The sequence below is a fragment of the Hydra vulgaris genome, chromosome 12 (assembly GCF_038396675.1).
Source record: "Hydra vulgaris chromosome 12, alternate assembly HydraT2T_AEP".
Taxonomy (NCBI): domain Eukaryota; kingdom Metazoa; phylum Cnidaria; class Hydrozoa; order Anthoathecata; family Hydridae; genus Hydra; species Hydra vulgaris.
In genome coordinates this window covers 73,651,066-73,723,154 of record NC_088931.1, presented here as the reverse complement: position 1 = coordinate 73,723,154, position 72,089 = coordinate 73,651,066, and the positions used below count along the sequence as shown (strand labels likewise).

Genomic DNA, 72,089 nt, shown 5'->3' with positions numbered 1-72,089 from the left:
AAATATTAGTTTCGTCAACAGATTTAAAAATTGGAGTGATTACGACAACTTTAAGTTTGGCACAACACCTAGTTTTAATGTAAGGTCAAAAATATGAAATAAGGACGGTTCAATGATATCGAAAACTGACTTAACAATATTACACTAATTTTGTCAATGCCCGCACTTTTATTACTTTTAAGACTATTAAAAAGCATTCCTTATCTCGCTTAGATTTAAATTAGATTCTTCCATAATAGTATTACACGGTTTAATATAAGATTCAAACTCTATGGTACTTGGCGGAATTTTACTCGCCAAGTTCGGCCCTATTTTAAGAAAAAATGAGTTTAGTTTTTCAGCTATTTTTTTTTTTTTTATCATAAATCATTTCCCCGTCAATTAAAAGCTATTGGGGGAGATTATTTTTTACACATTTATTTTTAAATTCTTTGTTTAATTATATTCCACGTTTTTTTAGTGTCTCCGTTGGTTTTTTCCAGCAACTTTGCATAATAAATTTTTTTAAAGTATTTTTTTGTTTTTTCAAATAAGTTTTTATAGTTTTTGTAGTTTATTTCATTTTTATATGTTTTATGCCTTAAATATTTGACATAAAGTTTTTTGTTTTTTTTTTAGACGATTTTATTTGTCCCTTGGTCATCCAAGAGACTTGATTTTATAATTATTTATATCATAAAAGAGACTTGGATTTTATAATTATTTTTTTAACAGGAAATGCAATGTCATACTGTTTACAGAATTGCGCTCAAAATAGTTCATATGCATAATTGACTTTATGGGATTGTAAAATAAGATTGAAATCGAAAATTTTCTGATAAAAGAGTTCGAAAATACAACATATTGAAAATACAACCTAGGAGTTTTCATTGATCTGTCGCGTTAAAGTTGTAGAGCTTGAGGGGGGATTATTTGGGTAATGTTATCAGTAATTAAGAATATTGGAAAGTGATCTGTTAAATCAGTTTTGATTATGCCCGTTCTTAAACGACAATTTTGAAAATTGTTAGTAACTATATTATCAAGTAATGACGATGTAGTCTTAGTTATTCTCGTTGACTTATTTATTGTTGGTATTAGGTTATATTGGGTTAGAGTATCTAAAAAGTATTGAAAATTTTTATTTGAAGCATAATTAAGCAAATTTAAGTTAAAATCACCAGCTAAGTAAACATGTTTCCGTGTTAAACTAGTTTTGTTTAAAAAACTGCTTAAATAAGTTTTAAATTTTCTTAAACTACCAGATGGTTGTCTATAAATAGAATTAATTACAATATTTTTGGTGGTTTTGTTTATAATTTCTATGCGCAACGACTCATAATCTGTTTCATTACAGGGTTTATGCGAAATATAAAACAGTTTTTAAGAAAATATAAAACATTTTTTTAGAAAATATAAAACATTTTTTAAGAAAATAAAACAATTTTTAAGAAAATAAAACAATTTTTAAGAAAATAAAACAATTTTTAAGAAAATATAAAACAGTTTTTAAGAAAATATAAAACATTTTTTTAGAAAATATAAAACATTTTAGTTATATAAGAGTGCATTTATGATGTATAAAGTTATTCATTAATTTCTAAAGAATAAAGTGTATTCTTTTAATATAACTATAACTCATAATATTTAAAGATATAATATAAATAACAAAAGTATCCACTTTAGTAAAATTCTTGCCTTGCTATGCCTTTCAAAACTCATCTTCTCATATTACAATATCAACCACAAAAATCAATGCCAATTGAACCCATCATTTCGAAAAGGGCACAAGTCCATTTACTGAAACTTTTCAAAATCAACAAAAATACGATTTTTATTAAAATAATGTCTAGGTTGCTAAAGAGATTAAACATAGAAGTAGATAAATAAAGAACGTATATAACTTATGTATTTTTTATTTTTTATAAAAAAAACATAAATCATACAGAAATTTTTAATTCAAACTTATAACCTAACTGCTAAAAGTTTTGGACTTATGTCCTTTTCGAAATGACAGGTTCAATTGTCGGTATGAGCGAATTTAAAATAGCCTTAACTTCATTGCTTTTGGAAACGGCCTTATAGAAGTATAATATAATATTATAGAAGTATAATATAATAGCTTTAAGACAACTAAAGTATTCCTCGATCGGGTTCAATTGCGGTGAATAAGGTGGCAAAACGTAAACTGAAACATTGGATTGGCCGAGCAAATCGATTATATCTCTTCGACGATGAAATGCACAATTATCCAATACTAGTACAGCAAATCGATTACATCTCTTCGACGATAAAATGCACAATTATCCAATACTAGTACAGGATGAGGATTCGTTCACCATATTAAATCTTTTAAGTTTGGAATAAAAGTTTTATAATTTACAAATATAAAACTTTTATTTCATACTTAAAAGTCTGATTTCAAACTTTAAGGTATGATAAAAAGTTTGATAATAGACTCAAAAAATTATACTTACAACTAACAACTAATTTACTAGCGCCGTCCATTTTTTTATTTCTTATAGTTCTCTTCTCTGTCATGAATAAATCTCATAAAAATTCGAAAGTGTTATGGAGTAGTTACGTAATTAACTGTTTTATATTTTCTTAAAAAATGTTTTATATTTCGCATAAACCCTGTAACATTAAGATCATTACGTAAAATAAAGTTAATTGATTTGTGGACAAAAATACTAACACCACCCCACCAGCGTAGTTAAAACGCGGTTGGTGAACTAATGCAAAATTATTTAATTCAAAATTTGAATTTTTTCCGTGGTTTGAAGCCAAGTTTCCATGATACAAATTATTTGAAATTCGTGGTTTAGTTGATGTAATAAGATTTTAAGATTTTCAAAATTTTTGTTAATGCTTCAAATGTTTACATTTAATATAGAAAAGTTATTTTTGTTCTGACAGAGATATCGAGTAGATTCAGAACTTGAATAATACTCGCTTTCTAAATTTTTTCCTTTAAAATAGTTATCACCACTAGCATTCTCATCATTAAAATTAAATGAAAATTTGACCTCCATTTTTATAAGTAAAATTTAAAATAATTAATTAAACAAAGTATTATATCAAAAGTAAAATAAAATTGGAGTATATACAAATATGTTACGAAAATAATATTTTACTTTTGTTCGCAGCCCAATCCCGAATGATCAACTTATCGTAAGAGATAAATGCATACTTTCCAGCCGCTCGTTCAACTATCATCTGATCCCGTAGAGCTTTCCTAATTGTGACAAAAATATTTTTGCCGTTTAATTGAGATGTTTTTTTAGAATTTCAACTTTATCTTTATAATCTAACAGTTTTAATACAATTGTTCTTGGCTTTTTAAAATCTCTCTGACCAGTTTTATGAGCTCTTTCAATCATAATATTTGTTAACCCCAAATGCTCTTCAAAAACTTTACTGACTTTTAATTCGCTGTCAACCCACGCTTCACTTTCGTTTTCTTTTACCCCGTCAACCCTTAAACTGTTTCTGCGAGATCTATCCTCCATCTCTCTTAGTTTACTTTTCATTTTAAGATCGGAATTATGATTTTGCTTTTCGATGTGAGATGTTCTTTTTTTTCCCTGAGAAGTAATAGCTGTCTTAATTTTTTCTTCAAAAAGGTGTTCGTAAAAATTTAAGCTTCTTTTGATTTCTTCTACATCTTTTTCTATTAAATTTATTTGTTTTGCATGATGACTAACTTTTAGATCTACTTTATCTAATCTATCGTATATAATTTTCGTGTTTGCGCTGAATATGTTTAACACGTTTTTTTCGCGTTGCTTCATCATTTCGTCTATTTCGTTCTTGAATTCTTTAAACATTTTTGTATTGTTTTTTTTACTTGATCCATTGTAATAGCCATAATTAACCAATATATAACCAATAAATAACCAACCTATTGTGCTTGCCTTATAAAAAGTTCTTAAAATTATATCTTAAATATCTTAAAAATATCAAAATATTGTAATATATATATATATATATATATATATATATATATATATATATATATATATATATATATATATATATATATATATATATATATATATATATATATATATATATATTCTAATTTGAAAATTAACAAATTCCGTCTTTATATTTCTCTATTGTTCTCCTTGTGAATAAATGTTCTCTTGTGAATGAAGAAAGTAACATAAAAAAGTGCGAGAAAAAGATTCTGATATGGCCAACATGGTGAGCAAACTACCATTGCGATCGGTTTTTTTTCCATTTTATTTATACTTGGATTTCATATGAAATTTATTTTTGAAATAACTGTTTGAAGGCATTGTAAAAATGCTTAATAAAGACGTTAAAGAGGCTATCATTACAATGATAATTGTAATCTGGTGAATTATCTCACTGTAAAATATTTTGCATAATTTTACAGATTACATAATCATCAGATTATGGTGGTGTATAGAACAAATACAGAACAAATAAGCTGGACATTTTATGAAAAGTTTTTTTTTATTTATATATCTATTTGTGAATAAAATTATAAAAAAATGCAAAAAGTATAATGTTATGCGTTTCAAGTTTTTTAACCGATATGTGATTATGTATCTGCATTTGTGAATATTCGTTTATAAACAAGTTACATTAAACTTTAGACTTGTAAATATATTTTATTCCCATACGTAGTCCATGTGAAAATTTTCTGTAAGTATATAACGTGATAATTGTTCTTTTTTAGTGTGGTTTTAAGCGTTATAAGCATTATTGAGTAAACTTTTTTAGGATCATTTTTTTGCAACGCGTTTTTATTTGTGTTTAATTTTTGCAACGCGTGTTTATTTGTGTTTACTACCAACTAATCTAACTTTAGTTAGATTAGTTGGTAGTTTTTAAAATTTTATAAAATTGGAAGTATAAATCGCATAATAAGTGACAAATTTATGAACTTTTTATTTTAATTTTTATTTCAAATTTTTCTGATTGCAAACTGAAAATTCATGGCATGTGTTTTTGAATAAACTATTCATTGCCTAAATAATTAAGGTAACATATGTTTATGTCACCTTAATTATTCAGGCAATCAATAATTATGGTAACATAAACATACTGACAAAGTATTATTGCTTCATAACAGATGAAGCAATAATACTTTTTCTTAAGATAAATAAAATTCATTTAATTATAATGTTATTAAAATTCTTTAAAGCTTAAAAATTCTTCTCTATAAAGACTTTTAGTCCAATTTGATGTTTCTCAAAACAGAAATTTAAATATCTTCACATATTGTTGTAATATATAAGTCTTTACAAAAAGAAAGTCTGTTTTTATGCTTTTATTGTAATTTCATACATCTCAAATAGCGGTTGAGTTAGCGATGCAATTTCTGTAGACTCATCAAGTAAGACAACAAACACAGGACTTTTTCTTATTCAAACTTTTTTTCATATGAACAATTCTGTCTTAAAATGTACAGATACATGTAGATATAAAACTATAAAACACAAAAAACCATCATCATCACCAACTTTTCTAAACCTATCATTTACTAGTATTCATGGTCTTCGAAGTAACTTTTCTTCTGTCTCTTTTTCTGAGTCTTATCTCTTGAAAAATTCACACACCCACTTGCTCTTTGTGAGACTAATTTGAGTTCAGCTGTCTCATCTTATGATTTTAGTGTTGATGGTTATCTTCCTTTGATTCGTAAAGACTCCAATAGCCACATGCTTGGTCTTGGCATTTACATTCGTAACAATTCACCCACTTGTCGGGAATCTAGGTTTGAATCCACAGACCATTCTTTTATGAGCTTTCGTTTAACAGCACCTCACTCAATTGTCTTTCTCTTTATTCTATATCTCTCTCTTTCATCTCAAGACTGCACTCAATTCGATATTATTTCTAGGGATTGCAATCCCGCGGGATCCCGCATTATTTTAGCGCATGCGAGATCCCGCAAAAACTGCTGCGGGATCCGCGGGATTTTGAAGTTATTGCTTTTAAACAAAAAAAGTCAATTCTTTTAAACAAAAATCACAAAAAAAGATATCAAATTAAAAGTGTTTAATTTATTTGCAAAAGAAATCCATTTAAAAATGCACAATGAAATGTATACTGAGAAACTTCTATACTATATGCAGAAACAACGATACTGAGTCAGGATTACTTGAAATGTTTTATTAACCGTCTGAGAAACGATGTGTTATTTATTAACCGTTTGAGAAACGATGTATTATTTATTAATCTTCTGAGAAATGATGTGTTATTTATTAAATAAGTAATAGCATTTTATCAGAAACTGTCTAAGTTTGTCAACATTTTTATTTTTACTTCTAATATATATATAATATATATATATATATATATATATATATATATATATATATATATATATATATATATATATATATATATATATATATATAAGTTTAATTTTGCTGTGAGCATATATTCAGCAAGAGTAAAAATCGTGTTGTTATTTTTATTATCTCGTCAAAAAATCAATTATATATATATATATATATATATATATATATATATATATATACATATATATATATATATATATATATATATATATATATATATATATATATATATATATATATATACATATATATGTATATATATATATATATATATATATATATATATATATATATATATATATATATATATATACATACATATATATATATATATATATATATATATATATATATATATATATATATATATATATATATATATACATATATATGTATATATATATATATATATATATATATATATATATATATATATATATATATATATATATATATATAATGTATATATAGAAACTTCTATACTATATGCAGAAATGACGATACTGAGTAAGGATATATATATATATATATATATATATATATATATATATACATATATATATATATATATATATATATATATATATATATATATATACATATATATATATATATATATATATATATATATATATACATATATATATATATATATATATATATATATATATATATATATATATATATATATATATATATATATATATATATATATATATATATATATATATATATATATATATATATATATATATATATATATATATATATATATATAGCTATTAAAATATTTTTCTTAGCTATAAATATAAAAAAGTTTAGTTAATGAGTTTTAACTTTTAAAGGAAGATCATATTTTATATGAAAAGTATCAGTGTTCGTTTGAAAATATTAATGTTACAAATTTTGTAAAAGAACTTTCTTTATTTAATTTGTGTGGTGGTGTTAGTTTTCCAGATGGAAAGGATGATTTATATATTCAACGTCATGTAATCCCATGTACATTTTCATTTACTGATTATCTAAATTCTCCTATGGAGAAAAGGTTTATCCAGCTTAGTTATTATAGATCTAACAGCTGTGAACTTTTAATTAAAAAACATAATGAAAGCTGTAATTGTTGAATAAAATACACGTCTAAATTATTAAAAGTTAAAAATAATAAAAATAAACAATTAAGTGTGCCAGCTAAGCTTAAAGCACCTATTTCTTGCACATCATCTCACAAACTAAAGTTATTAATTCAAAGCCAACGTCTTCATTGTAAACAATTGAAAGATGACATTGGACAAATGTACAAAGCTATTGATACAAACTCTCATCCTGTTGATTGCGAACTCAATAATGACTTACTCAAATTGTTCAATGGTTGTGATGAAAAAAATTCCTCCTTTCATGAAACTTTTTTGGGAAGAACAACAAAAATATATTAAAGCTTCTTCTTCCAGATCTATTAGATATCATCCAATGATTGTCAAATTTTGTTTACCCCTTGCATCAAAGTCCTCTACAGCTTATAATGATTTATGGTATGACAGTAATAGTAATTCTGGCTTTCTAATCTTACCTAGCTTAAGAACAAAACACAATTTTATCCCTTTTTTTGCATCTACAGATAGTATTCAAATCAGTACACAAAAAGACTTTACAAAATTAAGTCCTGCTGATTTAGAAACTTAGATCGTAAAAAATTGTTCTAAACAAATAACGGAAGACTTATGTTATCCATTAATTTTGAGACAAAAATTTGTAGAATTTCAATTTTCCCTTAATGATGCTGATGTGTTGTGGCATAAGCTAAGGAGCGTTTTTGAAAATTTTAAGGGTGACAGAGAATTATTACTCAACGTTTTTTGGTTTTCTGTCAGATAACCTCCTACCTAAACATTTCGAGGAGCGTACTTTTTCAAATACTCTATTGCAGGATGTGGTAAATGATGTTTTAAACTTCCTTACATACAAAAATAAACTTAAAGATGAGAAATTTGATAAATCTAGCATAATTATAAAGGATTTAGAAATGAAAAGTTTGCAATATTTAGCTGGTTTTATAATACACAAACTATTCAATAAATTCTCTTTTTATAGTAATCAATGCTGTACTTTACTTCAAGCTTGTAAAGTAGAATATGACACCACACAAACACTTATTATTGTTTGCAATTGAGGCGGTTTATAGAGAGTGAATTCTGAAATTATGGATATATTTATACAACGTGAATTATTATTTAGAGAAAAAACTTCAACATTTATCACAGTGTTTACTGCAAATGATTTTGTAAAAGAAATTCTTACAAATATAACAGTTATATCTAAATTTAAAAATATTAGCATGTCAACTGATACTCCTGTTGCAAATGAATTTAAAATAAATTTGCTTGAGCAGATTATCACTTTGTTTGTACTAGGGTTTGTAATCCTGTGCTATATTTAAAATCCCGGGATTTCGGGATTACATTTACCTATTCCCGGGATCCCGGGATTTTGAAATACCTGTTTTTGAAAGATTTTAACATATTGTTTTAGAAAAATTTTAAGGAAATTAATAAGACATTTAAAGTATGTTTAGAAAAAACTTACAAATTTCAAGGAAGTTCTTTGGTTTGTTAATATTATACATACTTAATTATTAAATTATAAAGACGTTGTTTTTGTAGATATAATATACGTATGCAATTATTTTTGATTATTCTTAAAACACGTTTTGAGGAAGCAGAGCACATCCAAAGTTTCATCCCCCAGACGACTTCTTATTTTTGTTGCAAAAAGTCCGGCCGCAGAAAAAGCACGTATTGATTCCACACTGGTCGGCTTAATAGTCATTAAAAAATCATACGCTTTTTGCAAAAATTCACCACGTGTTCCTCCATTTTCAAACAACACCATTTCCTTTTGAATTTTCATCGATAACGTCTCACATCGAGTTGGTATGCTGGGCAAATGTGCTTTTTTTATAGCTTTATTAAGTTCGTCTGTGATTCTTTTGCTGTTTTTAAGAGCAAAAGAAATAGATTCAGATGAAGAGTCAGAAGAATCAGAAACAATTTCAAGTAGTGCCTCATTTGAAACAGAAAGTTCAACTTCTGATTCAGACTCATTAGCTGTTAATGATATAGCTGGATTTGTAGCGTCTAGTCTTTCAAGTAACTCAACTATTAATTTGCGACATTTTATTGAAGTCGGAACTGTTACTAGCTCTATTTCAGATTCGGACTGAATGTTGGTTCTACCATTGTGCAGATACTGAAGGATCCCACTTGCATCGGTACGCCTTTGTTGCATTCGAAGAACGAGAGATGAATGCAACTTTTGACTTATAACGTTGTTAGCATCTTTAAGTTTTTTTAACATAAAAGTTATGGCAACATCGGCTGTAAACAAATTAGCATCCCGACGGCAAAGAACCTCAACTGTTGCTTTTACTGGAAGTAGCGCATTAATGATAGCAGTTACAGTTTTAAGCTCAATATTAGATAAAGCCAAAGATTCACCTTCCGGTAGACTTATGTCTATTAATGCCTTTTGTATACAATTTTTTAATAAATAGACGCGTTGAAGCATTGATAAAAGACTATTCCATCTTGTCTTGCAGCCTTTAATTAGAGCTATTTGTTTCCCAAATTCAGTAGCAACATACTTCTGCAAGATATCGTTTTTTTTTTGTGATCGTCTGAACATTACTATTACTTTTCGTACCTTTTTGATCACTGGACCACAATTTACCTCAGTAACATCAAATTCGTTTCCTCGATGTTAATTATGACTAGCATCAAGATCAACCAGTTTATCGTTGTCAGAAAAATCATCATCCTCGCAAGAGTTACTTTCTGAAAAATCGTCTTCTATATCTGATTGTTCGTCTTCGTCGAATTGCTGATCTATTTCTCTTTCTATATCCTGCTTTTGATATAGTACTTCAATAACGGCCAGTTGCACACAATGGGCAAAACATAACTGTTGATTTACAAGTAATATTCTCCAAACTTTTTTCCTCACACTTGCTCCGTCAGTCATACTACCAACAATATCTTTTCTCAAATCAAGTCCATGTTGTGCAAGCTTTTGTTCTAATAGCTCAATACACTTATCTGCAGACATTGATCCCGTTATACGAATTAAGCCTAAGCTCCAGAACTGAGAATTTTGTGCATGTAAATTAATATTCATGCAGCAACGGTTACGCAATAATGTCCATTCATCAAAAGATAAAGAAAATCTTTCTCCTACACCAAATTCAGGTTTTTTTTTGCTAGCTATTTCAGTAATAAAAAAACTCCTTATTTTTTTGCTGTAATCTACAACCATTTTACGCACAGTGTTGACTGTTGTGGGTAAACTTTTGAATCCTGTAGCTTTAAGACCTGCACGTATATCACTAGAACGGCATATCACGTTGAACGAAATCCCATCAATGGCTGTTAATCGTGCAAGTGTAGCAGGAAGTGATTTTTCTTCTCGCTCCAATATCGGAAAATAATTGGTTAACGTTTTGTTTTTTTTTATTGGTGGTTCATCTCGTGTGTTTACTGAAATAGTAGTTGGTGTGAGGTTAATTTTATGGACGGAAAGTAAGTGCGTACGGAGACCTTTCGTTGAACCACCTCCAATTTTTAAAATTTTTTTGCAGTCAGTAGACTTACACATTGCTGTTTGCCCTTTTTCTTCTCTTAAAAAATGTTTCTAAACAGCAGAATTACTTTTTTTGTCATATTCCATGTACGAAGCCATTATAATTTTAGAAAATTTACTGTTCAAAAAACCAGCAATTTTATTATTTATTAAAACTTGAATAAATGCGACTAAGCACCAAAAATTTTTAAGGATGTAATTGCAATCCAATTTCAATTGTTATAACAACTTTAATCCAATTATTCAAAAACATAACTGCAAGAACTTCGAAATTGTTAAGTTCGAATTTTAATGTAATCGAACGAAAAAAATAGTTTAATTTAAAAATTTTCAACTGAAAACGATTTCAAAAAAAATCCCGGGATTAATTGCTTAATCCCGGGATTTCGGGATTGTTAAAAACCGGGGAATCCCGGGATTTCGGGATCCCGGGATCCCGGTATTCCCAACCCTAGTTTGTACGAATTCAAACTTTTTCATTTACTAAAAATAAACGTGAAAGATACAAAGTTGCAAGAAAGGATTCTAAGAAAAAATCACTTCGAACTGAATTGAAGAAACTTAGCTGTAGCAATAAACTAGTTTTCAAAATAGCAATCTGTATCATGATCTGCAAAATAGGATAATGACGGGAAAAGCATAAGGATATAATAAATCTCTGTCTCTTTATATGTGTGTGTGTGTGTGTGTGTGTGTGTGTGTGTGTGTATGTGTGTGTGTGTGTGTGTGTGTGTGTGTGTGTGTGTGTGTGTGTATATATATGTTTGTATATATATATATATATATATTTGTATATACATATATATATATATATATATATATATACAAACAAACATACACACATACATACATACATACATACATACATACATACATACATACATACATACATACATACATACATACATACATACATACATACATACATACATACATACATACATACATACATCCATACATACATACATACATACATACATACATACATACATACATACATACATACATACATACATACATACATACATACATACATACATACATACATACATACATACATACATACATACATACATACATACATACATACATACATACATACATACATACATACATACATACATACATACATACATACATACATACATACATACATACATGCATACATACTAGGGTGTTTCATATTTTATCAATTTTTGAAATCGAACTTGCGAATCGATTTATAAATTGACTATTTGTATAAAAATAAGTTTGAGCAAAAAAAAATAAAAAAAATTTAATTTTTAGGGTCCCCGCCAGTTCGATTTTGGGCCAAAATTGTCGGGTGTTTTAAACGCCTTGCATGGACCTTAAAATTTATCTAAATTTATCTTTTTTTTTATTAAATGTTATATGTTGGATTAAATGTTTATCACATAAAAGGAGCATGTCGAAAAAATAAAGAAATTAGTCTACATAATATTTTGAAATTGGTGAAAAATCCAAATTTTCTTTCACAAAAACCTATTTTATTACTCGGTGGCGTATAAAAAACTTTTTTTATACCCTAATAAACTGTTTCCAAACCCGGAAAAAACTATAATTTGAATAGTTTTTTTATTAGTGTTAAATGAAGTCTAAAAAAAATAATAATTGGATCCATGGAGTAACATGCCCCGGACACTAACCTTAATGGCCCCTACTTAATAAACATTAGAGAGCAATAAATTGAAAATCCGGAAATTTGATCGAAAAATATTTTTAGAAAATGTATATACCAAGGTACTTAAATAATAATTTAAAATTTAACAACTACTTTCCGATGCGAAGACAAAGTATTTAAACTAAAATTGCGTTACTAATAATAAGTGCTTTAATATTTTTTTAAATAATATTTAAAATGGCTAAAATTACGAGACTAAAAGCTAGAGCTTATTTATTTGAAGAAGAAAGCCTGATAGAAAACTTAACTCAGATAACTTTTACAACAAATAAAGAATTAATTCTTAACTTTCAGTTTAAAAGATCTAGTAACAAGTTAACTCCATCCAAAAGGTTTATTGGTTGTACTGATGGGCCCGATAAATTCGCAAAGTGCTCCGGACTTGTCAATTGCCCTGACAACTGTATTCTTTTTGCAGTAAAAAAACCATGGTTAGACGGAGGTTATAAAGATGGATTATTAACGGATAAATCTATAAGGTAAGTTTTATAATTTCAATTTATAATAAAATAGTTATTATAAATTTGTATAATCATTCGAACTTAATAAGCTAGTAGATGATTAAGGTTTTTTTGTAGTACCACTGCAACTAATTTTTTTAGTTGTTATTACGTGTGGATTATAGCTTAATAATGCAAAATATAAGGTGCATCTTAAAGTTAATATTTCTATTTTATTTAACGTATTATCTTAATTTTTTCAGGAATAATATTACTCGTTTAATCGATAGTTGGGAGACATTAAAGAAAAGTAAGAATAAAGACTCTAAAGCAGCAGAGAAATCTAGGGAAGAATTCAAAAAGAAGGGGGAGCAGGTATTTTGGATTGGTAAAGATAATATTAAGGAAATCTTAAAAAAAACGAGCCTTGATAAACTTTCATACTATGTTGATATCCAATTTTTAAAAGACCAAAAATCCAGTCTTCTAATGACTTTGGGGAGCAAAGACATGAGATATAAAACGGTAAATAAAGATAAGAAGCCTTTAAAAAGTTGTAATATTAAACAGTTATCCCAAATAGACGAATCAACTACAGATCTAGAGCTTCTCTCAGATATCAGTGACGTGAGTACAGAATCAGATATTTCTTTTGATTTATCGCAACCCGGCCCAAGTAACGCAAAACAAGAGTTAAGGAAAGGTTTTGTTAAAGATATTGCCATGACATCAGTCTCAAAAAATATTTCATCAAGAGATCTAGTGCATGTATGTACGGATTTAATCGTAAGTTCAGGCGGAAATGTGGCTGATTTTTCAGTGTCTCATTCAACTATTTGGCGAGCTCAAAAAAAATCTATTCGGGAAAATGCTGAACAATATAAGAAAAATGTAAAAATTGCTACCGCTAAAGCTACTTTTCCCATAATAGCACATTTTGATGGAAAAATTATCGAAGACATCACAGAAGGTATAAAATCAAAAAGAGATCGATTTGCGGTCTCGGTAAATACTGATGGTAAAATGAAGCTCCTTGGCATTCCAGCAATTGATCGTGGTACTGGACAAGCTCAATATAATGCTTTAGTTAAAATACTGGATGATTATGGAATATGTGATGACGTGAAAGGTTTATGTTTTAATACAACAGCTACAAATACAGGAAGACTTTCTGGTACAAATGTCAGGTTTAGTCATAAACAAAACTCAACTCTACTAGAGCTGGCTTGCAGGAGGCATGTTTATGAGTTACATCTAAAACACTTCTGTGAAAGACAGTGCAGTGGAAAAACTAAATCTCCAGAAAACCTAATGTTTAAACGGTTCCAATTAAACTGGAATGACATTAAAAGTAGCATTGACTCTTCAAAGTTTGTAAAATATGACACTCAATCTATTGCTACCACTTTCTTAGAAATCCATAAACTCGATGCTGTAAAATATTGCGAGATTGCTCTAAAAAAAAACACTTTTCCCAGAGGAGACTACAAGGAGTTATTGAAACTAACCCTAATGTACTTATGCCCTGAAAGAGATTTTAAAATTCAAGCTCCAGGGTACGTGTCTCATGCACGTTTTATGTCCAAAGCTATTTATTATCTCAAGATTCGGATATTGAGTTTGCAACTGTCCTATGAATTGACAGACGATCAAAAGAAAGAAGTGCAGTCTACTGCTGAGTTTATCTCAATCTTTTATACCGTCTGGTTTTTAAAAACCTCTTTGCCTTACCAAGATATAAAAGCCTATTGGCAAATGACAAAATATAGAGGTTACGTAGAACAATATGTTCAGAATTCTGAAACAATTTAAAATGGAATTGATGCCACAATGGTTTCAACGGAATCACATTTATGGTACCTTGATGAAACTTTAATTCCGCTGGCTCTTCTAGACCAAGGTATTTCTGTTGCAGAGAGAGAAGAAGTTGCAAAAATGGTCTTTTCGAAACCAGTTCCTGAATTTTTTCGGCATTCCGAAAAATTAAATTTGTTAAAAACTCTTAACTTTAACCTAGAAAAACCACCAAGTATTGCCCAACTAGTGGGAGAAAACCCTTGGTTCATATTTAGTTTGTTAAACCTTACTAAGCTAAATGATAAACTTTGGTTAAACAGCCCGGCACCACTATGGGAGTATATTGAACAGTTTAAGATTTTTTCCCAGTTTGTTTCCAACCTTGCAGTGGTTAATGACGTTTCTGAAAGAAACGTTCACAATGAAGACGATCGTCAGGACTTACTGCTATTCACCAAAGGAGAGAAAACCTTAACAAGGCAAAGACTAAAGAAGATTTGCAATTAGCATATCAAGCAATTGCAAAATAGATAATATAGTTTTTAAATGATGACTTTTATTTAATGATGTAATATTGATTTGTAAATATGTATTTTTTATTTAATTATACTTAAACATATCGTTCTTTTTTATTTTTTATTTTTTACAAAACCAAAAAAAACTTTGCAACAATACCAAGAAAATCATTTAAAGTTGAAAAGCTACCATATACTTTCTAATCTTGAGGCAATAAAACTAATAACAACAATACCACTTTTAACAATGTTGCAGTAAGTTCATTAAGTCTTTTTTATTATAAAAATAACTAAAATAAACAATTGTTATTAGGCTATTAAGCTTAGCGTAAGGGTTAGGTTACCTCGAAGGATAAAAGAAATTTTTTTTTAGACCTGTATATACCTCATTTGACACTATTATTAAAAAAATCTAGGTTATTGATTTTTCCGCGTCTGGAAACAGTTTATTAGAAAATCAAAAATGTTTTTTATACGCGATTGAGTGATAAATTAGATTTTTAAGATGGAAAATTTGGATTTTTCACCAATTTTAAAAGATTCTGTAGACTAATTTCTTAATTTTTTCAACATGCTCCATTTATGTGATTAATATTCAATCCAACATATAACATTTAAAAGAATAAAAAAAAATTTCTATAAATTTTAAGGTCCCCGCCAGGCCTTTAAAACACCCATCATTTTTGGCCCAAAATCGAACTGGCGGGGACCCTAAATATTAAATTTTTTTTTTTTTTTTTGCTCAAACTTATTTTTATACAAATAGTCAATTTATAAATCGATTCGCGAGTTCGATTTCGAAAATTGATAAAATATGAAACACCCTAATACATACATACATATTTACATACATATAAACAACTATTTTAAATAGATATAAATCACTTTAAATAATGATTTAAAATTATTTAGGCTATTTAAAACATGTTTTTAAATGTTAAATAATCTCATTTTAACATATCGGAGAAGTATTTATATAAAAATTTATTAAAAAATATATCCACATTAAATCTTAAAACTAATCTTTAGTTCAGAATCATTAGGAAAATAACATTAAATAAAGTGTTGTTTATCTTTTTGTGCACCTTCAGAGGGTATTTGATACGAATTTCAACATAAAAAGGTAAAACAATGAAAACGGCCTTTGTTTCCAGACTATCTATTCTTGTGACTATGATTAAACACAATAAAAATACTACAAATAAAAAGCTAACATAATCTTCGCTATTGTAGTAAATTATTCCCACCTCCTGAATTATTCCATTTCCCCTATGAAAAACTTAAAACGAAGTTGCGCTTTTGGATTATAACTGTTAGACGTGTACCTAAAACGTCCGTTATATCGTCTTAGCATAAATAGCAATGTAATGATAATAATCATAAAAAACTGTTTAATGGTGTTACAAGAGAACAAAGTTGTTCTTACCTTAATGGTGATGAATTCAATTTTATTACCTGAACTGTTGGCTAGTGATTAATAAAGTAAATGTCAATTCATGAAAATTTACTAAATTAAAACCAACATTTCAACAGTAGTCAAATTAAACAAAAATAATGAAGTAGAGCAGAACCTTATGGTCGAACTAAAAAAATGAAAAAAAAGTTAATTTAATAAAAAAAAATTTTTTAATTTGCATAAAGTAAATAATCCTTTTAATGAAATATAAAAAAATCAATACTAGTTTTTGTAGATCATAAGAAATAGCAAAAATAAAATTTAAAATCATATACACATGATAAAAAATTGATATGCGTAAATAAAAAAAAAAAAAAATTGATATAACTTTAGAATATCTTTAAATCAGACTAAAATAATTATATGTTGGCATAATAACTAATTGAAGTAAGATTAAAATTTTTATTCTATGTTCCTAAAGTAAAAAAAAGTCCTACAACTTAAATATCAAAGCTCTAGAAATTCCCAATTACAGTAAAAAAATAATGATAATAATTTATATCATTCAATACAAAGTCTCATATTGCATGACTTACTAAGGGAGGGGGGGGGGCGTGATAATTCATACAGCATTTTTGTAAACTATTTTTACATAATTTTATAACTTAATGATATATAGTTGCATCTTCATTAAACAATTTTCTCGGGGGAGGTAACAATTTAGAATCTTATAAAAGTATTTGTAAAGTATTTTCAATTAAATATATGACTAAAACTTTATAGTTGTTAACTATTTATCACATCACTTAATACCATTATCACACCATCTTTTATTGAATGATTTACTTGGAGGAAGGAGATAATTTGGACGTAAGTTTAGTGGTATAGTCGGGGTTGGGTATAGTTCAAGCAGATATTTCTAAATTATTTTTACATAATTATATAACTAATTTAATCAGTTAGTTTAAATAGAAAATATGCAATTATCAACTAATTATTAGTTATTTTATAGTTATAGAATTTCCATCATTATCATTTAATACAGTTCAGACAATCTTACATTGAGCGATTTACTAGGGGGAGGTAATAATTCAGACAAATATAATTTACATCTTTCTGATTTTTTACTTTTACTTATACTTTTATATTATAAGAGTATTTGTAAAATATTTTCATGTAAATAAATGACTAATTAGTTTATAGTTGTTTATTTTCTATCACTACCACTCTTTCTTATATCGCCTTCCATATTTTACTTTCATGTAAACTTTAATTTTATTTTTCTTGTCCTCTGAGCGTTTTTTTCTCCTTATTTATGTTTATTAAGGTAGTAAAAAGGTCCTCGTTTTTTTAAAAGCCAAGTCGACATTTAATGACTGACTAAGTCAGACATTTATTCGGCAAATTTGACCCTTGATGGGAAGGGGAGGTATTTTATTGATGAGGGGCGGGGAGGGGTGTTTCTTTGATGAGGGGGGAAGGGGTGTCACACCCCCTTCGCGCTGATTACGCAAAATGTATTAAGTCCCTATTTATTTTAAAAATGGCGAAATGGATTAACCGGGGGCTTAAATATTTCTAACCCCCACCAAAATAAAGTAACCCCTTTTAATGTGCGTTTTAAATAATTTAGCTTATAATAAGTTCTGCAAAATTATGTAAGTAGTTTATTTTAACATATTCTTTAAATATATATCTTTCCCAGCGGACATTTGAATCAATGTATACAAAAACGTTCTAAGTCATTTTTTTTAATATTTAACTTTTTGATGAAAATTTGTTCTTTGAAGACAGTTCCACCATTGTATAGTAAAACATTCTAAATCAGACCTCTCCATACACGTTAAATAGAGAGCTGAAATATTGTCTGTAAACTAAAAGGTTCTAGGTCAGTGACTTAGAAGGTTTTTGTTGGCAGCACTGAGAAAACCAGCTGTGTTCTGCTGGTAGCTTTCAGATGTTTTTAATCCAATTTTTGTTATGTTTTGGTTACGAGTTTGAGGTTATTTGGGCTTATTTTATTATTCATGTAGTTTTCTCGCAGTGAACACAATGTTTTGATTTCAGATCTTTTTTATTCATTAAAAAAACTGCCTCTACAAAAATTCCTCGTTCAACTTATACTTTAAAAAACACCTCAAATATGCTCATAAAAAAACCGTTTAGACTATATTTATATTTCAACAAGGAAACTACGTCAGTCAAATCCGGCGTACAGGGTTTCTCCCACGCAATTTAATAATTAAATTGCGTTATGAATTGTAATTATTACAATTCATCTCGTTGTTTTAATGAAAAAGACTTATAATGGATGAAGAACCTAGTACTAGCAGTGAAAGAAAGGTTAAAAATGAGGCTATGTGGAAAAGGAATGTTGTTAAAAAAGCTAGAGTGAAAGGTAAAGAGTACATTGACTACAAAGGAAGAACTGTACTTGCTGAAGAACGAGCAAGATATGTTTCTACAATCGTTGATTAAAAGCATGAAGGTGAAAACTCACCGACCCAGAAAGGAAGGTGCCGAAGGAAGAGTAGCTCATGACTTTTCATTTACTCACGAGGTTTTGGTGGGGGATGCCAAAGAAAAGGTATGTGTGGATGCCTTTAAAAGCCTTTATGGTATTAAAATTAGTCGTATTCGACAATTGCGCTCCCTGTTGGTATTAGGAAAATCACCAAAGGACCTTAGAGGGAAAAATTAGGAACGAATGCAATCAGGGGCAATGTAAGACTTCTCATAAGAGAACATATCGAAAGTTATCCGGTGAAACAGAGCAAATATGCTGGTACAACTATCAATTATCTAGATGCTAGACTAAATGTCAAAATTTTGTATTCAATGTTTAAAGGAAAACATCCTGAAGCAAAATGTAGCTACAAATTTTTTCTAGGCTACTTTAAGGACAACTTTACGTTAAGATTTGGCCGTCCCCAGATAGACTCTTGTTGCACCTGTGAGGAGTTTAATTTAAAATTACGAAACCCTCATCTCAGTGATGCAGCAAAGAGAAATGCTGCTGCTAAACTGATGCTGCACAAATGTCCATCAAAAAAGTTTTACAACAAACTTCAAAATGAAAGCAACCCGGAAACAAAACTAAATGAACCGCATATCTTAGCAATCGCATTTGACTACATGCAGAATATCCCTTTACCGATGATACCAGTCCAGGAAACCTTTTACCTCAGACAGCTATCTGTTAACCTCTTCTCTATTCACGATGTAAAATGCAATAAAGGTCATGTTTATGTGTACCATGAAGGCACAGCCAGAAAAAGCCCTGATGAGGTGTGCTCTTTTGTGTACAATTACCTAATGTCTGCTCCTCCACAATTTACTGAAGTCCATGTCTACTCAGATAACTGTGGAGGTCAAAATAAAAACCATGCACTAAACAGAGCATGGTTTTTATTTTGAAATGGTTTTTATAAACGACTACCCGATAAGAGGTCACTCGTACCTACCTTGTGATCGGGACTTCGCTGTAATAAAGAGAAAACTGAAATAGTATGACAGGGTATACACTGTTCACCAGATAACTGAACTTATCATTACTTCTATTATTACTGGTAAGTTTACTGTTAAAGAAGTTGCAACAGAAGATATTATAGATTTTCAAAAGTGGTGGCCAACATTCTACAAAAAATCTTACATTTCGGAAGAAACACGGGGAAAGAAAGTTCCTGCTAAGGATAAGATAAGTTTTGAAATAAGTTCTCTTATGCGCTTCACTAACGGGACTTCTCCAGGTGTAATTGTCTGTAGGCCACTCCTTGATGGGCTGATGGTCCAAACTTACAAGATGTCTCAAGTCGTCGATCGCATCGTCGAGTTTCCGCAAAATGTGTGCTACCCAGTGGGTAATGTTCCGATAAAAAGAGTGAAACTGCAGGATATTAGGAAGCAAATGCATTATGTTCCGGATGAGTTCAGTGGTTTTTTTGATGAACTCATGAGCTGACCAACAACCGACGAGGCGAATGGCGGGGAAGAGGAACACGATATTCAGTGAGGTGTCTACAAAGGCTTTGTAACCGGTCCTTTTATAAATTGTATGATTTAACATGTGTAATAGTTTGAACTTTGATTTCTAATAGTTTTTGGTAAAAGAAATGAATAAATATATAAAAGACAAGCTTTTTGTTATTATCCTTAACAAATGTAAACAAAAAGGTTCTAAGTCAGACAACTTTAACTATGTATAACACACATATATATCACAAATTTTGATATATATTTTAACAAATCTAACATTTAAAGATGTAAAAAAGCACCCAGAATTTTTTTTGAATTTATTAAAGTAATAATTTTGGGCTTAATAAGTTTTTTCTCTTTCGCCGAAAAAATAGTTTTTATGACTTAGAACGTTTTTGTATACATCGATTCATTTGTTTTTAAGAGTTACGTTCTAAATGTATTTTAAATGTCTTTTAGACGTCTTCTAAACATTCTTATTTAAAAAACGTTTAAAAGCCGTTTAATAAACTTTGAAAAGACATTTAGAGGATAACTTTCAAAAATAAATACCCAAAGGGTTAATTAGCGTTGAATAAAATTATTTTGTAACTGTTGTAAAAAAAAAGTAACTGTTTGTAAAAAAAAGAACACCCCGCAATTGAAATTATGAATCGTCATTTATTTAATCTTGTTGCTGCTACTACAAATACGTGTGGCTTTGCTGAAAATCATTTAAAACTTGTATAAATTAGAAGTGTTTAGAACTTTAGAATATTTTAGAAAATTCTAGATTATTTTAGACGACTTTAGAACATTCTGGAACAATTTAGAACATTCTGGAACAATTTAAAACATTCTGAAACAATTAAGAATATTCTAGAACAATTTAGAATATTCTTGAACAATTTACAACATTCTGGAACAAGTTAGAACATTCTGGAACAATTTAAAATATTCAAGAACAATTTAGACTATATATATAGCTACTTATCTATTTTTATAGTTATTACAGAAGCAACATGTGGCGACGTACAAGCCTAGCGATAGTAGCATTCAGAAGAATAAGAATGTCTGGATCAATAATCTGGTAAAATTTGAAGACTCTCATAAAAGAAGAAGAATGATGGTCCCTTTGGAAGAATATTCACTGGAAGAAGAATGCAGAATGCCTCTTCCAAAAGCAAATTATCGGACGCTACCATTTCCTTGGGCCAATAATCAAAGGAAGAAAGGAGCGAATAACGGAAATTTCCAAAGAAGTTACCAAATTGTAGAAGAATAAACTGAATTTTCCTCATGTATCTGATCAAGTTATACGAGCAAAGTTTGGTAAAATACTGAAATATTATGATGAATGTGTCGAGCGGGGAAACTACGAACCCCGTGATGAAATTTTTGATATGAGTGGATGGAACATGATTATTTTCCAAGGATAAGCAATTGTACCATCTCCAAGTGGAGAAAGCAAAGCAAAGGAGCAGTTGGGATACTCTACAGACCAAGCGGCCAATAAAGAAAAAATCAATCCCTCTAAAAGATAAAAAATTCCTTATAGGTCATCCAACTCATCATCTTACTATCCTGGTTTTAGTGATTCTGACTGAGGCTGACAACATTGAGTACGAAAACGATGAAGAAGAAGGAGAAGATGAGACTACTCCTACACCAAACAAAAAACATTATAAAAGCAAAATTGTAGTCAACTTGGTGACCTACACAAGAGTATCAACAAACAAAGCTGCTAACATATGCAAGCAATTGGCTCGTGAAGGCATTGACATCCCAAATCAATGTCAATCAGCTATTTACAAGTCAACAATCAAAAAGGCAATCAAGCTGAAACAAGAAATGATCGAAAAGTTGCATTTGGAAAGTTGGTCCTTACACTTTGATAGCAAGCACATCAACGGAATCGATTATCAAGTGGTCTTCCTTAAGAATAAAAGAAGAGAAATCAAATTGGATGTCCTTTGGAAGATGGCAGGGTAAAAACTATTGATCAAGGAATTTCTAAAGTCCTCAATGAATTTCACCTATGGAATTCAATACAGATGATTGTTGTAGATACCACCAGCGTTAACACTGGAAAAAAGAATGGTGTTGTTGTAATATTGCAACGAAATAATGATTAATAAAGTAAATGTCAATTCATGAAAATTTACTAAATTAAAACCAACATTTCAACAGTAGTCAAATTAAACATAAACAATGAAGTAGTAATGAAATAATGAACCTAATGGTCGAACTAAAAAAAAGAAAAAAAAAGAGAAACAGAGAAACGCATCAACAAACCTTAGTTTATCAGTTTTCAACACCATGTATTGGATAGAATCCTCCGTTTGGTGATGGATGAAGAGCTTGAAAGTAAAACAAAATCGACGAACATCGAACATCCATTTGTGTCTTAACTGTTGAAGGATTACAAACAACTGAAAATACAGTTTGATAACGGAATAGAAGTAATTCTCGAAATACCAGGCTGGAGTGATGATATGATTAGGGACATTTTCCATTGATCAGGTTTCGGAAATTACCCAACATCAGCTATGCGAGGTGGAATTCCAGAGCTATACTAGCGATCCTGGCCTTCAATTTAGTTCCTTAAACAAGCACAGTTCTGCAGAGAGTATGTCGATTTATGTTGTATGGCTGGGCAAACCATTGGATTGACCGACCGAGGGCAAATGGAAAAGCGTTGTGCCAACCACTAAACATAAAAAATACTCAAAAGAGACCATGCTATCAAAATTTATTTGGCTACTGAAAGAAAAAATATTGTATTCTATGTTTACAAGAAAATTTGAAATTATTACCCATTTAGATCAAGATAATTAACTGAATAAAAATCTGAATTAATTTCTAAATGCAGATATGAAAATAAGTTTTTTAAAAAAAAGTTATAAAAACAAATGTCTAGTCTAAAATTATTCTAATTCTAAATAATTCTTTTCATGATTTTTTAATTATCTAATGTAGTTGATGCAACTTCTTGGTTGCAACTGCGTAAGTCCATCAGTTCTACAAAAGGGTGCAAAACCATTAGCCAAGCAATTATTGTTTTTATTTCAACATTCAATTGATCAATCTGAATTACCAGAGTCCTGGTTAGAAGCCAATGTTACTCCATTATATAAGAAAGGCTGCAAAACAGATCTAGCAAATTATCAACCAGTCTCCCTCACTTCTGTTACTTGTAAAATTCTTGAGAAAATAATTAGAGATAAAATCACAGAACATTTATCTCATAATAGTCTTATATCTACCAGTCAACACGGATTCGTTACAAATAAATCAAGTGTCACAAATCTTTTGGAAACTATGGATTTTATAACCTTTGCAAAATCAAATAAAAAAGCGACAGGTGTTATATTCCTTGATTATCTTAAAGCTTTCGATAAAGTACCGCATAAACCTTTATTATTTAAACTGGAAAAATACGGAATTGTTGGTAAACTTTCTTCTTGGATAAACTCTTTCCTTTCAAATTGTCGACAGCGTGTTGTTTTAGGAGAAACAATATCTGATTGGGTTCCTATCACTAGCGGTGTTCCTCGGGGTTCTGTTTTAGGACTTACTTTGTTTAATATATACGTTAATGATCTACCTGATAAGATAAACAACGTTTGTAAAATGTACGCTGATGACACAAAGATACTTGCCACAAAAAAAAGACATTGAACGACTGCAGAGTGATATTATTTGGATTACAGAATGGACAAGAATGTGGCAAATGCAACTCAACGAAAGCAAGTGTAAAGTAATGCATATTCTAGGGAATTCTAATTTACAAAAATTTGATTGCTATATAAATAACCTTAGCACACACAAGAGAATTAAGCTTGAAGTAACAACAACTCAACAAGATTTAGGTATTATTTTGTCATCTGATCTTAAATTTTATGATCAAGTCACAAAGCATCATATAAAGCTAATGGAATGCTTGGAATTTTAAAAAATACATTTACATCTAGAAATGTTACTATATGGAGTAAACTTTATAAAGTTTATATGCGACCACATTTAGAGTATGCAATGTTAATATGGTCGCCTTATTTAAAAAAAGATTAAATTTTAGAGAAAATTCAAAAACATGCTTCAAAGATACCACACAATCTTCATAACCTTAGTTACTCTATTCGCTATTCAGCAATTAAATGCTCATCACTAGAAAAGAGACGCCAACGGGAAGATCTAATTCAAAAATACAAACTAGAAAATTTTGAAAATAAAGTAGTTTGGCACAAAGAACCTATGAAGGTCTCTCCACGAACATATATAAATGTATATATATAGTAGTATATATATACATGTATATATATAAATGTATATATATAGTTATCTTCGACAGTATGTCAGTAATTAAATTAGTGTTTTTACTAATTTATTACTGCTCGATTCTTTAATAAAACACTCTATTTTTAGAGTAGACCGGAGCGATCCGGATTGCTCTTCCGGTTGCTACGGGCCCAATATATCAGGAGTTATAGTAATGGTAAATAATAATGTATTAAAAAAGTAATGATAAATTTATTAGAAGTATTTTGAAGATGTAATAAATCAATAGTTTTCAAATATACATTTGATAAACAGTTTTCTAAAATTTTCCTAAAACTTTGTATTTGAAAATGTCATTTGTTCCAATTGAATCCAATTGAAAAAATTTCTTAGATTCGAATTTCTTATCATTGAATGCTCACCATCGCTAATTGTTTAAAGCCATTATACCGATTAGCATGTTCAAAATACACCATTATAAAATCCAAGCATCGATATTTAAAAAGATAGTTATTATGCTAATTGGTAGTAATCATCTTGTTTTATTTTTACAATGAAGGGCCAAAATCTAAAACTCGCTGTATATTACCTATGTTTCAGATAGTACGCAAGTATCTCCAAAAGAAAAAGAAATTCTATAGTAATACCAACCTCCAATTGGCTATTCAAGAACGAAAATGTCATGAAGAATGAAATGTCAAATGAAGAAAAAAAACAAAAAAGCGACTCAAAAAAGAAAAGGAGTTTTTTTCCTAATCAGTAAAAGCTCAAAGAAGAGCAAATCCCATAGTTTAAAATCATTATTAAATGCTAACGAGTACATCAAAAGGAACAAAAAAAGCCCTAAAACGCTAGCCCCATCCCCTGCCCAAACGTGAGGGCATTGATGTAGTAAAATTTTCAACTTTGCTATCTTTAACTAAATTTAAATTTATCGATAGATTTTAAATTTTTTTAAAAATATTGTAAATTACAAAAGTTATGACCATGCAAATTCTCCACTCCCCTTCCCTTAAAATGAGAGGGTTTAAATCTTCTAACACCCAAGTACAAATTTTCCAACCCCAACAAGTACAAGTACTTAAGAATGTTTAAGATATACATAGTGCTACTGTTATTATATCCATATCAATAACTAAATAACAGATTTAAAAACAAACACATTTGAAAAACATCAAGTTGAAATACTTTTTTCGTAATTCGTACAAGTTGTTGTTTCAAGGGAGTTAAAATATTATGGGCAGTTAATTTGTTTTGTTGACAGGGGTTAATTTATTTCAAGGGGAGTTAATCTATTTGGGAATAGATTAGGGAGTTAATCTATTTGGGAATAGTTAATCTATTTGGGAATAGATTAACTCCTCGGTTAATTTTTTACGCTACAGGAGTTAGTTTATTATTGGGGTTAATTTATTTCATGACACCGGTCAAATAAAAAAACAAAATACATAAAATCAGAATTGTTAACAAGGCCAAAACTAGCAAGGCAAAGGCCACACGTTACAAGGCCGAGACCAAAGCCAAGAGTTTTAAGATCAAGGCCAAGATTAGGAATTTTAAGGCCAAAGTTTTTGCAAACATTTTCAAGGCCAAAGACTTCAATTTTTGCCTGACGTTAAGACCAATAATTAAGTAAGAAGCAATCGGCTTGACAATAAGACCACATTTTGTAAAAATGACCAAGGTTATGGGCAGAATTCAACAAAATCAATAAAACAATATCTATTTTTTTAAGGCTAAGGTTAAAACAATCAAGGCCAAGGCCAAAATTTTCAAGGCCAAGATCAAGGCCAAGACCTCAATTTTTTGCCTTAAGCCAAGACCAAGGCCAATGCCAAGGACTAACAACTCTGCATAAAATTAAGAAATCAAAAAGATTTTTATGAGTTTACGCTCATAAAAATCTTTACTTAAAAACAAGATTTAAAAAAAAAAGTTTCATATGTGCACTATTAATTAAATAAGCAAAAACTAACTTTATACTTTATAACAAAAAGTTTTAAAAATGTTATACCAATTTTCATTCTCGCTTTAAAAAAGTCGAGGTTCCAAATTAGGATTGGGAATACAGTGCGTTTCATAATTATAGCCGCATCCCCCATTTCTCTTAGTCCATGTTTTCCACAACGAATAAACAAATAGTATTAATGCTATTTCTTATGGATAAGTAAGAGTAGAAAAAGTACATATGTTATAATCATTTTTGTTTTACTTACAGCCAGCTATGGCCTAAAATCGATTTTACGTGCGTTTCATAATTATAACCGCAGTACGACCTTTAACCATGAAGAAGTAAAACTAAGGCGCAGGTTTTTTTCTAATAACCGATATAGCCACCACTGTTCTTATTAACCTCAAAAATGCGATTCGGCATGCTTCTGATCAGATTCTCAAGCAACTGGACTTCAATTTCATCCCAAGCTTTCAAAATCGCCATTTTTAGTTCGAGCACGGTCTGAAACTGACGATTATTCGCATACACACGTCGTACAAGCACTCCCCATAAATTCTCAATAGGACTTAAGTCGAGTGAACACGCGGGCCACCGTAAAAGTGGAATATTTTTCTCAATCAACCACGCTGTAGTGCTTTTGCTGGCATGAACACTTGCATTGTCTTATTGAAAAGTCAAACGACGGCGTGGAAAACGTCGGATGAAAGTTAGAAGATTGTTCTGAAGTACCAGTTGGTATTCTTCACTGTTCATTTTTGTCGAAGGAAACGCCAGTTGCAGTTTAGAGTGAACACATAAAGTCCCCCATACCATTAGACTAGCACCACCAATATTCCGTTTCGAGAAGAAATGTGGCTCTTTACAGAGGTCTCTCCAGTAGTGAGTTGTTTCATCTGGTCCATCCAGATTGAACTTTTTTTCATCACTAAAGATGACCTGATGTAGAAAAGTGAAAATAAAAATACCTTAATTCTTTAAATATAATTATTACTACCGAATTTAAAAATTCACTACCTTGGTCTAGTCAAGAGACATATTGTTCCGACCAAAATCCAATCTCGCCTCTTTATGGCGTGGCAGCAGACGTGACAAAGGTAGCATTTTTTCTCGAAAAATGTGTGGAGCATGTTGTATGGTCCTCCAAATCGTACATTTTGACACATTCAGGTCTAATTCTCGTTTAACCTCGAGACAAGTCTTGTTAGAATTCGAAACAGCTTGAATAATTTTGCGCTGGGTACGGTCACTGAGTATTTTTGGACGTCCAGTATGCTCCTTTTGGCAGTAAGTAGCTGGACTAGCCAAGTAATTTCGTACTACGCGATCTGAACGTCCAATCAGTCGAGTAATTTTACGTTTGGGTTCTCCCTTTTTATGTAGAATTTGTATTTGGGCTTTTTCAGCTTCAATTAATGCTTTCCCGCGAGGCATATTGCTACAATGATCAAATAAATAAATGAATTAGGTAAGGAATAGTAATATAATATAAAAAAGTCATTACAGCATTAATAACACACATATTTAAAGTTAACTTACATTTTAAATAAAAGTAATCACAAGTGCGGTTATAATTATGAAATGCCCGCAAAATTGATTTTGCGCCATTGCGTCCACTAACTAAAAACAAAAATAATTATTGCACCTACATTTTAATTTCTTTTACCTACATATTTAAAATAATATGAGTGATATTTATTTAATTATTGTATTATATATAGATCTCAAGAAATTGTGTGCGGCTATTATTATGAAACGCGCTGTATCCCTCCCTTTTGGAAACATTGAATGGTGCGTCGTCAAAACAAAGTAAAAAAGAAAAATCTCGTATCGGATTTTGAAAGTTGTAAAAATTTGCTTTTATTCACTTATTTAATAGTATATAATATATGAAATAATATTAATAATAACAACAATAATATAATAATAATAATAATGATAAAAAGTTGTCATTTTTGTGCTTTACTATTACATTCTTTTTTATTAATGCATAAGTTGCATCGTTTTACATTGCAAATCATCAAGAAATTTAATTGAGTCGTTCAAGAGATTTTTGTTGATCGGTTCTATCAACAAAAATCTTTTAAATAGTATTGAAAAATGATTTTAAATGATAATCATAATGGTTATGATAGAAAGATAAAAATCAATAATGTAAAAATACGAAGCTTATAAATTGTTTCTTTTTAATACCTCTGATCTAATCAATAACGTTTTGCGTGCTTTTCCATTGATTGAGACTAAAAATTTTTTAGCTCAACAATAAAGTTACATAAAATATGTTTACTAGTTCTTCTAATTTAATTTTTTTTGCTGGATTTAAAAGACGAACAGTAGGTTTATCAAAAAAGTTGTTTAAAAAGTTTTTACTGATTGCAAAAATCAGTTAAAGTGATAAAACAGTTAGATGTATAAAATATCTCTTAAACAATCAAATCAATCATTTATTTCACTTTATAAAGTAAATACAAAGTTAGGATCGGTCGCAAACAGTTTTTTAGCTGACAAAAACGTGACGTCCTACAAATATTCATTATAAATTTGACAAAATGTATAACATATTAACCAAAATTGAATAATATAGCCTGTCAATTTAGGATTAAAATAAATTGTAATAAAAATAAATGAAAACTTAACCTGGAAATACCATATAAATAATTTCTTGCTTAAATTAAATAGGTCCAATGCTATCTTACATAGTACACTGAATTAATGTAAAAACTTTGAAATTTATTTATTTTGCTTTATTTTCAACTCTCACTTGTTGCTTATCTTGGGGGCAAAAGCATCAATACTAAAATAACTTAATATTGTTCAAAAAAGGGCTGTAAGACTAGTTACATACCTACCTTATCTTCTAATTTTAAATTTTTATAATCATATTAAAGTTGAAAATTGTATCTTTATACACAGTTTTCTAAATAATAAGCTTCCATCTATCTTTAGGAAATGGTTTTTTTTCCCAATAAACTAGTCACATTCAAAATTGAAAAGGATCTCACATAAAGGCAGATTAATTGCTCCATCATTAAATACAAAATTTTATGGCAAATCTAAAATTATATGTAAACTAAGTTAAATAAATGTCCCTTTTATGAGTTAAAAAAAAAGTAGAACTAAAAAAGAAACTTAAATACCATTTTATAAATCAACAATTTTTATTAGCCAACAATTTAATTGGTTGTAATAGTGATATGTATATTCTTCATGTTTCATTTTATTTTACTTTTATCCTTTTTTTTGTTTGTTTGTTGAAATGTCTACTAATCTTATAAAAATAAATTTTTTATTTTTGTCTTAATGAAATTTTTCTCTCAAAATCTTTAATTACCTTATACTAAAAACTTTGATTATTGTTCTGTAGATTTCTATTGTTGAAAATTATTGTCTTCCATTTCATCTTTTTTACAATCATTTCCAGTTTTTCTTATAACTTTAATTAATAGGTTTTTCCCAATTGTATATGAATACAAGAATAATCGATTGAGTAGTTAAAAAACACAAAAAATGCTTTTTCTCTCGTATCTATTCAATATCTAAAGTAAGTATCTGAAAGCTCAATATTTAAAATTAATGTGCATTTTGCAATCTTGCATCTATGCAAAAATACATAAACATTTTGCTTAATAATAAATACAATTCATTTAATAAAACATTAAATGTATATTAGTGCAGCGAATGTTTGAGTATTTTTGATTATAAGGAGGAATTGGACAAATAAAAATTAAACACATAGTTTCTGCAAAATATCAATGTAATCAAATTATATATATATATATATATATATATATATATATATATATATATATATATATATATATATATATATATATATATATATATATATATATATATATATATATATATATATATGCACGTACTGACGATTGAGTATGTTTTCTTATTATTTATAAGTGGATCCCTTTACTTGCTAATAAAGTTTGACCTTTAATTAATCTTTAATTGTTTCCAATCCAATATGAAGTGTTTGAAGCATTTGTGCCACAACTCAACCTCAAAAAAACTTAAGTTATATACATAGCTATCTTTGTCATCTAGGATTCACTCATATGCTTCATAGGCTTAAATCTAAAAACTTACCTTTTTCTACAAAGGAGGTCAAGAAAGTTTGTTCTAAATGCCATATTTGTTCAGAATTAAAACCAAAGTTTTATTGGTCTGCAAATGTTAGTTGATAAGTTAACATCCAATGGATTATCTCAGTATGTACTTTAAAGGACCATCTAATTCTAGAAATAGATAGTTATGGTTATTGATGATTATTTCCAATATCCATTTGCTATCCCATGTCCAATGTTTAAATCAAATATTCTCTCTTTGTGGTTTTCCAACTTACATTCATTCTGACAGAGCCTCCTGTCTAATAAATTAAAATCTTACTTTACACAGAAAGGAATTGCAACAAGTTATTCTACTCCATATCATTCTATCAGTAATAGGCAAGTTGAGAGATAATGGTTTGATCTGGAGTAATAATTGTTTGGGATGAAAAACCCACAACCTAGATGCTAGAAATTGGGAACTTATTCTATCCAATGCCCTTTACTCACTCCATCTGCGGCTATTAACTGCAACTAATTGCACACCCCATGAGAGATAATTCAATTTTCCTTTGCACTCATTGTGAGGAGTTCATTATGCTCATGGTTAACTCCTGGTCCCATTTTTCTTAGACGTTTTGTACCAACAAACAAAAACAATCTTGTTGTTAAAGTTGAATTAGTGGATGTAAATCCAACATATGCTAATATTTGCTACTTGGACAGACGAAAGTTGACTGTTTCACTTCAAGATCTTGTACCATATTCTGCCCAACAAAAAAGTCTTATATTATTGATGAGAACAATATCAAGAAATCTAACAAAGATGTAACTGCAAAAGTAATTGATGTAAATAACAGTTCATCACCTGAAATTAAGTTTGAAATAAAAGCTAAAGTAAATAAGCCAATAAATGAGCCATCTACTGACATTCTGTAAGGCTCTACTAGAACTTGCAAAGTTCCCATAAAATGAAATATTGATGACTTTATATTAAAATGATGAAACTAGATTGTTAACTTTCCAATATAGATGGGAAGATTGTTGTGATTTCTAGTGTTTATATTGTTATTTATTTTGCTTTTTGTCTTATATATTTACAATTCAATTCTTGTATCTTTAGATTACTATATTATTGTTTAATAAAGCCATTATCAAGAGGTCTTCATTTTATGAGTTTAAAACAGCCATCAAGTTGATCGTCCACCGTTGATAAAATTTTCCTTTTATTGACACTTTTTTCGTATGGTGTCAAGCTTTTTTCACCAGGTATAAGATTTTTTTACACCATCTTTCTGGTTTTTCATATATGACATTTTTCAGAAAAAGTAATTAAAAAGTAGGCACACTTAAACTCTCTAAAATGGGTACTAAAAGTAGAGACTGGGGGAAATTTTTATCAAGGAAAAGCAAAAGAATGCTATATATATCATATTGGAACTATTTCTCATCATGTAGTGCAATTGAAATTCAAAAATTTTTTAAAATGAAAATGTTATAACTGTGAAAGATGAATTTATGTTTTTTTCTGTTTTTAATCTTTTTATTAAATTGTTAACATAGCTAATAAAAAAAAAATGAACGAAAGTACAACTTTTATTAATATTGAACAAACCTTAGCTCTGATCAAGCCTGATGCTATTGATTATGCTGAAGAGATTGAAGACATAATGCTAAGCAATGGGTTTTTAGTTTTGCAGGTTTGTTATAAATTTGAATTTTCTTAAATAATATTTTATTGTAATAATAAAAGTTTTATGGTTTTATTTATTTGTAGAAGAAAAAGCAAAATATTATGTTTTATATGCTAAGGGCTGTCCATAAATTACATCAACAAAATAGGGGGGAGGGGTTTAAAAAAAGTAACATTGATGTTAACAATGTTACTTTTTTTATAAATTTAGTTACTTAAAAAAAGGAAAATTAGGCAGCGTTTGCAGTCCTGTGTTACATACTCGCTACACCTTCAGTATTTTAATAAAGGTATTTATGTTCCTACTTTTTAAAAACCGTGTTGTGCTTTAAAAAGATCTGACACATATGGAACTAAATAACAAATGTTTACTCATAACGCTATTATATTTTCGAAGTTGTTGGTTAGTCTGCAGTGAAACAAAAAAGATTTATGTAAGTACTTGGTCTGCACTATATTGTTTAAATGTTTATACCAATAGTTAGCAATCTGCGTTGATGTGGCTCTTTAGCTCCATGCACAAATATTAATACAATATTGAAATAAAGATTTAGTAGATGATTTGTAAAGATTTGAAATGAAGATGTTGAAAATCATGCGAGGCTTGCAAGCTGCAGGTTGCTGAACCCTGATAATAATGTTTAAATAATATAATGTAGACCATGTACTTACATAAATCTTTTTTGTTTACACAGTAGGCTAAAACTTTGTAAATTACAACTTTTGGCTCTTCTGTCTCAAAAGTTTGCTGGCCTTTGGTTTATACAATTTGGAAAATGCATTTATCGTTTTACTAAACTCTATTAGAAATAATTGGCTTTTACTGTAAAATTGAACTAGTTAAAAGTGAGGAGGATCGGCACATTGAAGTCTTGCATTTATTTGAAATATGTTCTAATTTAAATGTGTAAGGTGTAAACAGTTTAATCTTTATTTTTTTGTTCGGAGTAAGTTTTTGTAGTTATAAACTGAAAATTTGTTCTTAAGTTAAAAGTTTAATACCTTTTTTTCTATATCTTTTACTTTTCCTCATTTCTTTTTCAGAGCAAACATTTGCAATTTAAATTGTTCTCTAAATATCTTCTCTTTATCTCTTTTTTGTTTTAATTGTAAACTATTCTATTCAAAATATGGTTGTTGGTTTTTTTTCCATTTGAATTTTTTTTTTTTGAAGGAGGGGGGGGGGGGTATTTGAATGTTGACACAATTTTTTTAACTTCTTTCTGTAGAAGTTTGACAACTTATTGACAAATGGGGGGGGGGGGGGGGGGGGGTAAAAAGTGCCAGAAAATTGTTGGCGTAATTATTGGATAGCCCCTAATTTTTATGTTAAATTAAAATTGCCTTAATATACCAAAATAAAATTAACTGTAGCATTTTTCTATTCATCCACAAGTCTTAACAGATAAGTTTCCTCATTAGCTACAATTATCTGCAATAAAAGGGTAAAATATAGGCAGCTTGTTGCAGTTTAGAACTCAAATATATCTAAAAGCAAAATGTCCATTCGCCTAAAAAGTCCAATTTTTATTTCGATATGCTTGTAAATTTTTCTAACACTTTGTTTTGATCTAAGAGTAACAGCATATAAGACCATTACACCCAACTATCTGAAAATGCAAACATTATGAGCTTGTCAAATTCACACCAAAAATGCCAGTATTTTTAAATAACCCTATTTTTCAATCATCAACGGTTAAATGTGTTACTAGAAACCAGTGCCTCTCTAATCTGCCAACTGGTCTATGTGAAGGGTGCAACTAATTATAAGTCATTTCTTAATAAAAAGAAAGATAGAGTTGGTTGCCCTCTCTTTAATCTGGTTTTTATAGCTGATAGGGGCACAAATAAAGGGGCCAGTAACTTTTTAGAGACCTTCATTATGGTTCAAATGAAGGTCTCTTAAGTAATTTAGATACTTAATATCTAAATTAATTTTAAATTAAAAACATTATTTCTTTAAATTCTATTTTATTGTAGGTTTGTATATGGTCTGGACCACCCTCCTCACCCTCTAAGGTAGGGGTGAAATGGTAGGGTGGCACCAATCAAAGGGGGGGGGGGGGGAGCCAACTTATAAAGATACACGCCATCATTTTCTAACATAAAACATACATGATTCAATTTTTAATGAATATATAGTAAATGCCATTAGATCTTTATTTCATCTTTTCATGCTTTTACCATATGACTCGAATTTTGATAGTGACTAACATTGACTATTTGTGCCAGATTTTCCAGCAAATATACAATGTTATGGTCACCTCCCCCACCTCTTACTGTGTCATGTTTCTAAGGCTATAATTTCTGAACCGTTGTACTTGTAAGTCTGAAATTTCAAATTTAGCCTATCTACATAATGCACATAACAATATGTAAAAATCAAAAAATCAGAGATGGTGACCCACAAGTCATTGGTTGAAATATATTGATTTGACCCATTTATTGTTTGAGTTTTATATGTGATGGTAGATGGTATGAGAGGAGTTAATGATTGCAATCCTTAATGAGAGGAGATTTAAAGAATTGATTTTATCCCCTTTCTCAACACTTCAAAAATCAGTTTTTTAAAAAAGTATTTACTTAAGTAGGTTACTTATTTTTAAAGTCACTACCTTGAAAAGATTGGCATGTTTTGAAAAATATCAGGTCATGAAAATCATAGCATTTGAGTGGCATCTTTAATATCTCTCTCAAACTCTTTAGCTTCCTTGATAATTCTGTCACTATAGTGGATAACAGCTCAATCATAGTGACATTCCCAAATGTTAAAGGCTCAAAAAAAAAAATGATCCAAAGTTTATTTAGACCCCCCCCCCCCCACACACACACCCACACCCTCTATTTATTCATTTTTACTTGTTAACAACAAAGAAACTGTATCTAAAAAAAACTTTTAGTATAAACGCTTCTTCAAAATTGAAAAGTATTGACTCAATTATAAAAATAAAAGTTCCCACCACCCTTTTATTCCCACCCTGCTATTAAGTATACATATCATATAAAGTCACATAACATATGGAGGGTTGGAGAATACTATTATTATTATTATTATGTGTCAGGTCAGGTGTATGGTGGTCATGATCACTCTGCTACTGGTAACATGTAACCCAGTGCAACCTGTTCATGTCCTGTTGCCTTGTGGGTTTCACTTTCTAAGCAAAGGCTAGAGGGAGTGTCATCAATACTATCTAATATCTGTCATGTCTATAGATATGATTTTTTTGTTTTGTGTGTGTCTTTTATCTAGTTAGGGACGCCTTAGTTACTGTCTAAGTTCGCCTGTAATTTACTTTATATGTATGTTTGGTCTTATTCACCCATAAGTTGCTATCTGTATGTTTGTGTTCTATATGAACTTTATGATGTTTGTGTTCTGTCTTAACCTATGGTTTGGTGTTGGTTCACTCATAAGTTAATGTATGTTTGTGTTCTGTCTAAACCTCAGGTGTTATTTTCACTTACCCATACGTTACTTGTGGTTATAACTCTCTCCCAATATCTCCCAATCTATAACTCTGAAACATGAACCTTGACAAATAAGGCCAATGCGTGGAGAAACAAGTTGAAAAACAAGTTACCAGGGGAGTGGTAGGAATCGAACTCGGAACCTCTTGCTTATGAAGCGAGGACTCTACCACAACACCGCTACAGTTTAAATCCCTTGTCTATTCTTTTATGTGCTTCTGCTTAGCACCTCTTTGCTCAATCACCTTTCTCTTTGTTCTTTATTGTTCTCCTTCTTCTTAAGACTGCACTCTGCACATTAATTTCTGATCAAATTAACCATGCCCTTTATCTTTAACACTCTACCAATATTGTTGTTGTTGGTAACTTTAATGCTCATCACATTGAATGGCTTTGGTCCACGCCACTGACCCTACTGGCACTAAAGCCTATAACTTCTACATGTCTCAATCTTTTACTCAGCTTTGCGACTCGTTTTTCGGATAACCATAATCATTTACCTTCATTCCTTGGCTTGTGTCTTGTCTCTGACACTAGCTTGTTTTTATTCTGTTCTTGAATCTTGTTGCCATCCTCTTCCTTCCATTCCAGTTAAACAGGTTAACCCATTGTTAGACATTCTAATCACTCAAGTTTTTGTTGCTAAAGTCATATCTAAATTAAACTCTTTTTCGGCTTGTCATTCCTGTCATAGTCTTACAAAAGTGTTCTCTAAAAATTTTCTTTAATTCTCTCTAAACTATCTAATAAGTGCTTGAGTGAATCTTGTTTTCCTGCCTGCTAGAAAATTGCATCTTTGGTTCCAATTTTCAAAAACTCCAGAGAACATTCTGACCCCTCCAACTATCGTCTAATCAGTCTTCTAATGATGCTCTGTCTCTTTTAGACAGCGTCCAAAAACACATTGTAAACATAGTTGGACTCGCTCTATCTGCCAAGCTTGAGTCTGTCTTGCATTGTCATAAAGTTGCATCTCATTTTCTTTTCTACAAATACTTCCATGGTTGCTGCTTAAAGGAACTTCATTTCTAGTTCCGTCAACTAAAACTCGTTCTCGCTTGACTTGTCATTCAGCAAAGTCTCATTCTTTTATTGTATCTGTCCCTCCATGCTCTAAAAACTTTTATTTGTCTAGTTTTTTTTTGTCGCGTTTTAACCATTTGAAACTCTCTCCTATCTTCATGTTTTCCTTACTCATACAACCTACAACTTTTTAAGTTTTCTGTCAACCGTTTTCTTGCTCACTAACTCTTTAATCTTTTTTTTCTGCCAATTTAATAGTTGTTGCTTGTAGCCTTGTTGGGAGTAAATCAGAATAAAAAAAATAAAAGCAAAAAAGTTATGCTTTCATTTTTTTAGAGGCACACTCACATACGTATTACTAAATAAATTATTATAAAATACGTATTATTAATAAATTATTTTGATTATAATTTATTGTTGATTATTTATAGTAATCAAACTTATAACTTTACAGAAATATATTGTATGTTTAAATTGCATTTATTTAAATATTTTGCATTAGAAAAGAAGAGTTCAGTTGACACCAGAACAATCAAGTGATTTTTATGCTGAACATTCTGGAAAAATATTTTTTCCAAGTCTTGTAGCATTTATGAGCAGGTAGTTCATTTTTTTATTTTTGTTAATTTTTGTTAATAAAAACCTTGAGATTTTATTAATTTCAAACTTAATGTCAATACTATAGTTGCAAATTCAAAATTAATATATACAAAAAATTAATTATTTAACTTTTTACTGCATAAGTATTGTAATTTATACATAATTTGTTACTGCATGTTTAATTTTTTTATTTAGGTGTCACTCCATTCACTAGTTTTTAACTATATGAGTGACACCTAACCTAATTTTGTAAATTTATAATAAAATTTGTAAATTTTCAATTTTTGTATTTATATGTAATATATGTTATTATGACATTAAAATTTTTTTTTTTTAATTAAGTCAATTAATTGCTTTGTTGTTGTCATTATATTTTGATTTATCATATTGTGTTGTTGCCATTTTTATTGTTATTATTAGTTGTTTCTGTTCTATTATTTTAGTTACACTATTGTAGTGAATTAAGTCTATTGAATGTAGTAAAATCCAGAATAGAAAGCTTTATTCTGTAAATAAAATATATATGTAACCTAAAGATAGAATCATATGATTTTGTATAAGAAATAGATATTAGTTGTAAAACAACAGTAATAGTTAGAAATCAGCACAGTTTACCATAAAACAAAAAACAGTTTTAAAAATAATTCAAATATAGTCATTTGAGTATTTTAAAAGACTGCACATCCAATCAGATTCATGAATGTGCAGACTTAAATTAAAACTCTTTTAAGACATAAAAAATTATAGATTTTAATAGTTATTAAAATTTTGAGATCTTTCAAAATGAAGGGGCTATGGTTTAATGATGGTTTCACTAGGATTAGGTGAAGTGATCTAATTTATTGGTGTTATGTTTATTGTCATTATTAATGTTTACATCATTGATTGGTGCAAAGTATCTTGTAGCAACAGTAGTCTGATGCTGAGCTGATGCATTTTTCATGTGAATATTGACTATAACCCGTTAACATTTTGTAACTGACCCGCCCTGTGGGTCATAAAAACTGTTTCTAAATGACACCTGAACTGCTTGTTGAGTCACTTATATTTTTTAAATTTACTATCCTTTTTATTCTGTATTAGGTGTTTATTAAATCGAAATCTCATAAACTGTAAAGCTGATGGCAACCTTTAAAAGATTGAGGTCGAATATTAGGGTTGGAGGTGGAATGATGGAAAAATAATGGAATGGTGGTGAAACTGGCAGAAACTTTCCTTCAAATATACTGAAATATTAACTGAAGCTAGTAGCTCTATTTATGTGTATAAAAGCTGCCATACCTAGTAAAGTAAAAAGTTAATTTAATCATTTAGTTACAGTTGAAGAAGATATGTTACAACAAAGCTAATATGAAGAGAATCTAAAAAGTTCGTCACTAGTTGTTAAACAATATTTATTGACAATGATGAAATAGTTTCTTTAAAACCATACTAGTTTGCTCAAAAAGTTTCGTTAGTGGTTAATGTTGCTTATATAGTTTTGGTGGAAACCTGACTTGAAAAAAATCATTTTATTTACATTATCATTTGAAAAAGACATATTTTTTAATTTTAAAAAGTGATTTCAAACATGAAAGAAATAGAGTGCTGATTAATAACCAGCAAGAAGTGTTGACCAACAAGGTAATGTTTCCATTTTCCTTGTGATTCTATAATAGCATAAGCTTTCTTTTTTACAAAAGAATGATTTTTTAATTAAAGAAAAAAGTGCAACTGGTATTTTACCCCGGTTAAGAGAAGCAGCTATATAGCAGAAAAATCGCTTTCAACTTCAAGCGGGATATTTTTATCTATTGTTTGTAAAGTTATTTTAATAGTTTTAGCAGACAGCCAGAAAGTTGAAGTTTGAGTTAAGGGATGACTTTTGTCAGAAAAATGTTTAATATTATAAGGATAGTATGAGAACATGCAAATTACTTGATAAAGAAAAGAACTGTCAGTGAGTGTCGGCATTTCAATTAGAAGCAATTTAAATCAGAAAAAAAGGAGCCAAAGAAAGTTTATATGCAAAATAGACAATACTGACTTCGTTGAACATAGCATAGCTTTCTTAGAAGCCTTAAGAAATTTTTCTAAATTGAAATTATGTTTATCTTTAGATATACCACATACAAGTGAGTTTTTAAATTTACTTTCTCAAATAAAGTTCTCCACAACTTTTTGAAATTGTGCAACATTTGTGCGCCCAAAAAGAGTTCTCTTAAATTTAAAAGGCTGTCCATTTGATTCAAAGACAATATAATGCTTTTCACCTTCTAAGAGATGTTAGTTAAAAGATAAGCGTCAAGTAGTGTAAAGTTGTTTGTAGTATGTGAGTAATCAATGCCAATGTAACAACAGTTTGTGATTGCAAAGGTGAGTTACAAGGTTTATTTATATTCTAGGTCCAAAATTTTTTTGATTTTTGTTTAATAAAAATTTTGTCATCAGAGCATCATTGTCCAGAAGGGAAACCAACTGGTTTATTTTCAGGAGGTCAAAAAGGTCATTGTAATTCTTGTTAAATAAGAGATTTTGAAATAATTTACTTCACCATCATAATTAATGTAATGACTTCAATAAAATTTTTCGGAATTCTTTTCAAAGTATGGCATGTTTGCAAGAAATGGATATAACTAAAAGAATTCAATAATAGTGATATAAGTCTTTGAAAACTTGCAAACTTTTTTGAAACATCCTTTCTTACCATAACTGCTAAGTTCTGTTTTTCTAATAAACACACTTATTATTAACTTTATACTAATTAATTTTTATTATAGTATTTGTATATACTTGAATGTATATTTAAACTTTCATGATGGATATGATGAGAGTTAAGTCCATTTATGAATAAGTCATGGTTGTATTCTTTATAATGTTGTGCATATTTTGTTTTTTTTACTAATTTTTTATGTGGTATAATTTTAATGCGGCATTTATATATATATATATATATATATATATATATATATATATATATATATATATATTTTTTTTTTCATACAATTATAAATATATTTTTTCATACAATTATAAATATTTTTTTTCATACAATTATAAATATATTTTTTCATACAATTATAAATATATTTTTTCATACAATTATAAATAAATTTTTTCATACAATTTTTATAGTTTTGTAAGTTTAGTGTGCTATAATTTTAATGCAGTAATAGTGTAGTGGTAGAGCGCTTATTTCATAAGTGAGAAGTTCACTTATTTCATAAGTTTCGAGTTCAATTCCTACCATGTCACTAGTAGTACATCGCTTAACTTGTTTCTCTGTGCAGCAGTCTTGTTTGTCAAGGTTCGTGTCTTAGAGTTATAGAGTTATGAGAAGGTTGTAACCACAATTAAAAGAATTTGCTTGACTGTAGCAGCCTTCTCAGCCTTGGGGATGCCAATTAACATTAAAAAAAATAAGATTTAGTGAGATATCAATATTTTATTATAACAATTTTAAACAAAAATATTTCATAACTTTGTGGGTCAAGTTAAGCAACTGAAAAAATTCTATAATTATGAACATGACATGTATTCAAAATGGCCTCTCAAATTTTATTTAAAAAAAAAGTTAGTGTGTATATTTTTGCTACTGTTTCTTTTATTGTGTTTTTCTTTTTTTATAATAGTGGAGAAAGCATTGCTTATTTGTTAGCAAGAAACAAAGCAATAGAGCATTGGAGAAAAATTATTGGACCTACAAATTCCGCAAAGGCAAGAGATGAAGTACCTACAAGGTAAACAAATTTTATTTATCTTTTTTTTTTTGTTGTAAAAAATGCTTTTGTAATTATACAATATTTTATTTATGTATGTATCTATGGATTTTCTATGTATCAAAGGTAAGTTACCCCTGTTAACAATGATTTATAGCGACAAGGTAACAAAATTGATCACATAGTATGATTACATGATATGATCACATGATATGATCACATGATATGTTTATGATACAACTTGTTAAGAAGAATAAAAGTTATAAAAATTTCAAATAAATTTCTTTGATGAATGAAACAAATTTTCATGTTTGAAAAAATGAAGCCTATGAATTAGTTGTCTATAAATATCAAATCTTAATTTTACAATAAAATGAAGTTAAACTAGTTGTATCCCCTAATAGCGTTAGCTCATTTTTTTGTTACTTTAAAAGCCGTATTAAACTTTATTTTACTAATCATTGAGCTTCTGTTCATCAAAGAATAAAATTAATATAATAAAAATACCCATTTGTTTAATTTGTTTTGTACCATTAATTCAATTTGTTTTGACACACAATGTTGATTGAATATTGTGTTATATTGTAACTTAATGTTATTTTTCATTTTTAAAAAAACCTGTTTTTTAAAAAAATGTTCTAAAAAGTGGCTTTTTTTTTTATTTACACATTATTTTAAATGTTGCAAAAACCAACAGTCACAATAACAGTAATGCCTGTAATTGCTATACCAGTTGCTTTTTATGACTATTAAGTTGGTTTTAAATTAAAATTATTTGACAGATCCTAAAATCATTTATAATATATTACAGGTCCCTAATATTATCCATAAAAAAACATGTAAAGGTATGTCAATGTTGGTCTTAAAACAATAAAAGTTATATAACAATTTAAAAATTAGTAATCATTTTTATACTAATTTAAGTGATAAGAACAGATTTTTTTTTGAATGTTGTGCTAACAACCACTCATGTTGCTTATTCTTTCCCAATCCGTTAGTCCTCTCAACTTATTCTGAAGCTTATTCTGTAAACTGAATAGATTACATTCAGTATTGGTGTATTGAGTTTTTATTACAATATAATTTCTCTGATGTGAGTCATGTCTGTTCAAATAATAATAAGTTATTACTAAAAAAACCATCTAAGTACAAGAAACTAGTTCTTTAATGGTAAAATGTAAATATTTTTGCTTATGCTATTTTTAAATTTTTTTACCCCTTATATTCAGCTTCCTGAAACCAGTGGGGCCAAGAGGCTACTCATTTTTTAAAATACATAATGTTTTTAAAATACATGTTTTTAAAATACATAATGTTTTTTAAATACATAATGCAATCCTCTCTAAATTCTATAACTAAGAAAAAGTTCTAAAATATAAATAAAATAAACTATTTTGATTATTCCTTAAATTCTTTTACTTTAGTTTCCCCAGTTTTCTTTGTTTACATTTTTTTTGTCCATGTCCATGCTCAAATTTTTTTTGGTACTTTAATGGGTACTTTGTTCCTGCATAAGTAGTATGTGTGCATTTAAAAAAAAAAAATCTTTCATTTTTCTAGGCAAGTTATTATTGGACAAATATAATTCAATTGAAAAATTTCTAGTTTGTATGCAAAAATTTTATATACTTTTTTTTTGCTGTTCCCCTTGCAACACAATCAGCTAATATCCACCAGTTATTCATTAATATAATGTTCTATGTTTTTTGCAGGATACACAAATAAAGCACTTTTCAATCAACTGTAAGCAAATATTGTTTGTGAAGTACTTGAGTTCATCAAAAAACTTTTTTTATAAACATAAAAGTAGGTTTATGTAGGCCCCTCTTATGCTTTTACCTATTTTTGTTTAATCTTATTGATCATTTTGATGGTTCCTTCCAGAGTCAAAACAGCTTTATGATTAATTTCTATTTTGTGAGTATTTTTTTTTGGCATAGTGGGGTATTATAAAGTAGTGGGGTAGTAAAATAAAGTATCTTATTAAAAAAATGTTTTTTGGTCAATATCTCATGTAATATGAATAAATTATACTCTGACTTGAAAAAATATTTTAAAGCTTAATAGTTTTTCTGGCTTAATAATGTAATTTTTATAGAAAATAAATTTAAATTTTTTTAATTAATATTCAACCTAATTAATATTTATAATCTATGAAATTTAATGGCAATACTGATGATTCCATTCTAGGTAAGTTTCTTTGAATAATTTAACTTTTAGCTCGCAAAAAAATTAAAAAATTATGAAAATAATTTTACAACAAAAAAATTTTAAAATAAAAAAGGTTACCAATAAAGAAAAATTTCTTTAAAAAATTTAGCAGCTAAAGTGGGAGGATCACTCTTAACTTTAAAATTAATATCTTTACAATCACCAATTGTCATAGAAGAATTTTTTCTTTCACTCTTCATTTCACTTTTCACTCTTACTATTTGTCTATATTCTGGTATTTGTCTATATCCTGTAACCACTCCTACATTAGCTTCAAACTTATTTATTTGTAATCTACGACACCTTTTATATAAATAGTTCAAACAACTCCACCATTTTGGCTGGTAAACAGCTAAGAATATAGTAAATGAAAAAAAAATTATTTTATCGAATGAACATGGATTGTCAAGAAAATCCATGTTCATTTGGTCAAATCTTTCGTTCATCTGATCAAATCTTTTTTTTCTTCTTTAAAGTTCTTTTCCTAAACTTAATGATGTGTTGATCTGCAAATATAATATTCTTTTTAGCAATAATCAGCATTTTTTTTATAAAAAGAGTTTACATCATCAGTATTTGTGATTGGTTGCAAAAGTCTGTTAATTGTTGAACGTATAATTAAAAAGTTATCTGAAAGTGTCAAAATATTGTTGTTTGTTACAATAACGGATAATGTTTGCAGCTCTTAGTGTTCAATTTGCAGATTCTATAATCCATCCAACTTTCATCACAAATCTAGATTTATTGTTTTTAATGTAGTATGTTGAATTTTTTTGTTTGAAGAAAGTTCATCATTTGAGTTTTATGATTTAAAATTTGCAAAATAATCTATTCATTTTGAAAAAAATTTTATAGCCGATTTGCATTAATTTTAATTAAGTCTTCTGTAATTCTGTGAGATGTTATTGCCTTTTTATTGCAGGCATTTATACAGACTTATTTTATCAGTTATATGGCAATCAGTAGGCACCAAGTTCATCATCAGCACTATAATCTAAAATTTCAAAAGATTTTTATGCCTATAATTAAGATAAGACAATTTTCGAAATTCTAAATTTTCAGATTTCTCTATTTATATGTAGGTAGCAACCCAAATGCTTGCCACAACATTGTCTCCAACATATAAAAGTGTTCATTTGTTTAGTATGATCGTTTGTTATTTGTTGTCTACTGACAGGGGGGGGGGGATTGAACATGGAACTTCTGGGTTATGAAGCAAGCACTTTACCGCTACACTACTACTGCATGTTATGTCAGTAAGTATATTGTTTAGAAGTTGTACCAACAAAACCCAAAATGCATTGAGGAACTTACTTATTATTTCTAAGGTTTTTGACTATTTTCCACACATCTTCAACTACAAAATACTCTAAATCATCTGTATTTGAAATCTAACTATGCAAACCCAGCTACATAACTACACAAACACAACTACATAACTACACAAACCTAACTAGCATTCTTGATATATTCACTATTATTACATTGATTCAAGTTTTTTATCATGTTTCAATAAGTCTCCTTAATAATCAATTTTAATATCAGTTGATATTAAAAAATTGTTATCAATGTGCCTATATTCAGATCGATCATGTGCCTATTTGCAGATTAATTTGTAATTAGTTTTAAAAAATTATTCATTTGATTTGCATTCATATATGAAATTTATTCACAAAATAAAGTCCAAAAATTAGGATAAGTTTAAATCTTTTAAGTAATTGCCAAAGCTAAACTTATATACATAAAAAAGTTTTAATAAAACCAGAAAAACTGAAAAAATTGACTTTAGCTTAAAGGTTGTTTTCTTTTCATTTGCAATTTTTAAGCCATTTATTAGCCATAATGGCAGTTATTTGAACTGCTTATGTAAAAAGCATTTTGATTACAAATAAATAAGTTATAAATCTAGGAGCAGATATGTTACTAGGCTACAGGTTACAGGCTAAATGATTTCACTTTTCAAATAGCCTGTTAACATGAAAAAATAACAATAATATTTTTTGTAACAAAAATACAAATCCAAAATAAATTTTATAAATATATTTAAATAGCTCTACTCAAATATATATAAAATAAGAAAATAATCAATATCAGGCAATATTCCATTTTGAAAATAAATGATTTTGAAAATAATAAATGATAATTAAAATAAATGATTTTGAAAGTCAACACTTTTTTTAGATCTTTTTGCTTCAATCTTTGTAATTTAATCTTGTTAATCAAAGAAACAAACTTAAGATAAAATTATATTATTAGAAGCAATTGTTTAAACGCTTTAACAAGAAGTTATATAATTAATAAGAGCTAATTAACAATTATAGTTTCTTTATTTTTTATTTAATGTGCAGTAATCATAATGTACAATACTGATAATGTAACTGGTAATGATAATTTAACTAGTAATGATAATTATTATTTATTCTAGCATTAGAGCACTTTATGGTACTGACAACTATAAAAATGCTGTACATGGTAGTGATAGTTTGAAGTCAGCATTTAGAGAAATACAGTTTTTCTTTCCAAATGGTATTGTTGAATTTTTTGAAAGTTTTAAATTATTTATAAGTATATTTACTTTTTTTTTTTCATGTTTATTAAGGTGTTTAAAAAAGTCCTTATAGTCTTGTCACAGACCACTGCAGAAGAGCATTTCACAACGTGCCTCCTTTAACATGGGATAGAAGAGTCTACTTAGCCAAGTTAAGGGAAGCTATTTAGGAGAAAAAAAATTTGATATTAAACCCCAATACAATGGTTATTTTTTTAATTGTGGTATCAATAAAAATATTCAGTTGTTCAGTTAAACAGTCAATGAAAACACCTTATATAAAATTCTCTCAAAAGCAATAGATAGAAGCAAATGGTAGAAACAGTACATAAATGTAGGTGATAGACACAGATGATAAAAACAGGTAGTAGAAACCAGTGTTGCATGGATTATTTGGCATCAGTTTAATCAGCTAATTTTTGATTTTTTGAATTTTAATTTTTATCCTGCATTAAGAAAATAATGTGTCACATAAACCAAACTTTATACATTAATAAGGGTATTTTTAATCAATGGTTTTTTATTGATTTTAGTTCCATGGATATTTAAACCTTTTTAAGATGTTATTTGTGAGATATATGTTAGCAATTCAAAGTATGTTTTTATTAAACTTTTATTTTAAGTTGTGGTTGCTTGCAATTTTATTTGCTTTCTATTAACTTTTATTTTAAATTGTAAATACTTGCAACTTTATTTGCTTTCTATTTACTTTCAACTTAAATTGTGGTTGCTTGCAGCTTTATTTGCTTTTTATCAACTTTAATCGTGGTTTTTTCTATCAACTTTAATCGTGGCATCTTTATTTGGAAGTTAATTTTTCTTTAAGAAACAAAACAATTTAAAAATGAACAGGTTTTTTGGCTCAAGTTTTCATATATTTCATATAGATAATTTCAAAAATTATTTTCATTGAAGTATGGATTAAATTAAAGCATTAATATACTGTATTTTTGTATTTCATAAATAAAAATTTGTAAGAAAGCCGGTACTTGTTTTACAGACTACATCTTTTTACAAGGTACATTATGGTTTTTTTTTTTTTTATGAAATAATACATTCTAATCTTTATTAACATATATTAACATGGAACATGTAAGCAAAACTTGCTTACATGTTCCGTGTTAATATATGAGCTCCGAGGAGATTTTGTTTTCATGTTTTGTTTCAACCATAGTTTTGAGGAGACTGATATATTTTTTTATTACATAACTCTAATAAAACATCATCTTAAACCATAAAACACTTTTTAAAAATTTAGAAAAATTTTGACAGGCTACATTAACTTATATATAAAATATTATTTGAAAATTTAACAAAAGAAGTGAAATTTATGTTTGTCTATTGAATAGTAATTTTTTAGACAGTTACATATAAACACTGACATTACAAGCAAGAAAAAGTATTGAAGTCAAATAAGTTAACCAAATAAAAGTGGATTATGGCATAAATAAAAGTGGGTTATGGTAAATGATTGGTATTTTTTTCTATTGTAATAATTGAAAAAAAAAGATTTAAAAAAACCAAACTAAATGGTAAAATCAAACGTTTTAATGAAAACAGTAATAAAAAAAGACAATAAAATTATCAAAAAAAAGGACAAAATCAGTTGTCATGCTATGAATACTTTTGTTATTATAAAATGTGTTTTGTATGTATAAACTCTTGAAATATTTGACTTTAGTTTGCATGTGTGCAATTTTGCAAGATTTCTAATAGTGTTTCTTGACAAATGTAATTTCCATGTCCAATAAATAATAAAGCATGCTCGATACAAAGTTTATATGCAGTTGCACCAGACTACTGGTAAAGTACTTAAAGTATGCAAAGTATAAATTTTAAGCTGATGCTGATTACTGCATCTTTTTACCAACTTGTTAATTATAAATAGCTAAACATTTAAATTTTTGTATATTCATAAAATTTTTATTCATAAAATTTGGAAATATGAAAGAATATAAGATAAAATAATATAAGATAATCTGCTCTAAATAAATGAAAAAAAAGTTTTTTTTTCTTTAGGAATATATAATGCAAAATAAATTGATAGCATAATAAATATAAAATTCATCAAACTTTGTTGCTTTATTTATTTTTATTTACCATCAGTTGCTATCAAAGGGTAAACATTTTTTACCAATTACAGAATACAGTGACCAATATTTTGTTCAGGCTAAAAGCTATATATCAACAAACATGTGCTTTATATGTATTGACTTTTGAAATTGAAATAAACAACAATGAACAACATGAACTTGTATATTTGCTATTTTTCTTGTTTTTACTTTTTTACACTTAGTTGTTCATAAAGCTGAGGTCAGTTAAGAGTTATTCCTTTTTGTAATCAGTTTACTATATCAAAACACACTTATGGACATCAGGTTATAAATTTTTTCCTATAGTTTATATTATGCTACAATGGTTTGTATTATATTATTACTAAACATTATCAAAGGCAATCTAAATCAGCTCTTGCTTACAATTGCTTTCAATTTGAGAGTGTTGCAAATTATCTGGGCTAGCTATAACAACCAATAAACAATATTCTCAAACTTTCTCAAATGTTTTAGTGATGTGTGCAATTTATATACAGGAGTAATATGTTTAAAAATTTAAAAAAGAAATTTTTTTAAAATATTTTTCTTGCTAAATGATAGGATTAATGTATACAATTTATATATTGCTGGTTTAGATTGCCTTTGGCAATCTAAATCGGCTCTTGCTTAAATTGCTTTTAATTTGAGAGTGTTGCAAATTATCTGGGCTAGCTGTAACAACCAATAAGCAATATTCTCAAACTTTCTCAAATGTTTTAGTGATGTGTGCAATTTATGTACAGGAGTAATATGTTTAAAGTTTTGAAAAGAAATTTTTAAAAAATATTTTTCTTGCTAATTGATAGGATTAATGGGAACTTAATTTGAAAAAACTTATACCAAGTTAATAATATTCTATTGATATTACTATGTAAATTTTAAAACTGTTTTAAAAAATCTATCGTAGGAGAATCACAGCATAGTCAAGTTTTACCATCTGGTTTATAGTTTGTTACAATGGTTGTTATTTGTATATCTGAGAGTTATAAAAACCATTAGGAAAACAAAGAAAATTTTGAAAATCTTTTATTTCAAGAAAATATTATGAAAATCAGATGTTTTGAGTTGTGAAGTTTTGTAGTAGTATATGTACAAAATATTGTACAAAATTGGGTAGAAAAATCATACTTTTTTATTATTATTCGGCAATTACTCAATTTTACTTTTACTAATCAGTACATTTTTTGACATTTGTTTTAATTTAAACTTACCCATAAAAGCCTCTCTTTCAAAAGCAGCGAATCAGGTTGCGCATATCTCTGTCTATTCTGAGCCTGTATAGGGTTTTAAAATATGCCCTCGGCCTTGCCTTTAGGCCAAAAATTAAGGCCTTGGCCTTGGTCTTGGGCTTGAAACTGTTGACCTTGGCCATGGTCTTGGCCTTGAAAATTTTGGCCTTGACCTTGATTATTTTGGCCTTAGCCATAAAAAAAATACATAAAATTAAAGAATTAAAAGTTTTCATTCTTGATTTTTAAGTATTTTTGTTTTTAGCTTTCATATATATCTACAAGTATATTTTCTTATTGACTTCGTTGAATTCTGCGCCTAACCTTGGTTTATTTTTACAACATGTGGTTTTATTGTCACAGCAATTGTTGCCTACGGTTTTGTTAATAATTGGCCTTAATGTACGGCAAAAATTTAAATCTTTGGTCTTGAAAATGTTTACGTAGGCCTTGGTCTTGAAACCATTATTCTTGGCCTTGACCTTAAAACTATTGGCCTTGGCCTTGTCCTTGGCCTTGTAACTTTTAGTCTTAGTCTTGGCCTTGGCCTTGCTACTCTTGGCCTTCTTAACAACTGCCATTTAGTTCATGTTTTCTGATTTTATTTATTCTCAGTCTTATTTCTTTTGTGTAATTAAGGAAAACTATTTTAGTTAAGTATGTAATTTATATTGTTTAATTATGCTAATTGTTGATTTTTGTTTTTAATATGTTGTTTCAATGCTTTTCAACTTTAGGAATTATTGAACCAATTTTATCGAATGATGATGCTAAAGACTATTTAAGAAAATATGTTAACCCCACCCTTCTTAAAGGCCTTATACAGCTTTGTAAAAGAAAGCCGATTGAACCTATAGTAAGTTTTGCTTGTCAAAATATTTTATAAAACAATATTTTTTATCAACTGATTGGAATCTACTTAGGAAAGATAAATAAACTTTGGTAGATCTATAATCTTTGTTGGTATAATACGAGACTATATAATACGAGACTTTGTTGATATAATACAAGCCTTTACAAATTTTAGAATTAATCTTTGAAATTATGATTTACAAATAAGTAAATGTTTTATAAAAGTGCTTTATATCTTTCTTAAATACTTTTATACTTAAATAAAGTCTATTGTTTTTATGTATATGTATTTTTTTGTATTAATAAATTTTTCAGATTGTGCAATCGAAAATTCTTTCCAGAAAAAATCCTTACTATTTTACAGTTTTCTAAATAAAGAGTGAATGGCGGAAACAGTTGCAATTACAAAAAAAAAAATTAAACAGAAAAAATCTTGGTCCATTAATAATTTTAACTACTATTCCAAATTAAATATTTTAAAAATAGAAAATGAGTTGAAGCCACATGTAGCATTTCCTCATACAGTTTGGAATAATGGAAACAAGTAGAACGATATCTCATATTTTGGTATGAGTCTACAATTAGAACACGCAAATACTTTATACAGATGGGATTCATATCAATTTTTTTTTAATCTTACAAAATGTTAATTTTTATTTTATTTGGATTGTACACACATGGTGAAAAATCATCAGTTGGGTAGAGTCCTGGTAATCTAATTCATTATGCAGTTGAATGAATATTGTTGCAATAATATTGTTGCAAGCTATAGTTTGCAACATAATCATAATCAAAAATTCTTTCCAGAAAAAATCCTTACTATTTTACAGTTTTTTAGAATTGCTTACTTTAGCAATAAACTATTAATAAGAAAATATTGAATTGACAAACGATTTGTTTTTATTCAAATTTATCACCTTTGCTTAAGTAAACAGTTTTATTTAGGACTTTCATTCATGGAACCACAAAGGGTCAGTCAAGGTATCAACATTCTTTCGGAAATACCTTATGCAAAAATGTAACAAACTTGTTGGGTTTGATTTTTAATATTTTTAATTAAAAAAATAATGAAAGAAAAAATATGTTTTGACTGTTTTAAATAAATAAAACAGTTAATTAACTTTTCTAATGTCTTTATCGTAATCTCGGTCTTTAAATTTAAATTATTTGAATTAAAAAATAAAATATTTACAAACTTTTTACAAAATTTTTACAAACAGTCCGTTAATGTTAGTAGCCCAGGGATGATTAATATCTTAGGATGGCATTAGCTAATTCAGCTTCGTTTTAATTTTATCTCTTCAACATTATTGTTGCGTTATTTTCGCATTTTCTTTCCTTCTTCAATACTAATTCAGAAACTTTATAGAGATTTAAAAAAATAATTTCACTACAAATTTTGGTCTTAACTTAATGATTTTTGTCAATTTTTTAGTCTATCATATTTTAATTATTGATGTTTTAATCTTTAATGAGTTTATATGTTTAGCTTTTTATACATTTAACAAAACGAATAAATATTGCTTACGTGTTCATACTCATATATTTTTATTAATTAGATTTGGTTATCTGATTGGTTAGCAAGCAATAACCCATATCGACCTCGTATTGTTGAGCCTGAAAATCCTATTGTTCAAGAACCGATATAATTTAGCATTTTTCAATCGTAATTTGTTGCAGCGAAATGTTTTAAAATTGTATAATCTCTTTCATTTGGTTTTTGGGTTTTGTATTTTTTTTTTTTTTTTTATCTCTTAATCTGTAGTTAATTTAGATGAATAAAAAGTATAACAAAAAATAATAATAGTTATAAATACATTGTTAAAGATTTTTAATAGTATATATCTTTAATAAAATGTTTTACTTTATATGACAATATATTTATTTTCTTAATTAAATCTAATCTTTTTTTAAATTTAACGCCAACCGAAACCCCTATTCACTTTCTCTGCGTTAAACTAACGGAGAATTTAAGTGTCCGATAAGAAAAAAACTCTAAACGTTTGGTTTTTAAACGGAATGAATTAAATGGTACTCTAATTTTGCCGAATATTACCGCTCGAATAATTTTTTCAGTTGAAATTCCTCCGTTAGCCAGCTCCGTTAACTAGTTTTGGTGCTGTTTTTCTCATTGCATTTAAACGTTGCAATGCCAACAAACGATGATATTGTTTAATTGTAGATCACTGCCGTTGATTTTTTAAATAATGGTTGCTAAGTAATTCTGTAAACTTAGTTAAAACACGCTACAATACAAAAAATTCAAAGAGTTTGTATTTACTTAAAACTTATTTTTTAAAATTTTTTTTTTATGCCTACACACTCTTATGGGTTACACATTTTCTCATAACTCTATTTTCTTCAATTTTTTTGCAAGCAAATCAAAATGTTAGAACAGTAATTTTATTGTGACACAATTCAAGAAACCGCGATCTTTATCGTAACAAAATAGAAGTTTTATTCTCCTAATGTTTAAACTCTATATTATTTCCAAACTGTCCTTTCTGTTTAAGAAATTGACAACTAATTATTCAAAAATAATTTTACATAAATTAATTTTTATTAGGCTAAAATAAATCTTTAGAAGGAAACATACAAAAAAAGTTGTTCCACTTTTTAACTATTATATTTTAATATTCTCTAAAAACCAAAAAAAATTAACAATATTTCAAAAATATCTAAAACTAACTTTTAAATAATATTTAATATAAAGTGCTACACACAAAAAAACGTGGATATTTTTGTGATTTTTTTTATACCTAATTCTTCTAATTATACTTGGTATGCTTTCAACAGAGAAAGTTTCATGTAACCTCTACAAGTTGCACTTGATATATTTAACTAAATATTTATCTTTTTAAGATCATTTTTGTGTGAAATAATTACTAGACGAAAGTATGCAAAAATCCATGTTGCAACGTTGGCCATAGCATGTGATGCGGAAGTTATCGGACAAAATAAAAACGTCAAAAACGGGTGATGCGGAAGTTATCGGACAAAATAAAAACGTCAATAACTTATTTATAAATAAAAAAACAAACTACTGTTATATTTTTTTTAAATAAAGCATTTATCTTTTAATAAAAATATATTATTTTTTATATGAAATAACACCACCATCTGCAATTGATCTCAATTTTGCTCTGACGCCTTTCATATGCGACTGTAAAAAGTTTAAATCAATTTCTTGAAGTTTTAGTTTAATGCGATCAATCAAAACTTGCTCTGTTGAAGATTGCCAATCTTCCTCGTAAACCTTCTGTGCAAAATGTCCCCAACAATTTTCAATTGGTCGTGCTTGAGGCACATTTAGGGGATTGGATTCTTTATCAACGTAATACACATACTGGTCCATCCAATTTAGAGAATCTTCAGAATAATGAGAACTTGCTAAATTTGGCCAAAATAAATAGTTAAAATCTGCATGATACTTGTGAGTAAATGGAAGAAGTCGTTTTTCTAAACATTCATTAATATAGATTGATGAATTGATCACTACAGCCTTGGAAGTGCGAAACAATGGCTCGGACATACCACGGTCAGATATGGCTATCCACATTAATAATTTTTTTGGAAATTTCTCTTTTCCTATAAAACGAACACTTTCTGGGCATATCTTTTTGTTGTTTGTGTAGTATCCAGAATTTCCAGGCATGTTGTCCCCTGCAAAACAAAAGTATTTTTCGTCATCGATGACTAGAAGCGATTTTGTGTTATAGAGTTGGTTTTCTAGTTTCCTGCTTCTTTTCTTTGCCTTTATTTGTTGTTCTATAGTGTATTTTGGAGTCTTTTCACGTTTTCTATATTTAATATTCATTTTTTTTAACTGACAACCAATTGTCAATTGATTTACACCGAATTTAATACCTATTTTTCTCTAACTGACCCCTTTTCGATTGGTAACAAGTCTCATTAATTCGGCTTTCTTTTCTCTAGTCCAGTATGTCGGACGACTAGGGTGCTTTCTATCAGAAAACGATTGAACAGTTTCAAGTCATTTTAGGTTATCATATATTGTACTTCGAGCAAATCGTTCCTTTTCAAAATGATTGACGATTTTTTTTTTTTTTATATTAGGTTTATTTACAAAAAAACATTTTTAGTCGCTTTCGAAAAGATTCTCATTCAGCTGCATTTAACCTCATTTTAAATAATTGTGTTTCAAATAATAAAGTTTATATTTTATAGAACGTTTATGTCTACGCATAAAACCACAAAAACTAATTATTATGCTCAAATAATGAAATTAGGATTTGTCCGATAACTTCTGCATCACCCGTTAAAATCCCTAATTTTACCATGCACTTGTTATAAAATACCCCTTACCACGCGTCTGTTGTAAAATTATATGATTACTATTAATGATCATTATATAATATATAATATTGATATAATATTATATATTATATAACCATATAATAATATATATTATATACTATAATATGATTTTTTTTTTTTTGTTCGTTTTATTACATTTTAAATAAGCATTTTATTACAATATTTAAAATATAAAAATATAGTAATATTAAAAAAGTATATATATATATATATATATATATATATATATATATATATATATATATATATATATATATATATATATATATATATATATATATATATATATATATATATATATATATATATATATATATTGATATTTGAGGCTGTTTTGTATTATAATAATAAAACAAAACTCATAGTCGTAAAAGAGTGCTCAATATTAAAAAGATACTATGTATATATATATATATATATAATGGTCGTTATTAAAAAATAAAAGAACGCGGGGACTCGTAGAAGACCATACGGTCTTGTCGTCGAGTACCGCGAAGAAATGTACGTGTTAAAATTTATAACATATTTACAAGATAAAAAAATAAGTTATCGAAGTAAGAAACTTAAAATATTCCGCAATAAATATAAGATGCGTTGTATCTATAATATATGTAGGTTACAGTTGTTAATGATATATAATTTTTATAAATGTTTAAATAGAGGGTAAAAAGGAAGATCACTAAAAAATATCAGAAGTATATTATTAAATCTTCGATTGTAAAAATGAGTTCTTTAAGCTTTCGTTTAAAAGAAAAATAGTTACTTTGATAAAATAAAACGTAATATTCCGCAATAAATATAAGATGCGTTGTATCTATAATATATGTAGGTTACAGTTGTTAATGATATATAATTTTTATAAATGTTTAAATAGAGGGTAAAAAGGAAGATCACTAAAAAATATCAGAAGTATATTATTAAATCTTCGATTGTAAAAATGAGTTCTTTAAGCTTTCGTTTAAAAGAAAAATAGTTACTTTGATAAAATAAAATCCTCAGTAAAATTATTTAAAACTATTTTATTCCATAAGAATGGTCCGCAATAATCAATACAAAATTTAAAAATATTTGTTCAACAAATGGGCTGCTTAATAAAATTATCGTTGCGTAAAATGTATTTGATTTTATCTTTTGATGAATACAAATTATGGAAAGAAATCGGGGATGAATTGGTTTAACATTTAAACACAAAACAAAAATTATTAAAAATATTAAGCTCATATATATTAAAAACTTTCATTTCAAATAAATCAGGCTTGGCATGAGTATAACGGTCTTTAAAATATATAAGACGTGCTACATGCTTCTGCTGACAATTAAGTTTATTTTTCTTTGTACTACCCAAGCAATGTTTGCATAGTTTATGTGACAATGAATAAATGAGTGATATAATTGTAATAAAGTACGTTTTATTTAAAACATTTCTTGCTTTGTACAACATTCCTATACTTTTTGAAATTTTACTTGATAAGTTTTTAATGTGATTTTTCCATGTAAGATTTTCATCTATACAAACACCTAGAAAGTTGATTACAGTTACTTTTTTAATTTGTATATTGTCAATAACAAGTTGAGGCATGTTAATTGGTAGTTTATGTTTTTTTGATAAGAGGGTGGAAAAGAATTCATTTAATTTTATCAATGTTAAGAGATAATTTGTTAGTCTTAAACCAGTCAAATATTTTGATTAACTCGATGTTCACGTAATGAAATAGAGTAGGAATGCTTTTGTGGAACATAAATAAATTAGTGTCATCAGCAAAGATAGTTGTTATTAAATAATTAATAAATTAATATAAATAAGGAAAAGAAGAGGTCCTAATATGGATCCTTGAGGAACTCCACTTGTAATGTTTAACAAATTTGATGAAAACGCTTTATCGGTGTAAACAAATTTTTTACGATTAGTTAAATAACTTTTCAACCATTTTAAAACATTGCCTGTTATACTATATATATTATATTGCATGATATACATATGCAATATATACATATTTTCAGAAACATTCTAATTGTTTTTATGTATTTACTGGTGATTGAAATACTCTGTACAAAGAAGTTGTTGCATATATTATAGTTAGTTAAAAGAACTTTTTTGTTATGTAAAAGCAACACCTGAAGCTACCATATAAAGTAAATGGCTTCGAATTAAAAATTCTAATTGTTCTCTTTGTTTTCTGGTTTTAAAATTCTTATTACAAAAAAGTATAATTCAAAATTTAAATTCAATAACAGCATTTTTGTTATTGTCATTGTAATAATTACTTGTATCATTTTTATAATTTTAAAATAAATTGTATATTATCAACATAAAATTGACCCTCTTAGAGTCAGCCTCTAAAATGTTTCAAAGAGGGTGGTGCAATATAGTTGATCATCGTTATCTCTTACCCAAACATCCCATTTTTAAGCATATAAAGCTTCATCTCGATTTACCCGAATGCTTTTAAAAAACAATGAGTGTAGTGATGTCTTCTGCAATACAGCAAAATATGAATAACTCCGTATGAATTCATTTTACTTTGTTCATTTTTTATTATATACCACTTTCAAATAAAATGCTCGAATGATTTTGCATAATTAGTATAATTATTACTATTAGAATATTTAAAGTATTTATAAAAAAAACTTTTTTTTTAAAATATTCAAAATATTTTTCAAAATATTTTAAATATTTTACGGGAGGTAACGACTACCTTATAAGCAATGGTGATACGTGAGTTTTTTTATTATTCTTTTGTTAAAAAGCACTTTTTACAGAAGTGTAGTAACAAAATAAATTTTTTACTAACCCATTCTAAATTGAATGCATTATTAAAGTGTATTACTTAGATAGTGGTTGCAAGAGCCATTTTATTGATATATAAAATATTTTAAAAATAATAAAGATAATAAGCTGTAATTATTACAATTGCATTAAAATAAACAAAATAGCAATAATATTATTAAAATTTTTTTTAAGTAATAAATTAAAAAATAGTTTAACATAAATCTATTGTATTTTTCCAGATCTCGTGTTTGTCTATAAAAACTGATATATTGACTAACCCTAGAAATCTGACACTAAGTAAGAAAATCTTGGCGCGTTGGTTAGAGCGCTGCCCTCAGAATTAAAAAGAATCTTTATGATTGCTCTGGCCATACCAAATCATTAAAAAACTTCCTCGATAAACGCTCTTTTACGAGACTTCTAAGTAAAGCACTTTAACCTGAAAAAAAATTCGTGCTCTTTATCCAAAAAAAAAAATTTAAAAAGAAAAAAATCCCATTAAAATTTGACTTTCACCTTGCCTTTCTTCTTTGTGATTTTTAGCCATTCATGGAAATATACAATGCCCAACGAGAGATAAGCAATTATTGTTGATCTTAGATAAAAATAAAAAAAACGTAAAAAACGTGGAATTCTTAATATTCATATGCTTTATATTTTCAGAAATTGCGAATTTTTCATTCAATATTTCATGTAAAATGTATTTAAAAAATTAACCTCTCTAGATTATATAAGCGTTATTAAAGCTCATTGTTTTAACTTTATAAAAATTGTATAGATATATTAAGATATAAAAAATATAAATATTAACTGAGCGTATGTAGAGAAATAATACTAGGCTAAAAATAATAGCATGATTTAAAGAATAAATGTTGTTGATATTGTTGTTTTTTTAAAAAATGATCAGCTTAACGGTAAAATGTCTTTAGTCTAGTGGTTTAGCAAAGAAGAAAATAACTTTAGTTAAATGAGATGTCGTATAACAATGATAATAGCAATATTTTTTTATTAATTCGTATAATTTTTCCCTTTCTATTTCTCTTTTTATTCTGTTTGTTTGTCTATGGTCACTCCACGATTAAGCTCTGCTATGAAAGAGTGAACCATCCAGTATAAAGAGTATTTAACAATGTGTGTATATATATATATATATATATATATATATATATATATATATATATATATATATATATATATATATATATATATATATATATATATATATATACACACACACACATAGTGTATATATATATTTATACATATACATATAAACATACATAGTATACATATATATATATATATATATATATATATATATATATATATATATATATATATATATATATATATATATATATATATATATATATATATATATATATATATATATATATATATATGTATATACACATATACATATATATGTAAACATATATATGTATATATATATATATATATATATATATATATATATATATATATATATATATATATATATATATATATATATATATATACTTGTTGAAGACAAGTAAAAATTATATATATATATACAAAAATTACATATACATATACAAAAACAATGTATATATATATACACATATACACATACATAGTTTTTTAAGTGTTTATTATGTTTTTTATAGTTAAAATAAAGGTAATTTGAGATATAAATTTTATTATAGACAAATGCAGACATGTAATTTATGATGTTAACGAGAATGAAAATAATTTGGTTTTTACTGACCTTTTTCTATGGAGTTACTTTTGTTTCCATGAAATCTGATTGGTCTATTGCAACTCAAGGCCAATGTCAATTCACAGTTAATAATGGATTTTCAATACTTTTCACGGTATATCCAGCATTATTTATTCATAAAAAAAAGACCACTGACTTAGCTAGTTGTAGAATGGTTTGTTGCAATCATGATACATGTAATGGATATGTCTGGGATGTCTTAGACTTAACAGAAAATTGCAAACTATTAAAATGTTCAAGTGAAGGTCAAGATTGTAAAAATGCTTTGAGTATTTCAAATACTTTGGGATCTGGACAAGTTGGTTTTGTCACTGGATATAATGCAGATTCTCCACCAGGTGTTTAAGATTTTCATTTTAAATAATCATTTTTAAGTATAAAACAATTAACATACTGTTTAACATTTTTTAATATTAACAACTTTTATGCTGTTATATATATATATATATATATATATATATATATATATATATATATATATATATATATATATATATATATATATATATGTATATATATATATATATATATATATATATATATATATATATATATATATATATATATATATATATATATATATATATGTATATATATATATAAATTATGTTAGTGCATTCTACATATAGAGTGCTCAATGTTCTTAAAGAACAGAGCAATAATAAATTAGTAAAATTCCTGATGAGCTTGCTGATGGCGAAATAAGTTGTTGAAGACAAGTAAAAATTATATATATATATATATATATATATATATATATATATATATATATATATATATATATATATATATATATATATATATATATATATATATATATATATATATATATATATATATATATATGTATATAATTTTTACTTGTCTTCAACAACTTGAAGACAAGTAAAAATTATATACATATATATATATATAAATTATATACATGAACAAATGAAATAATTAAACCATTGAGTTACTGTATAAAGTAGATTAACTAGATAGAAATCAACTAAAAAGATTAAAAATACTTTATGAAGAGGAAGTGGAACTGCTTCACAATATCGCTGATGATGTTTAGTGAGGGGGGGTTTTAATTTTATTTCGTATTTAAAACAGAAAAAAGTAACTTTAAGTATAACAAGTTTGTAAGAATGGCAACTGAAGCAAAAATAATTAGTGTTTGTAAACCAATATCTAAGAACTTGAAAACTTTTTTTCTTGGGGAAAATAATCAGTTATACGGTACACAGAAGAAAACTGATTAATTATGTTTGTGAAACAATATTGCCTAATATTGGATATAGCTCCATAACTTGTAGTTTTGTTCAGCTCTCTTCTTATGGGATGTGTCATTGCTGTTTGCCCATTACTCTGTAGTTTGTGCAAAACAAAACAGTTTTCTAGTTTTATTGCTTAGATTTAGTCCCATAAAATCATTACATTAATAAAGATTCCTAGAGGACTAAACAATATTGTCTAATGTTACTCTCGAGTCCTTAATACAAGGGGGATAGAAATAAAAGGGTAGGTGGGAGTTTTAGTCCAGTTCTAAAAATGCTGGGAGGAGGGGAGTTAATGAGCTTATGGTTGATGGGAAAATTTTCTAAAAATTAATTAATAAACATCTGCCGCACCCACTTCTATTAAGTACGAGAGAGTACATATATATTTATATATATATATATATATATATATATATATATATATATATATATATATATATATATATATAAATATGTATATTTGTGTTCTGTTCGTGACCTCAGGCGCGGTGTTTGTTCATCCGCGAGTTACTTTGTATGCATGTTTGTTTTAAGTAATCAGAAACTTCTTGTATGTTTATTTCATAATTAGTTTTAATAACTTTGATGATTATTAATAATTTCATTGAAAACGCAATTATTGTTAAAAGTCTTTTTGTTTACAAAATAAATCGTAAAGAATGCTTTAAAAGATTAAGTTAGAATAAGAAACAGATACACAAAATGACATTTGCATAAAAAATACATACTTTTTTTAAAAAAAAAGAAAAAAAAAAGAATATACTAATAAAATCTATAATATATAATAAACTTTCAAAATTTTGACAATTTAAAAAATATATATTTATTTATATTAAAGCATTTATTTTTGTAAACAAATAATAATAGTTTTACAGATCTTTTTGCAAATGTGGCTCTGAGAATGAGCTATAATATTAAAATAATAGTTTGTTTGATAATATATTCTTAAAACAATTTATGCTTGAAATTAAAACGCAGTAGTGTTGTAGAGGTAGCGGGCTTGCTTCATAAGCAAGAGGTTCCAAGTTGGATCCCCACCGCGTCCCTGGTAAGGTTTGTGTTTTGGAGTTATAGAGTTGAGAGAGGTTATAAACACAGTTAAGTAGCATCCTCGTCTGTAATGGCCTTCTTGGCCTTGGGGAGGTGAATTAAAAAAAAAAAGTCTTAAAACTTAACAAATCTCTAATAATACAATTTTTAAAACATTTCAACAGAATACTCTAGAACTTTATTTCGCTTAGTCAGGGTATTTTTTGAACCTATAGAATTAGTCTGTTCGTAGATTTGGCGGGTTTTTAGAGTTTGCGAATATCTATTTTTGATTTCTTCAACACTGTGTTTCACCATCATTGGTTCATCAGGAAGAATGTGTAAACATAAAAAAGTTTTCAAATTATAGAAAAGTTATTTCACAGGAACTTGGGAATTGTTATAATTAGTTATGTAATACATGTAGTAATTAAAAAATCATGAGAAAAAACTCTTTAGAATTTGGACTGGTTATTTGTTTTCAATATTTTTTTAAAAAGAACTTATTTTCATGTCTGCATTTAGAAATTAATTCTGATTTTTTATTTAGTAAATTTTCTTGATCTATATGAGTAATAATTTCAAATTTTTCTTGTAAACATAGTATACATTTTTTGGAAATGTTATTATAGGCAAGCGCAGTTTTTAGGATAGACCAGTTTAATTTAATTTAAGTTTTTAGGATAGACCAGTTTAACTCCATATTTGCTTTGTATTAACATGACACAATATATTTGTTAAAATTTTTTGTTTTGGTACCTCTTGTCTCTTGTCTCAATCTTCAGTTTGTTTGTACTACACATCATACTACTACATCTTCTGTAAAAATGGTGAAATATTTCCACACCCAAAAATATGATTTCATTGGAATACCTTATTTAAACAAACCTGCTATCACACAGAATGTAGTTATTATTTTACTAATTTTATAACTTTTTTATTTATAACTAATTTAAATATAAATCCAGGGTTCCCACTCCTCCTTAAAAACCTTAAATATCCTTAAAAAAAAAAAAACTACTTAAAAGTTCTTAAATAACCTTTAAAAAAGTTAAAATTTGATTGCTCTCCTTAATTTCTCCTTACTTTTTTTTTTTTTTTATCATTTAGGATCTAATTTTAATAAAGGAAATAGATTATACTTATCTATAGAGAAGCATAAAGTTACTTCTTTGATGAGTTAAAATCCTATACTTTTGTTTTATATATATATATATATATATATATATATATATATATATATATATATATATATATATATATATATATATATATACCACATATATGTATATCAAATATCAGCCCTCCAAGTATTAGAGTAAGTTTTTTAATGGTTTTTTTTTGGCTTTTTGTATTTAACTTTCACTTTCTTTACATTATTTTATTTTGTTTTCTTTACAAGTGAACACCTATTAAATAATGATAGTTGCACTTCTTGATTTCAGAAAGATAAAAATCCCAGCCTTGCAAGATGCAAAGTTTGTTTTAAGTCATTCTCATTAGCAGGCATAGGTATAAAGGCTCTTGATGTACATGAAAGAGGAGAAAAGCACTAGTAAGTGACCAGGGCCCCGGCTAAAAACAGAGGTTTTTGCAAACCCGACCCCGGCTAAACAAACACAATTTGCAGGGGTTACTAGCCGGGGCTGGATTTTTGTTGTTGTTGTTGTTGTTGTTGCTGTTTTTTTTATTTTTTTCAAGTTAAAATTTGTTATGAAAGTTTAAGAAAATATAAGAAAAAGTCACAAAAATAATATATACAAATATAATATAATTTATAAATATTTACAATGACAAATAAGAAAGAACAAAGTAGATCAGATGGATATATGGTGTCTTTAAAAGATAGGAAAAGAAGCAATGATCTTAGAGAGAGTATGAGAGTAGTAATTATATTTATAGTGTGCATCAGAGAAGAAGATAATGATGCCAATGATTAAGATAATGATGATGATCATTGTCATCATCATCATCATCATAATCATCTTAATCATCATCATCAACTGTATGGTTGATGATGATGATGATGATGATATTATGATGATGATGATATTATGATGATGATGATGATGATAATGATGATGATGATGATGATGATGATGATGATGATGATGATGATGATGATGATGATGATGAGTATGATGATGATGATGTAGATATGATGATGATGATGATGGTGATGATGATGATGACAATGAGATGATATATATACCTTTATATAAAATATACCATGAATTTTAAATAACAATAATATATTTATAAGGAATATCAATAGTAATGCAGCCCCGGTCACAAACCCGGCCCCGGCTATGTTTTATCAAACCTGGCCCCAGTCAAATATCAACCCCGGTTGCTTACTAAAAAGCACATATAGCGATTGCCTAAAGAGGGTTGTGTTGTTTTGTTTGAAGAAACTTTGCAATCAGTACCACAGAAGCCTACCTCATCAAAGTAATGTATCATTTCAGATATGCTTCAGAAGGAAGCAGTTTTGAAAGCAGAATTAATTTGGTGTTTAAATATTGTTCAAAGCAAATACTCTTTTAGATCAAGTGAATAATTCTAGACAATTTGCTTTGATGTTTCTAGATAGCAAAATTGCCAGCAACTTTTCATGTGGTCGAACAAAATCTGGCTATATTGTAACTCATGGTCTTGCCCCTTATTTAAAAAAAATTCTGATAAAAGATCTTAACCTGCTGGATAACTTTGTATATCTTTTTCATAAATCTTGCAATAAAGTTTTAAAGAAAGGTCAAATGTACTTACATGTGCGCTATTGGAATGAAGAGAGGAATACTGTTTGTACAAGATATTATACTTCAGAGTTCATGGGAAAAGCTGCAGCCCCAGATATTCTAAATATGCTTAAATCCTGCATGACTGGTTTAAATGCTGAAAAAATGCTTCAGGTTTCTATGGATGGCCCTAATATAATTAAACTGTTTTTTGGAAATGCTCAACAAAGAATGTCATAACAATAAATTAAGTACACTCATTAATATTGCCTGTGGTTTAAATACTATCAATGGATCCTTACAAACTGGTGCTAAAGCTACAGGTTGGAACTTAAAGAAGTTAATGTCTTCAATGTACCAAATATTTCATTAAAGTCCATCAAGAGCAAGTGATTATGAAAGAATAGCTGAGGCAATAAGGTCAGATTTTCCTTACATATTTTGTTGCACTTGACGGGCTGAAAATCAAAGTGTTGCCAAGAAAGCAATAGAGGTTTGGACAAAAGTAATCTTAGTTGTTGACTACTGGAAGTCTTTACCAAAGAGTAAGCAACCTGGACTTGGTAAATCAGAGCAAAACACCAACTTTGAACATTTAAGTGCTCGAACAAATAAAGTTTTAGTTCCTTAAAAGTTGAAGTTTTTTGAAGAAATTAGTCGCAGTCTAAATACATTCCTTTGTAGGTAATATTTGATCCAGATGCAATTTTATTGCTTTTTATGTAATATATTTTGTTTTATTACAAAAGTATAGAAATATTCTTTTCATATTATTTTTAAAATTTTGAGAAAAAATCACAAAATGTTATTTTCAATCTTACTATTTTTTTTCTTCTAGTTTCTTTTCAAACTGATAAACCAATGACTTCTTTTCTGGTGGTGGCACTTGAAGAACTACTATGCAACTTTTATGTGACGTTCATTTGGTTAGATGTTTCTTTTTAATGACAAAACTACAACATCTTTGTTAAGAATAGATTTGTTTAGTTGTGCAAACCGGCTTTCAACCAGCAAGATCAATGTTAGTTTTTCATTGAAGTATTATCTCCAGCAACTCAAGAGTGAGAGAAAGATTACTGATGTTCAAATTGACAAGTTCAAAAAGAAAATATGTGATTTTTTTGTCTCAATGTGCACTCATATTATTGAGAAAAGTCCTTTGTCTTCACTGGTTGCTCGCTGTCTGGTGTATATTCTCCCATCATATATGGTTGAATATCACAGAAAAGTGTGATTATTTTTTTGACAAACTGTTGATGAAGCTTGTTACTTTCAAGAAAATTAGAGCTTCTGTTGGTGATTTAGCTAAAAAAGAATATTCCAGGTTCTGTAAAAGTGCAGTCGTTGATAACAAAAAAGTATTTTTGACTTTTGATAAAGATAAGGATTGTTTGGACTACTTTTTGTAGAAATACACTGGTTTAAAGATGTATGCAAATCTACAGCACATTTTCAAAATTGTCCTCATTTTATCGCACGGACAAGCTCAAGTTGAATGTGGTTTTAGCAGCAACAAAAGTCTGATCGATGACAATATGTCCCCAGACACTATAATCTCTTTATGTTCAATCCAAGATTACCTCACATTTCATGGGTTCATGGCTCATGAACTTAAAGTAACAAAAGATTAGATTACTGCAAACAAGCAAGAAAGAAGTATTTTATGATCAATGTTCAAAAGCCCTGTCTGTAGAAAAAACATTGAAAATGGAAACAAAAAGAAAAGTTATGGAGGATATTGAAATTGTCAATACCTAAATTTGACAGACATTATCTATAATTGAGAATTTAAAGAAGTCATCTGATGAAATTGGATTCCGTGCTGAAAAAAGAATAGCATTAGGTTTATGCCTTGAATATAAATGTTTTTTTAGATTATATCACTAAAAGTAATGTCATTATTTAATGATTCTTTTTCTATTTAGATGACATTAAAGCAGATATGTCATAATCTAATGCATTAAAAGAGCCGCTTGCAAAAAACAAGAGTTACTAGAGAAGCTATATGTTAAAAAAAAGAAACTTGATGGAAAAAAAAACAAACTTACATGTTGATGACGATGACAATTAAAATCAGCAGTTGCTAAAGTACAAGGCTTTAATAAAAAAAAATTTTATTTATTGAAACTCTGAAATAACGGAAACATCTGACGCTAGTAAGACTTTGTCTCAAATTTGCAGAGCCAGTCTGGAACCTAATTCTAAAAACTGACATTAGAACTGGAAAATGTTCAAAGAAGAACCGCAAAACTTATTCCTGAATAAAAAACTTACTTTATTAGAATGACTTCTGAAATTAAGTTAATGATTTTAAAAAATCGCAGACCTAGGGAGGACTTAATATATTTTAACAAAATATCAAATGGTTAACAAGTTGTGGATTTGTTAAAAAATCTGAAACTTATTTCCTTGATAACAACCAATGGACCTCCATCAAATATATGCATGAACATAAAAGAATAGAACATGAAAAATTTAAGTGTTCTTTTAGAAATAACTTCTTTAACAGAATAATTAAAAGCTAGAATTCTTTGCCGAAAAATGCTGTTAAATCGAGGTCTTTAAATTGTTGTGCTAATTTGTCAATTAAGCAATAACGACTGTTATACTGTTGATATTTTGATCGATATTATATTGTTAAATTTTTGATTTTATTTGAAGCACAAAGGATATTTATATTTTAAAAATTATACTTAAGTTGATTTGTAAATACTTTTTTATTTTACTTTTAAAAAGGCTTTTAAAATATTTTGTGCTGTTAGTGCAACTTAATTGTGCTTTTCCTATAGAATTTTTGGCGATACTAGCAATAATTTCTTATCCAGTAGTCTTAGTAGGGTATCATCCTTTTTTTTTCAAAATGTAACCCTAAGTCTCAGATTTTGCTGATTTTTACACCACTCAAATATTAAAAAAAAAATGAACATCCCCAGAATTTCATCATCTAATTCCAAACTGTTTCCAAGATAAAACTATATTAACTTGAACCAACAAAAAACCGCTATTCAAAAAAATGATTTCTGCTCTGTGTGCAATGGAAAGCTGAAAATATGTACACTTACATATTTTGAGGCAAGGAATCTAATAAAGCAACTTAAAATATTTAAAAGTAAGCATAACAGCTAAAACTTTTATTGCAATTTTAGTGGGGCGAGTTTAATGACAAAAAAACCGATGTAACTGATATATGTGACCAATGTAATAGATCTTTTCTTAATCAGAGAAAAAAGCATGGTCAAACTTACTTAAAATTATTACTTTTAAAACAGGAATTGGGCGATTCCATGTGAAATCCAGGGCATTTTGTTGGTTCAAACTTTGCCTTGAACCAACAAAAATCCACCATTTAAAAAAATGGTTTTCGTCATTGTTTCTGTTCTGTGTGCAATGGAAAGCTGAAAATGACCTGGAAAAAACACCTGTAATTTTGGCCTTTATTGCAATTTTACTGAGGCTAGTTTTATTACAAAAATACCAATGTAGTCGTTGATGTTGAGAGATGTTCACAAATTTTTGAGTGGTGTAAAAATTAGCAAAATCTGAAACTAAGGATTGCATGCCCTGTATGTTTTCACATGGAATTGCCCAGTAAGATTTTTTCATGTAAAATTCTTATTAATTCTGATTTGGTTGACCGAAAAAGCTTTTATAAAACCCTGTCTAAATTGTTGGATTCTCTTTCACAATTATCTACTATTCCATTCCACAAGATAATCTATGATTTGACAATTTTGAGATTAACATGATATTATTTCAGTTGATAAAGAGTTATTTAAAAACAACATTTCTCCATTTAGACAAAAGAGATTTCATTCCTACCAAATATATCAAACAGTAAATTTAAAAATAGATTTCTAGCACAGAACTCCTAAAAGCAGTATCAAAATATTTGCTTTGAAGAACTCTAATTGATTTGTGATTTAAATGACTTCTACTAGCATGATGCATTCCACATTGATTGACATAAAGGTTTATTAGCATAATATGGCAGTCCAAAATGAATTGTAAGTTAAAAATAAAGTAACACCCTAAAGTATACTTCATTGGATATTGTTAGTTACTGGTTTATGTAATGTACCATAGTCTTGTAATGTTGCCCATTTAGAGAATTAATTGAATTAACATTTAAAAGACATTTCCTAATAATTATTTGAATAAACACTTATTGATTACATTGATTGAGTTTGGTATAAAAATAGTAAACACTTTTTTTATTTTTAAATCACAGTTTTAAGAGAATAGTACGAATGAACTATTTTTTAAAAATCATTTTTAATTACAAAAATAGTAAGAAAAGTGTAAAGTAGGAAATAATATGTAAAAATCTAATAAAATAATAAAAATAATAGTATAAAAAATCCTTTAACAGAAAAATAGCAACAAGACTAAAAATTTATAAGAATTGATTAAAAGGGATTATTGAATCCTTTCTTATCAATTGTAGTATAAAATTTATGCTTGATAGACAATACTCATCTTCATTTCCTATAACAGTGGTTCCTCAAAGTTCTCTCCTTGGCTCTACACTTTTTTTAATTTACATCAATGATCTCTCTACACTTTGATACTACCATTTATTCTTGTCTTGAAAAAAGCCAATACTCTCTGATTGTTAGACTTTAACTCAGATAAAGCTGGCAGACTTTAACTCAGTTATCACAACAATTTTTATTTTCCCGACTCATATAGTTTGCGATCTTTTAAGTTGTCTGTTAATCGTTATCTTTTCTCTTCCAGTAACTTCCAACTCTAATAGTGGTTGCTTGCAACCTTGTTGGAAGTGTAGATGTTAAAAAAAAAATTTTGCATATTACCTTTTTTTCTACATATAGCTAAAAAATTTTATTTGGTGTACAAGTGCGCAGGTATATACTAGCAACCAGACAATCTCTAATGGACTTATTATAAAAGGACAAAAATAGACTTCGACAAAGCACTAATTGCAACAATTTTAATTACAACTATCAAAAATGAATTGTCTATAAAAAATGTTTGTCTTTCTAGACAATCATTTTAAAAACGGACACTAAATGAACAATCTCGATTTTTTAATGAGGTATAGAAGATCTATTTAATATATAATTTGGACTTATAACGAGTAATTAAATTTTCACTGCAGCATCGTTTCAAAAACTGAAAACGAGCACAAAATTAAAAATACAATTTTTCTAACAGAAGTTCATTTTTTAATTTTTTGTCCAGCGTGTGCTGTTGATTAAAAAGTTAATTTCTATTTAAAAACCTCAAAATGGACTATTTTGTGCTCAATTGAAGTTCATTGATTACTCAGTTCAGTTGTTTTTCAATTCTCAGTGAATGTGCGTGAAAATTTATTTTTAAAATGCCCTCTCCAGTTTGGGATTACTTCAAAAAAGTTAAAGGTAAGTTTATCATTTAAAAAATTTTCCTTAGACACTAAAATCTTTATCACCTTCAATAAAATTATTTTAAAAATATGTGATCAAGGAGTTTTTTTGTTGTTAAGGGATTTTTTGGGTAATTTAGATTTTATTGGCAAAAATCAATATTTCTGGTTTTATGAAATCAAGTAAATTTAGACAAAATCATAGGCACCAAATAGACAAAAAATTATGCTTTGTAGACTTATGAAGTGAAAATTATTTTTTAACTGAGCAATCTTAGGACACCATCAAAAATTTGATAGACACAACAACAAATTTTGTTAAATTTAATAATTAATAAATACTTATGGTTTTATTATAACCAGTAAATTTTATTTTAGTGAAAACAACCACTTCTACAACTTCAAAAATAAAGTTATCTAGTTTGGAAAATTTGAGTACTCATTTTGAAGAGAATAAAGAACAAAATAAAAAAATTAAAAAACCAGCAGTTGCTGTTGTTGCAGAGCCAAAAATATCAAATTGGTTATTACAAAAGTTTAATGCCTTAGAAGGCAATGTAGTAAGTGCTTACTATTTGTAATATAATAAAATTAGCTATTTATTTCTATTTTTTAAAATCATATTAAATAAAAAGTACATAAATACATTTAACAATAGTTCTTGGGGTTACTTTTTACATAATCTGCAAAGATTCTCTCACTTTTCTAGGGTTATATACTCTTAATATTCAAACTAATATTAAAAAAAACCCACCAAATTAATTCTTAATGCAATATGTTCCATCATCTTAAGTAAGAAAAGTACAATTTCCAGATAACCATGTGACATAATAACTTTTATCTAAACTCAAATGATCATCTTTTAGAGAACACATTCTCTAAAGATTCTCTCATTTTGCTCTTAAAGTAATCACCTTTAACTTATCATTTAACTGTATTATTTTTTTTTTACTGAAGGGACCATGACAGTTTGTTGAATGTTCTGCTAAAGCTGATTTTTTCACTTTATTTTGAAATTATGCTTTTGATGTTGGCTAACATGTGTTAAAATTTTGAACTTTGTTTCACCAACATAAAATTTTCCACACAAACACCCTTGTTTGTTGACTTTTTTTGGATAAAAGTTGTTGGGAAGTCGAGGCTTGTTTTTTATAATTATTAACTGTAAAAGGTTTTTTGGTGATTTGAAAATAGGAGCATATCCCACTCTTTTAAACAGCAGAGTATTGTTTTCCACTGTTTATATTGGTTGCTTGTTAACCTTAAGTGAATATATTTCATATAGAGACATGTAGGCACTTCAGGAGTAACAGCATTGGCTTATGTATGACATTAGGCAATAGTTGTATTAATGAACTCGTTCGCTGATTTTGATGGTTTATTACTCCAGGTGATTTAGTTAAAAACTAATTTTTATTAAAGATCTTATCTCACGGATAAGAATCAAACATTTTAATTTAATTTGCTAACTATGAAGTTCAAAGGAAATATTATTATTTATTTGGATCACTTGGACCGACCATATTGTATAGTTTTTTTTCTAAGCAGCGCAAGTCAGAAACCAACTCTGATTTTTATTTATATGGTCCATAAAAAATTGAAGAATAGAAGTTACTTCAACATTTTTTATCTTCATTCTTTTTAGCAATAGTTTTATCATACTCATATAATAAAAAAAGTTCATTTATTTAAGAGTAATAATAGTAAATAGTCATGTTTGATTACTTTAGGCAGACTCAAGTTTTTATTATAATATTAAGTAACGCTTTTTATAATTTTTCTCTTGCATTAAGATTAGTTTGTTGATTTCCTTTATAAAATGTGTCTGTATTGTAATATGTATATGTAAATTCAAGGTCCTGAAGTGTCTCTGAGATGTTCACTGGCAGGATTACTTGAATGGTTTAAAGAAATGTTTTTAATATTATCATTTATCTTGTAACATTTTGAATATGTTTATCTGTATTTGGTATCCAAAATATTAAAAGCATTGTACACATTTTAAGATTAGTTTTTAACTATTTGTAAAAAATAAGCTATTTGTAAATATATATATATATATATATATATATATATATATATATATATATATATATATATATATATATATATATATATATATATATATATATATATATATATATATATATATATATATATATATATATATATATATATATATATATATATATATATATATATATATATATAAATTAGTAAAAACACTCATCTAATTTTTTCTTTCTTCAACAGTGTTTCTCCATCAGTAGGTTCATCAGGAAGAATGTCTAAACATTAAAAAATTTTCAAATTATAGAAAAAATTATTTCACAGGAAGTTGGGAATTGTTATAATTAATTATGT

The 72,089-nt window shown here is 27.8% G+C and overlaps 3 protein-coding genes across 3 annotated transcripts in view; 2 read left to right on the top strand and 1 right to left on the bottom strand.

The window, feature by feature from the left end:
- Positions 1-32,583: 32,583 nt before the first annotated feature.
- On the top strand, positions 32,584-52,356 carry LOC105843044 (nucleoside diphosphate kinase homolog 5). The gene is made up of 6 exons (XM_065814386.1): positions 32,584-32,743; positions 37,730-37,827; positions 41,439-41,546; positions 46,162-46,262; positions 50,344-50,462; positions 52,018-52,356. Exons 1-6 carry the CDS (start codon positions 32,621-32,623, stop codon positions 52,105-52,107), a joined length of 639 nt encoding a protein of 212 aa, XP_065670458.1. The 5' UTR covers positions 32,584-32,620; the 3' UTR covers positions 52,108-52,356.
- A 1,193-nt stretch (positions 52,357-53,549) lies between these two features.
- Positions 53,550-54,275, bottom strand: LOC136088330 (uncharacterized). The gene has a single exon (XM_065812027.1). It carries the CDS (start codon positions 54,273-54,275, stop codon positions 53,550-53,552), a length of 726 nt encoding a protein of 241 aa, XP_065668099.1.
- Positions 54,276-59,252: 4,977 nt separating this feature from the next.
- Positions 59,253-72,089, top strand: part of LOC101239631 (uncharacterized) — a 14,022-nt gene continuing 1,185 nt past the window's right edge. Inside the window, exons 1-2 of the mRNA XM_065814385.1 lie at positions 59,253-59,666; positions 70,104-70,285. Of these exons, the coding sequence (XP_065670457.1) occupies positions 59,276-59,666; positions 70,104-70,285 (573 nt within the window). The 5' untranslated portion in view covers positions 59,253-59,275. The remainder of the gene's footprint in view (positions 59,667-70,103; positions 70,286-72,089) is intronic.

Coding starts and splice junctions, on each gene's coding strand:
- LOC105843044 (XM_065814386.1), top strand. CDS start 32,621: ATGAACGAAAGTACAACTTTTATTAATATTGAACAAACCTTAGCTCTG. Junction 37,828..41,438: donor CTTGTAGCATTTATGAGCAG/GTAGTTCATTTT, acceptor TTTTTATAATAG/TGGAGAAAGCATTGCTTATT. Junction 41,547..46,161: donor AGAGATGAAGTACCTACAAG/GTAAACAAATTT, acceptor TATTTATTCTAG/CATTAGAGCACTTTATGGTA.
- LOC136088330 (XM_065812027.1), bottom strand. CDS start 54,275: ATGAATATTAAATATAGAAAACGTGAAAAGACTCCAAAATACACTATA.